Source organism: Eubalaena glacialis, chromosome 13, assembly GCF_028564815.1.
Source record: "Eubalaena glacialis isolate mEubGla1 chromosome 13, mEubGla1.1.hap2.+ XY, whole genome shotgun sequence".
In the NCBI taxonomy this organism is placed as follows: domain Eukaryota; kingdom Metazoa; phylum Chordata; class Mammalia; order Artiodactyla; family Balaenidae; genus Eubalaena; species Eubalaena glacialis.
In genome coordinates this window covers 71,775,333-71,847,421 of record NC_083728.1, presented here as the reverse complement: position 1 = coordinate 71,847,421, position 72,089 = coordinate 71,775,333, and positions in this window count along the sequence as shown.

Genomic DNA, 72,089 nt, shown 5'->3' with positions numbered 1-72,089 from the left:
CCACGGAGACAGGAAGCAGATTAGTGGTTGACAAGGGCTAGGAAGAGGGGGAGTGAGGAGGGATCACTAATGGGTATGGAGTTTCCATTTGGGATCATATAAAAGTTCTAGAACTAGATAGTGATGATGGTTGCACAATATTGTGAATGTACTTAATACCATTGACTTATACATTTTTAAATGGTTAAAACGATCAATTTTATGTTATGGGAATTTTACCCCTTAAAAATTTTCTTTAATCCTTAAGTGTAGGGTTGTCTTATATCTTTCATATCCCCACAATGACTAGAATGTAAAAGTTCTTAGCAAACATTTCATGATCGGTTGAGTGATTGCCAGTGGTCTTAGAAGTGGAGTTTGTTTTGTCCTTATTATCATCACTCTTGTGATTATTATAAACAGAGCCCTCTTGGAGCCCAGAATGTTCCTGTCCATCTATGAGCAACGGGACCACAGACTGTGCTGATTCCGAGGGTGAGGGGACAGGTGTTCAGCACCAGGTGCTGGGCTAGACCGGGCAAGGTGCTTCCCCAGAAACGGCATACACAGGGGCGAGTCAGCATCAAGACGGGGTTGAGAAGGCAAAGTTCAGAACCAGAAGAACAGCTCAGGCTTGAGGTCTGAGGGACAAATCAGGGCTAAAAATAGAAAACAACCTCAGGGTCAGGAAGTGAGAGAATCTGAAGCCTTTTGGGAAGAAGAATACAACAATAATATAAAAATAACAGTAATAGTGAATCAAACCCTTAGATAATGCTTTCCACGTGCCAGATACTGACTCAAGGGTTTTCACATATTAATTCATTTATTCTGGATTATTATTATCATTACCCCCATTTTATAGGTAAAGAAACTAAGACACAGAGAAGTTAAGTGACTTGCCCGAAGTTAAGTGACTTGCCCAAAGTCACACAGCTAGCGAGTGGCAGACTCTGTATTCTAAGCCAAGTGGTCAGGAGCTCTGGATTGACTCAACCATAGGAGTCAATCTCTGGATTGACTCAACCATAGGAGTTAAGGAGTGAATCTGGAGTTAAGATTCTGGTCCTGCTGAGAGCTAACTGCTGGCTTGATGAGAGGAAGGGCCCCCTGGAGCTTGAGGTTTAAGGATGCAGATGAAATGCAGTCCTCAGGGCCCTGGACTCACAAAGGAATCAGTCAGCTCCCAACACCTAGAGGTAGAGAAGTGTAATGGTTAGGAACACAGATTCTGGCCTAGAAGCTGGGCCTTGGACTCCAGCTCTGCCCCTTAGCAGCTGTAAAACCTCAGTCAGATTCCTTGATCTCTCTCTGCCTCAGTTTCCTCATCTAAAACGGAGAGATGATCCTTCCTACCTGTGAATTATTATAGAGTTACTGTCAGGAGTACATGACGATTTTTGTAAAGCATTGAGAACAGCGCCTGGCATAGAGTAAGCAGAATGTGAATGCTAAATAAAATAAACTCAGTCGAGTAGGAGCCACAACGCCGTGTACCTTGGGCGGGGAGGACTTGGAGAAGTAGCAACCAGATGGAGAGCTCCCTGCACACTTTGCCTTTAACAAAGGGAACCGAATTCTTGGCTGAAAGAGAACTGGTGGCTGGTGTCATACTGAAACTTACTCTTATGCCTTGAGCCACCGTGCTGCTCGTGTGCCCACAGTTCCTGCACGCCTCCTCCTGTTTCCATCCATGGCAGGAAGGGAGGGGCTGCAGGTCCTCCTGCCTCAAGCTGCCCACGTGGTGATATTTAATTAATTTATTCATTTGATCTTCTGGTTTGCTCAGTGACTCCCTTTCCTTGATGCTCCCTGAGGTTTGAATACAGTTAAATTCAGCCCTAACTAAAATTGTTGAGACGCCAGCAGTCTCTGTTAATGACACATCAGAATGAGACTGGATTTCTTTTTTTCTAACAGGCTTTTCTTAAAATCTTTGAGAGGGGGGATAGAATGAGCCCAGGTAGGAAAGAACAAAGTTAACAAACTCCCTCTTGTCTCCAAGTGTGTGAGGGTGGCATTTCTAAGTCTCTCTTCTGGTCTGGAACTGGAAGCCAATCCTTTGTAGCAGAAAGAGTCCTAGAGTCTGTGTCTAGAGATCTCCTGTCCCAAACTTCCTGTTTGGGACCTAGACCTCAGCTAATTGTCTCCCCTCTTAGAGTCTCCGTTTTTCCATCTGCAAAATGGGGATGCCAGGCCAGCTTTAGTAGTCTATGGTTTGAGAACATTAAGTTGTCAAGTCCTTGTATTCTTGAGCCTGGCAGGACAGAGTCGCAGGACCGTCTTCCTCCCCAGTCTCTCCCCTCCCCTCATCATCCTGAGAAAATGGCCACAAGCAGTTTTTTCCACTCAGGTCACTGGGCTTTGAGTGATACAAGCTGCCCACAGTCACAGGGAATGGGACTAGAGATTGGACTCCTAGTTCTAAGCGTCACTGCAAATCTAACTAAGAGGGCCAGTGACGTGTCTTGGCTCAGGATTCTCCACATTGGGTGGAACCAGCCAGACCTAGCCAGATTCCCTCTCCTGGGGGAGTTTTAGCTGTTCCTCTCCCCAAGCAGAGTAGAGAAGAAGCAGCATGGGCACTGGCCAGACAAACCTGGGTGTAAAACCCTCCTGGTACCTCCCTGCCATGTAGCAGCTATGTGGTGTACACTCTCTGGGCCTCGGTTTCATGATATGTACATGAGGATAATAAGAATAATTCCCATCTTTATCTCATTAGATAACTACGTCAATTACATAGCACAGGGCTTGACACATATTAGCCCCCAGTTATAGGTAGCTGGTAGCTGTGATTACCACTGATGGCAGCAGATAAAGAAACAGGAGAGAGAGAGAGAGAGAGAGAGGGAGAGAGAGGGAGAAGGCAAAAGCAGAAGAGACACAGAGATGGCAAATCACAATGTTTGCATGGGTGAAGTGCCCTTACACGCAGCTCTCGGCCCACGTGCTCCAGGGGGACTCCACCCCTTTTCCAGCCATAAAGCATGTGGCTCAGGCCCAAGGCAATCGGAGCCTCACATTCTCCTGGCCATTGTGACTGGTCCAGAGGAGAGCACGGAATCAAAGTTAGTCCATGCCTGGTTGCACTCTGCCGTACCCGAGACGCAGAGTTCAGCTGATTCTCCAGTGTCCATGAGAAATCAACTCCCACTGACCCTTTTGTGACTTTCGAGGACTCTCGTAAATTTGTTGGGCAGGTCATGGGAAAGGATCACATCACAGAGCAAGTGGCTTTCCGCCAGACGGTCACCTTTCCTGAAACTTAGTCTTCCTCTCTTGTCTGTCGCTCCCCACCTCCCTGGAGCAACCCAGGTGTTTTCAAGAATAAACTTCAGCCCCGAACACCCACCAAAATGTTTTCCCAACAAAGGTAGCTTTCTATTCCAAAGGAGCAATTCCGGCTGAACCAAATGTCCTCTATCTGTCTGCGTAAGTCAATTACCAGGTAAGCCCTCCATCAGCAGAGGACATTATCATAACAGTTCCTGGCAGGAGATAAGATCGATATCCTCTCCTCCTCATTTTGCTGGGACGTTACTCCCACTCCTGGTATCAACATCCCAGGCAGAGCGAGCAAAAGACTTTCCACCTCAGTTCCCAGAGGAGAGAGATTGTGATGCACAGCCATCTCGTTTGACTTAGGGTTTGCAGGTCTCACTGCCACCAGAATTGCCAAGGTTAACCATTCTGGATGAGAACTGGAATTAACAACACAGCAGTGGCCTTACACCAACCATGGGTTCCCCCTGTTAGTTAATAGAATGATTCATTTGAACTGCTTCCCCCTTCATTGATGGCGAGGGGCCCACTCCTCCCACTGCTAACCCTTCCCTTTCTAGGAAAAGACAAGTGAGGCTTATTGAATTCTAATACATCATCCTGGCAGTGGGCATCAATAGAGAGAGACAGATGTGAGAACAGAACACGAAGAGCCCCATATCCATCCCTCACATTCCGCCCCCCTTCCTCCTCCTCCTCTTCTCAGCAGATCTACTCAGCAGCCCACTAGGGAAGCCGAGAGTTCATTATGAACACTAGCCAAGGGTCAATAAATACATGGCTGAGATTTCAGTCACCTACTATGGCTGTCCTCACCACCAACAAAGTAATTGCATGGCCCCAGCCTGGTTTGTGGGGTGGGGATTGGTGGCAGGGAGCTCAAAGGAGCTCTACAGCCAGAATGATCTTTTCATAAAGCAAATTTGATCGTGTAAAACCTCTCCACCTCACTTAAAACTCTTCAGTGGCTCCCTATTGCTTCTAGGATAAAGACCAAAGCATTTAATATCACTCACACGGTTCTGCAGGGTCTGGTCTCTGCTGACGTGTCTAACATTATATATCCACGCCTGCCCCCTCTCATTCTCAACCACTCCAGTCACACTGAGAGGCTTTCATGCTGTCAGTGGCTTAGGGGGCCTCCAGAGCTCAGGTCAAATATAACCTCCTCATTCTGGGATAGATCCTGCTTTAATACAGTCTTCTAACCCCTCATACTTGCCCTTCACTGCATTTGTTACACCTTGTGATTTTATATTTCCCTATCTAAAGACTGGGTTGATGCTTTGTCTTCCCACTGGTATGTAACTCCATGTTCTGTTCACCAAGCATCTCCAGCTTCTAACACAAGGCCTGGCACACAAAAGGAGCTCAGTAGATATTTGCTGAATGAATGTAGTTATAAAGTAAGGTACGTTCTAAGAGCTGGAATCTGGAAGTGGAGCTAAAACAGGGAGCATGTGGGGCAAGGTGGGAGAAGAGGCAAGAGAGGTAAACAGAGGAGATCACAGGACGATCATTATTCAGCACCGACTGTACGCCAGGCACTGTTAGACGCACTGAGGATACAGCAGTGAGTAAGATGGACAACACGCTCTAAGTTTCTGGAGCTTACATTTGAGGTCATTCCCCTCTTATGTTGCAGGATATTGATCCTGGAAATATCTCCATTTGTAGTGTTATTCTAAGTTATGACAAGAATAAATTGCACACGTAACCAGGTGTAAAGGACCTCCCATGGTCCACCTCCAGAGCTGGGGTCTCATCCACAGGGAGGCCAGTTAAGTACTTCAACACATCCCCAAAACAAATCCCCTCCGCAACCTGTTGATAAGAAGTGGGTGGCTTCTTCTGGATTTTGTGGCGGCTTAGGGAAGGCGGATTGCGTTGCACACCATAGGATTGTTTCCCCCTTGCACACCCCAAGGCCCTCACCCCTACCGGCCACTTCATCTCGCTTCTCTCCCTCCCACGCCGCCTCTCAAAATTCTTTCTGCTCTGAGCAATTCAGCCTTCATCTTCAGCTTGCAAATTTTCCTGACAGTGACCATCTACCGTTCTTCAAACGTGCCCCTTGGTCTATGCTCCCATATACACACTGATCTAATTTGCTTGCTCTCCTCTGGACAGTTAGAATTCACCAGTGCACCACAGCCCACTGGCGGGCACACGTGGGGCCGTGCTCCTCACGCTAAGGCTTTCGACCTCTGTCTAGAGGGCCATGTGTAACATAGGAGGTTTCTGGTAGGGGAGTGACCCTGGGCAGACTTCCCCACAGCACCTGAGACTTCACCTCAGCTGCCAGGAAGAATCCAGATGCAGCTGTGGGCGCCCTTCTTCTGGCGTTAATTAAGGCTTCACCCAGGGCCCAGCTGCAGAGAGAAGCCCATGTGGTGCAGCACAGATGGGGAGCAGCTGCATAGACGGCTCTAGGCTCAGCAGGCCTGCCCCACCCCAGGGGTCTTGCTGCTGGAAGCAGAGCTAGGGTGGCCTGGGGGAGAGGGCATCTCTGAACTGAAAGGGAAACACTTCGGCTTCCCACAGAAGAGGGAAATGGTTGTTTCCTTGGGAAAAACCTACAAAGTGGAATCGCCCGGAGGATTCTCTCTGATCTCCTTTCAGGACTGAAGCCGGCAGTCAGTGGCCCTTCCACAGAGCTCTCCTTTCAAGGGAGAGCCATGGAGTTGTGCGGCCTGGCAACCCCACCTCCCATCTCTTGCATCCAACCTCCCGTGGCTGGGCCCAGTGGGCCCAGAAAGTCATCTGGTAAGAATCATAATTGTCAAAAATAATTGCAGCTACCATTTATCAAGAATTTACCAAGGCAACCTGCTTAACATACACGATCTTGATTAAGCCCCTCAATAATCTGGTGAGATGGAGATTATTATCACCATTTGACAGATGAGGGAGCTAAGGCTCACATCTACTTTCAAGTCCTGGACTCCCAGTTAAAAGCATTGTGATACTGAGCATGTTACTTGCTTAGCCCTTCCGCCTCAGTGACATCCCTGAATGGAGATGCGTACGAAAGTCTCTCTCTGAGCACAGCCCCCATCCTTACCCCCGGGTCTCCTCCCTACCCTCAGGGTGACTCGTAGACCATTCTCTGGGATGGGGCAGCAGCTGTGGGCTGCGCCTGCGGGAACCCTGGGAAAGTGAGAGGAACTGTCCCAGTCTGGAAATGATGAAGGTTTGAGGCTTAGGCAAAAACACAGGGTCCTGCAGAATCCTCTCTGCCCAAGTCTGGCTGCTGGGAATTCAATTCTGCGTTAGATAAACACCTATACCACCCCCCCAGGTGAAAATCCTAAAAGGCATATCTGACCCATCTGTCATCTGGTTGAAAACTCCACCACTGGCTCCCTTTCTAGTACAGAACTCATGGGTAGCCAGCCATAAAAAAGAAAGCCAGCAAACTTGAGAGGGGAAAAGAAAGGGCAGAGGGAATGTATGATGGCTTATGGGAATTAGTAAGAAATGGTAGCTTGAGAAAAGAGAGAAATTGAACTTCACTGAGCCTAATCCCAAAAGAGCAATTTAGTGGGCCACATAAGGAAACAGCAGAAAGCATGGTAAAGACGGGCACGCCTGGAACCAGGGGCTCAAATGCTGTCAGGCTTCTCTAGCTCTCGTGTCTGTTTCTTTCTGAAATTTGGCTTCATTGTTCCTGTTCACATAGGTCTTCACCCAAAGGGAGCATGGCTGTGACAACCCCAGTTTTACTGCTTCTTTGAGTGACTGAGAAAGGAAAGGTGGGTTCTCTTACTTCAGGTTGAGTTGAAGAATTTGCAGGAAAAAACAGATAGTGGCCAGATCAAAAAAAAGAAAGCCGTCTGCAGTAATCAGGATGGCTATAGATCTCACTGATGTAATAGAGCCCCAATATGACGGTGGCTTAAACAATTTAGCTATTTTTCTCCCATGTAATAGTTCAGATGTAAGCTGGTCAGGGCCTGCAAGGTGACTCTATTTTGTCCAGGACTCAGGCTCTTTCCATTTTTTCGCTCTGCTGTGCTTAGGTATCATTCTGCATGGCCTAAGAATGCTCACCACCACATCTACCATCCGGGCAGCAGAAAGAAGGAAAAGGTGAGTGAAGGAAGCAATACTTGGCTTAAAGAGCACAACTCAGAAGTTATACGTATCAGTTCCACTGACATTTATTGGCCAGAATATAGCCACATGGCCACACATAGCTGCAAGGGAAGCTGAGAAATGTAGTCTTTAATCTGGGCAGCCATGTACTACACCAAAAACTAAGGGTTCTACCATTACTATAAAAGGGAGGTTATACATCCAGGACGACCTCCATTTTTGCCACAGTTGTGCAAAGGCAGGAGGGTTCTGGAAACAGAAACCAGAATATGACCTGGAACTAAGAATGTATTCTCATCTCCATCACCCTTCTCTGCTTCTCTTGGATGTCTTCTTCATTACCCTCTCCCTCCTCAGCTTTGAGCCCCTTCATGCCCAGGGCAGGTGGACTATGGCCACCTCACCATTTCTAGGCTTCCACATCCAGTGAAGGAAAATAAGACCAGCCAGGCTCCAACACACATGGAACTTGGGTTGAGCATTTACTGCCAAGTTAAGTGGATTTATGATTTAACTCTGGGCCAGAAAGGGACAAATAATAACATAATGAGGCTAGGCTATTAGCTTATGAGAAATAAATGTTGTTATGTTAATAAGCGGAATATTAAATCCTCATGAAGATCAGAAGTCAGAAGGAGGTGTATGTGGCAGGGGTATGTTTTGGAAATAAATTAATTCTTGGGGTGACGAGATCAGTTTCATTTTAAACCCTCTAGGGAGCAGCCAGCTGCAGAAACGCAGAGTAGAAGGAGATGCTCCAATCTATCTACAGGAAAAAAGCAGTCCCCACAGCCGAGCCAACTGGCCCTGAGTTGGAACTGCCCTCTACAGACATCAGTAACCAAGGCATAAGAGAAGAGCCCTTGACAGTCAGAGCCTGAAGCTGGAAACCTGCCAGACATCAGAAGGGACTGGTGAGTATGGAGACTTGAAGATTTTGGGTGGAGTGAGGATTGGATTCAAGAATGGGAGGGAAGATGGGAGGGTTGGTGTACTCTAGAGAGAAGTGGATAAAGGGAGAGGGCTAGGGAGGGGCAGGAGAGAAAGGAGAGCATTGGGATTGGGGAGAGCATCCGCATAGTACGTGCTTCAAATTCTAGGCCCTGGGGCATTCTGAGCAGTGCCTTTGGTCAACGTGGTTAGGCTAAGGTCCAGCTGCCCCAGAAGCTACATAGTTTGGTACTTAGCACCTGAACCTGAATCCTTGAGCAAAGAGCTGCTCAAATTTCCATCAGAGTCCAGTGTACATGCATTCAGTTTGGGAACAGCAAGCAAGTTTGTTTCCAAAATAAGGAGGGAAAGAGCCCCCTCTTGCACCACCAGGCATCAGAACATTCCCACTGTAGACTGTGAGGTTGAGGGAGGGCCCACCATTTGGGGACTACTGAGAAGAGATGGGATCCACCTGCAGACCCCAAGCCAGATGCCCAAATGGTTAAGTTAGCTAGAGACCCACTGTATGAGTTTGCTAGGGCTGCCATGACAAAGCACCTCAGACTGGGTAACTTAGACAACTGACATTTATTTGCTCATAGTTCTAGAGGCTAGAGGACCATGATCAAGGTGTCAGTAAGGTTGGTTTCTTCTGAGATCTCTCTCCTTGCCTTGTAGATGGCCATCTTCTCCCTGTGTCCTCACATGGTCTTTCCTCTGTGTATCTGTGTCCTAATATCCTCTTCTTATAAGGACACCAGTCATATTGGATTAGGACCCACTACAATGACCTTATTTAACCTTAATTACCTCTTTAAAGACTATCTCCAGAGATAGTCACATCCTGAAGTTAGGACTGGGGAGTTAAGGACTTCAACATATGAATTTTGGAGAGACACTTCAGCTCATAACATCAACTGTAATGAACCAAAAAGGGAGCTTACTTTGTAATTTCACATGTCAAAGCCTCAAGGAGAGACTGACTAAACTCTTTCTCATCTCTAATTACAAATTTTGAGAGAGAGGATTTAGGGTTGGTCCAGTTTGGGACAGATGTCCATCCCTGGTCCAATCAGCTAAGCCCAAGTATGTGGGCTCATCCAGAACAAACATGGCTGCCAAGACTCTGCCTATGGATGCTGGCAGCAAGCTATTGGCCTGTGGCCTTAACAGACACTCCATATCACCTATCAGAATAAACTCAATCTCTTTAGTAGGGCATACAGAATCCTTTACTCCCTACCCCCTTAATTGCTACCTCTCTGCCACATGCCCTGCGACCCCTGCACAAATTCTGCCCTTCATCTGTGCTAAGGGTACAATGCCCTGACCTCACCTCACTGTTTCCTGCCTCCAGGCCTTCACTCAGGCTGTTCCCTCCATCTAGCGAGCCTCCCCTCTCCACTCCCTTTGTCTACCTGACAAGCTCTCACTTATATTTATATTTCAAAGCCCAACTGAAGCATTCCCTTTGGAAAATCTTTTCTGACTTCCTTTAGAGTCAGCCTCCCTCTTTTATTTCATTCTGTGCCTGTATGTACCTCTTTTATAGCCCTTAGAACACTCAGTCACAATTTTTGTTATATTGCTTTTCTCTTGCAGTAGACTCTGGGTTCCAGGTTATTAGAGAAAATTCACCTTACCTATCCCAAAGTCTAGCACAGTGCTTGCTTTGTACTCAAAACTATTTGTGGAATAATGAATGAATGCATGTTATCACCTGGGCACAATGGGATACACAGTTTACAAATAAAGCACAAGTCTCTGTCCTTTAGGAACCTCCAAGTGACTAAGGAAGACATTAATATGAATACTGGTTATGAAAATAAAGATGTAAGCCAAGGGCTAAGGAAGTACAAAGGGAGCTGCCACTTAAACTGGGAGAATTACAGACAGCTTCTGGGAGGAGGTGATTTTGAGCGTCACAAAGGATGAGTAGGAGTTTGCCAAGTGGTGTTAGACAGGGAGGGGGAACTAGAAAGACAAGGCCATATTAAGGAAAGAGCATGAACAAGGCATGGGGAAAGGACCTTGCTAGGCTTGTAGCTGCAACAGGGAGCAGTTATAGGGACAATATGACCATGGATACCAGGTGGGAACAGCATCATCTGGTGTTCTGAGAAAAGGGAGCCCCAGTCACACCTGGGCCTTTTGGCTGTTCTCAGGAATAAGCTGGGAAGAGAAAACCACTTTATGTTGTACTCATGGAGCCACCAGCTCCTCAGGGCATCCACCCAGAGTCTCTCTCCCTCCACGGATTTTCTCAGGAGAGAGGGAAAGACACGAAGTTTCCAACAGTCTTGAGCCAAAGAAACCAAGTCTTCAGAGTCTGGAGTCTGCATTGACCTCCTCCACTCCCTCCCCCAAATGACAGAGAGGTAGGGTGACCTCTCTGAGCCTGGAATGAGACGTTAGCCTCCCACCTCCTGCACATAATAGAACATTTTCTAAGCCTCTCTGATTTCACTTTGTTCTGCTAGTCACAAGCAGGTCATTTCCCCTCTCTGAGCCTCAGTTGTTCATCTGAGAAAAGGTGATAATGGCCCCTCAGGCTTATTGTGAGGGTTAAAGTTAATGTAGGTCAAACACCTAACCATGATTGACATCTAAAAGGTACTTAGTTAACAGTGGCCATTACAATTAATTTCTTAAATAAAAATTGTGCTTGTCTTTCATCTCCTGCTCTAGAACCAGAAGTTTCTGGAGTAGATTCATGCCCCATACTGTCTAGCATATATTTATGCTCAATAAATGTATGTTACATCAATGCCTGCCTAGAATCCTAGACTTTTCAGACTGGGAGATACCTAAGAAATCAGCTATCCCAACCCCTCATTTTATACACGGAGGAAATAGAGACTTCTGACTCCATCACATGTTTCCTTACCCACAAAAAAATAGAGTGGCTATTGGATGGTCATAGGGCTTCAATGAGTAAATACATATGTAGCATTAAGGCCAGTGTCTGGCACATAATAACCATCAATAAATATTAGTACTGTTATAGGATGATTGAGATGGGCCCAAAGGCACGTAATGAAGTAGTAGTGAGCCTGAAGCTGGGGCCATGTGCTGCTCCCAGTCTATCACTTTCCTCATTACACCCCACTGCTTCCCCATGCTCCTTATCTTAGTTCCTGAATTCACATGGGGTGTGGAATTCACATGGTGTTCCCATGTCCCAACAGGGCACAGGTTGACCCCTAATTCCTGGGGAGGACTTCTCAGGCAATCTGATTGTCAGCCAAACCCAGGTCTTGGCCAGCTTAGGGCCCCATCATCTCTGAGCACCTTCCCTGCTTGCAACATCCCAAATATGCTGAACTACTTCGTCTTCAATTATATAGAGCAGTTTGTCCCAATCAGGGCAAATTTTGCCCCCAGAGGACATTTGACAATATCTGGAGACATTTTTAGTTATCAAAATTGGGGTGAAGGGTGCTACTGGTTTCTAATGGGTAGAGGCCAGAGGTGTTGCTAAACATCCTACAAGGCACAGGCCAGTCCCTTACAACAAAGAAGTATTCAGTCCAGAATGTCGCTGAGCCACTGTTGAAAGACCCTAATGTCAGTGCATGTGCATTCAGATGCAGATATGTGTCTGTTTCGCATCTGTTTTATAGCTACACAATCAGCAGGTAGCTTTAGCATTAAAGAGACCAGGGTTTAAATTTTAGCTCATCTACTTACTAGCTGTATGACTTTGGACATGATACTTAACTTCCAGTTTCCTCATCTGAAAACTGGAGATATTTATGCTGTAGTGAAGCTTTATGATGATACACAGAAAGCACAAAATATGTGCTTAAGACATAATAGGTAGTAGACAACGTCCATTATTATTTACCTCCTCATTTTTGTAAGGTATGTAAACAGGGATTCTTGAAAATTTTGGCTGGGGATGAGCCAGAAATTGACTGACAGAAGACAGATTAATGGATGTTGATGGAACACTTAGGGCCAAGGAAGGCTCCAAGGCAAGAGATGGGAACCTGGGCAAGGTGAATGGGAGGGAGTGGAGGCAGAAGTAGTAGGGGAAAGAATCCATGCATGTAGGAAATTATCATTCACTCATTTATTTTAAAATGTTATAGGCCAGGCTCTATGCTAGAATCATAGACATGATTCATTTATTCATTCAATAAAAATTTAGTGAACACCTACTATGTACTAAGCACTATGTACTTAGCACTGTACTAACACACCACCCATTTGTTCATATCTTTATTTATTTATTCTGTAGTTATTCATTGAGTGCCCACTCTGTCCCAGGCATTGTGTTACCATTTCACATGCATTGCTCCCTCCCTCACTCATTTACCCACTCCGTCATTAATTCATTATTTAATTAACTCATCCAACAATTGTTTATAAGAACTTATGCTATACCAGACACTAGATTAACTGCTGATAAAAGACTGAAAGCTCTAGAAAGGGAAGAGACAGGTCACTGATGGACCTTCATCTAGGATGGGGAAACCACAAGGGAAGCAAAAAATTCTGGACTTTATGGAATCATGGTACAACCCGCTTAGTGGTCAAAACTTTGTGGAGAGAAGACCCTCCACAGCAGCTAGTAGGCAGAAGCTCATTTTCCCAAGGCCCCAGGTTGTCAATGATATAGACGTGAATGGTAAAGTCTGAGGTCTGAATTAGAATTGTTAGGTGATTTTCTAGGACTTGGTTGCAGAGAACATAATCCACTTCAGCTACTAAAGCATAAAATCTCTTGGGTTTTGGGCTCTGTTCATTGCTTTGTGCAGCGATGGATTTTAGAATCATTGGGAAAACTGAAGAAACAGCTTCTAGACTGAGCTTCTTGGAGTGACTCCTAAAGCTAAAGAGCAGAATTGAGCCCCAAAGGATTTCTGCTCCCACCATACTAATCTGCAGCTGGAGATCCAAGCCATCTCTGCTGTGCACTGCACCAGCAAGGGTGCCTCTTACTTTGCCCCCTACTTAACTCAGTTCTGAATCTGAGTTTCAAGCAAGAATGTCTGATTTTCAGAAGCCCTCTCTGGGAGATGTAGTTTCTATCTTTCCGGGAACAAAAGCATTTTGGAAGGAACCTGGAATGAAAGTGGATTGAGCCAATCCACAGTCTTCCTCATAGGAGATTCATTTAGTTGTAAATCAGTGATAAAGTAGGTTCTGTAAATCTAACCCTCTAAGTTACCATCAGAATACACTGTTCTACAGGTGTTAAAAGCTTTCCCTTTAAAGGGCTGGCTGAGTAAAAGTGTGCTAATGACCCATTCATTCTGGAATCCAACTGAATCAGAATTTTTGTGGGTAGGGACCAGGAATCTGTATTTTTTTAACTTTTTTGGTAATCCCTCTGATCAGCCTGACTGGAGACCACTGAGAAAAACTAATTCATAACAAATGACTTAATTAATCCTCCCAGGAATGTGTACATCTCAACAGATGACAATTTCCTCAAAAGAGTAGATCGTCTAATGCCAGAATAAGACAGGAGAAGAAAGCTTTCTATTTTCATCAAACTAAACCGGGTGGGCACCACTCGTTTCATATAATCATAGTCAAATCTTTCTTAAGGGGGTTTTGGAACTTCCCTCTGCATTTAAACAAAGAATGCCAATACTGTCAGTAACTAACTAGATAGCTGCAAAATTGAATCTCAAGAACTGAAATCTGGCACACATCAAATAAAAGAAATAGAGTCTCTGCCCTCATAATGCTAACCACCTAACAGAGCAGACTAACAGGTAACCAGACAACCATAATTACTATTTAGGGGCGATAAGTAAGTGCCCTGATTTGAGGAGCGGGGGAAGGAGGCGTGTGGACACAGAGTGAAAAGGCAGCTTCAGCATGGATCCCTGCCCAGCCTGCGGGCATCAGAAAATCTTCTTGACGGAAGTGCTGTCTTAGCTGAGATCTGAAGGACGAGGTGGCCAGGCACAGAGGCCAGGGAGAGGGAAGAGTGCTACAGGTGGAGGGACCCATAGGTGAAAAGGCCTGGAGCCATGAGAGAGCCGAACACATTCGGAGAACTGAGATGTGTTCAGCATGGCTGGAGCACAGAAAATGAAACGACTGATTCTGAAAGTGGTGGCCCTGTACAAAAGGAAAGCAAGGAAGCAACATCAGCTGAAATCTTGGAAGGGCAGAGAGACCTGGCACGGACTGTCCCAAGGATGGAGCAGCGACCATCCAGTGCCCAGAACTGGGCAAGCGGCTTCCGCGTCAGCTAACTGGCTGTAATTGAGCTGAACCAGCAGGAATAAACGGCGAATCCGATAGGGCTGGAATGAAATCGCTGTCCCAGCTTCACGCCGGAGGAGCATCTAAAGAAGCAAAAGCTTTCAGTGGCCTTGCAAGAGGAGCCTGGGCACAATTCTCCTTACTGCAGGAGTCTCCATTTAGAAGTACACAGCACAGATAGCGTCCTTAAGCCAAGCACATTGGGAACACAGCTGATCGTCTAGCCCATCAGTACCGTATGATTGCTTTTAGTCTCCTTTCCCATTCTTGAATCTGATCCAGGCAAAGGAGACACCGGAGAGGTAGGTTCAGGGACCCATACACACAGACACACACACACAGACGCACACACACAGACACACACACACACACACACAAATGCCCACAAGCCCAGTTATAAATGTCTTGTTCTCTCTCATTCCTCCCACTGAGCCCTGCGCTCAGCCCTCCTGGCTTCTGGTTCTCCTGTTTTCAGCTCACCTGATGGTCCACATTCAGCACCACCTCCCCAGCTTTGCCTTGACCACCCCTTCTCAATCATGATTTGACTTTTTCTTCCAACTAGGCTGTCTTAAAAGCTGCCTTGACACACTCTTTCCCGGTTTAACCTGGAGAGTGCTTTGTGATGAAAAGATTATGGCTCTCGGATGCCTCCTTAGCTGTATGACCTTGAGCAGGTGATAACCTCCTCCCTGAGCCTTGGCTCCCTCACCCATGAAATGGGAACAACAATGGCTACGTCACCACTGTAGTGAAGATCAAATGGGAATCCATGCAATACCTTTACTGCAGTACATGGCATATAAAAAAATGCTAGAGAAGTAAAGCGTCCTTTTGTTCTCTTTCCCCTCACCAAAAGGAGTGCTTTTCTCATGGCCACTGGTCTGGAATTAGGTAATCATTATGATTGTGTTTTCTTTTTTCAGTTTCCCAGATTATGTTGAGCAGAAAGCAGATAAGTAGCACTTGTTTAGAGTTTCTTGCATTTTTAGCAATCCTAAGAATAACCATTGCAGCACTAAGAATAACACATATTTGATTTCTCCCGTGCTTGCTCTCAGAGAATTTGATGTTTTTATGCAGTTGGTTGTTTTGCCATTTCTTTGTTTCTTTGTTGTACTTACTTTCTTGTTGCCCAGAATTTATCTTTAAATTATCGCAATGGCAATGATGAATGAAATGTAAGCTCAGAGAGTTTAAACATCACTCAACAACGCCATGGCTGTAGCCCATTATCCTAGTGGTTCTCCACCAGAGGTGGCACTTCCCTGACAGGGACCATTTGGAAATGTGGGGAGCATTTGGGGTTGTCATAGTGACTAAGCGGACACCATTGACAGCGGAAGTAGCTGATTGCAAAATAATCTGCAATGTGAAGGATTTGTCCAGCCCCAAAGTCCTATAGTTACCCATTGAGAAATACCATATAAAGCACAATGAAACCACACGGAGAGATTCTGGGGGAACTGGGGCTAGACTCAAGGATCATTTCCATCCAGAGCAGCTTTTCAATTAAAAAAAGTTCTTTAACATATTTAACAGACATGCAACAGGTATGAATCTAGCTCTTATTCTATAAATTAAGTGGACAATAGCTGTCACAGTACTTTATTTTCTCTAAATCAAACTTGAATCCCAGCCTCATCCTATTGGCCGGGTAGGAAATTCAGTTCCAGTTATTATCAGAGCTTCTTCTCACTCTCCAGGACTAGGAAAGGACCTCAAAGTTCTTAGAAAGAGCAGAATATTCTGGGAGCCACTTCACTCTTCGGAGTCAGGCAGCTCTACTATGATGGGTCTTGCTTGGCCATGGGCCCCAGAGGATGCTGGAAGCCCAGAGACTAAGCACACCTCCGTGGGTGCACCTTGACCATCACCCTGAGGTCTTGACTCCCCAAGGGCTTGTGAAGGGATCAGCCACAGGTTCCAGCCTCTCACAGAGGCTGCCCAACTTCCTATACTTGGGATTTACTCTTCTCTCTGTCCTTCTCACTTCTGCCCCCCCCAAAAGATCTTGCCTCCCCATCCTCACTTTTTCAGGGCTCACCTAGTATTATCTTCCCAATAAACTCTGCAATAAAACTAGGAAGGGGGTTCACCTTCCAGGCAAAGACAAAGGAGTGGTTACCTTCTTAGAAAATACCTTATTTTATCTATTCTAGGATATAAATCTTTTCCTGCCTCTTAACATCTCTGACAGTCTGAGGCATCACTATTGATGGCATCTTACCATAGCCATTGGTCAGTGGCCGTCAAGACATAGGTATTATTTTCTGTGCGTGTCCAAATTTGGTTGTCACTCCAGATGGCAGGACTGGACACCTATAGCCCCTTGACCTGTCAGTCAACAAACTATTGAGGACCATCTAAGAAAGGGATATGAGTCTCGGTTGTTATCTGAAAACTTTCATTACAACGACCTGATAAGATCTAGAAAATGTCAACATCAAAACTTGTAGAATGAGTGTCAGAGGTTTGAAGAAAATCCCAGTGACAACGATGGAGCTCTCTTCTAGGAAATGCCACACCACCAACACTCCAAACAGCACAGAGGCTGACACTGTGTGGAAAAACACAGACACTGTTGACCACAGATGGCCCTGAGTTGAAAAGTGATTCACAAGAGTCGTGCATTGAATGTGAAGAGATTTTAGGACCATCCTAAACCATTTTTTGCTAAAATTTTCTTTTTGATATATCCATTAGAGTGATACATGTTCAAATCTATGTCTCAAAAAGGCTAGCAGGCATTTTTCATGAATATCAAAGTAAAATTCTAAATGATAAGCATGTGTCATAGCTTAATTGGTAGTGTGATGTTTTTTCTTAGTGAAATACAAAGTAGTGGTACATCTTAAAATCAATAGCATCTTAAATTCCAGAAGATAAGGTACCAGGAGCAGAAAACACAAATGAAGACTTTGATAGATGACCCAGCCATGTGTGCCGCTACATACTGCACACCAAGACCCTCGCCAACTGAGAGAGAGCAGCTGAAGAATGGAAAAATGAGATGTCAGGCAAGGAGGAATTCCAGTTTTTGCCTGTGGTCTGCAACTTCTAGATCTGGACCCTAAGCCCCAGAGCCCCTGCCTGAGCTCCCAAAGTATAGCCAAATGAAGAGCAAAGACAGGGCTGTGAGCTCCAGCACAGCAAGCCCTTGGCAAGGAATGCAAGGACCTGTCCACTAAGTGGCCTCAGAGACCCTAGAAGGATGTCAAGTGGACGAGCTCTCAAGCTGATGGTTATCCTTTCTGAACACCACTTAATGGCTCATGCCTTCCCTGATCATTCATCCATTTGGAACCAGGATGATTGGTTCTGCCTGATATCCTGAAACATCTCTTGTGTCTGCCTTTCTCCCTTGTTGAGCACAAGGGGCATGGACTTCAGAGAGGACCCAGACAGGTCGGCTTTCACATCCCAACTTTCGAATATATTAGTCGTGTGTTGTGGACAAGTTACCTAATCTTGTTGGGGCCCCTTCCCTCCCTCTTTTCCTTCATCTTTTTTCTCTCTCCCTCCTTCCTTCTTTCTTTCTCTCTTCCTCCCTCTCTTCCTTCATTCTTTCTTAAGCAAATACTTTGTGTTAAACACTGTCCTAAGCACTTTATAAAACTAAGTCATTTAATCCTCAGAACAAACTATAAAGCAGAAACTACTATTTTCACCATTCTCATTTACAGACGGGGAAACTGAGGCATGGGGAGTTTAACAAACTCACCTGTGTTCACATAGCCAGTAAGTGGCTGAGTGAGGTTTCAGACCCAGGCAGTCCGCCCCATAGTCTGTGTACTTTCTTCCTGGGCTCTGCTACCCTGTCATGCTTGTCAGGAAAAAATAACCACCATCTCTGGGTTATTGTGCTGCTTAAATAATAGAAATAAAGTCCCTGGCACATAGTAAGTCTTTAATAAATGACAGTCATCAACTTCATTCTCCAGGCTGCCAGTCTTTTAATTCACATAGAGAATAATAATAAATCTACTTGTATTGTTTTACAAGTTTAGAAAACGCTTTCACCTTAATCACCCTCATTCATCCTTATAACAGTCATACAATCCACTGTTTTGATTATAATAATGTTAACATATAATACTTTATACGTCCCAGGCATTATTCTATGTGGCTTATGCATTTAGGCCTAAACTCAGTTCTACAGCTCTGTGAAGTAAGTACTATAATTATCCCCATACCACTGGCCCAGCGAGGTTAAGTAATGTGCCCAAGGTCACACAGCTAGTAAGTAGTTAGTGGTGCTGGAATGAAACACAGAGAGTCTGGTTTCAGATTCTGAGCTCTGAACCTCTACTCTGGGGGGCCCATGTATGAGGCAATTCAGGCTCTTAAACCCTGTGATGAGTGACCGAGTCAGTAAGTGACAGAGCCAGAACTCAAGCCCAGGGCTGTCTGTCGCCAGTGTCCCCAGTAGTGATTTTTCTGACCCTGCCGTCTTGCACATCCAAGTGGCCTTGACTTGGAAGGCCAGGAGAAACAGGTTCTAGTCCTGCCAAGAAAATAATTGGTCAACAGCTGAGTGACCTTGGGCAAATCACTTTGCCTCCATGCTTCATTTAAAAAATTAGGGAGTCATACTCACTTGCCCTTTAATATCTTGTAATTCTAAGCAACTATTTTCCGGCACTGAATTGTCTGCCACAATTCTGTTTGAAGAAAAGAAATGCAGCATGTTTCTTATGGCTCAAGGTCAACTCCACCCCCACCCCTGAGGAAAACTCTGGAAAATGCCTCTGTACCTGATGAAACCCTGCATGTCCTCTGAGGTGCAGCTCAAATGCACAGCGGCCAGAAACACAGTCACTTCTCTGGAGACCCCTCCAGCTCCCAGCCCCTTCCTCTCATCACTACTGGGAAGAATTACACAACACTTCTCTGTGCTCCTGCAATACTTAGTTCGTGCCTCTATATTAGCAATTACTCTATTCACTGACATTAGGGGTAAGTGTGTGTGTGTGTGTGTGTGTGTGTGTGTGTGTGTGTGTTTGTGTGTTCCCCACTGAACAGGAGCTCCTTGAGGGCACAGCCTGTATTCCATTAATTTTCATATGCTTGGCAAATTATATTAGATTGACCACATGTAACTGCCAATATTTGACCATTTTTGACCTGCACAAGCGGCAATTTCATATGGTTAAACCTAACAGATACTCTTTAAATATGGGATATTTACTATTGTGCAATACATGCCTTCCTTTAAAACCTCATGTTCTGCAAGAGAGCTCAGTAAGCTTTTTCTGTAAAAGGCCACATAATAAATATTTTAGACTTTGTGTGCCATATAGCCTCTGTCCCAACTATTCAACTTTGCCATTTTTTCATCAGGGCAGTCATAGACAGTCTGTAAATGAATAAGTATGACTGTGTTCCAGTAAAACACCGTTTATAAAAACAAGATGGACTCATGAAGAAACAGAAAATCTGCATAGCCCTATAACAAGTAAAGAGATTGAATAATCAATCAAGAAACTGCTCACAAAGAAAAGCTCAGGACCAGATGGATACACTGGTGAATTCTATTAAACATTTAATGAAGAATTAATACCATTTCTTCATGAACACTTCCAGAAAATAGGAGAGGAGAGAATACTTTCCAGTTTCTTCTATAAGGCCAGTATTACCTTGATGCAAAAAAACAAAGGCATCAAAAGAAAAAAATCTACAGACCAATATCTCTTAAGAATACAGATGTAAAAATACTAAAAAAATACTTCAAATTGAACCCAGCAATATATAAAAAGGATTATACATCATGACCAAGTGGGATTTATCCCAGGAATGCAAGGTAGGCTTAACAACTGAAAATCAAGTTATGGAATACAGCACATAAATAGAACCATGTACAAAACCACATGATTAACTGAATAGACACAGAAAAGCACTTGACAAAATTCAACACCCCTTTATGATAAGAATATTCAACAAATTAGATATGGAAGGGAACTTCCTTAAGCTGATAAAGGGCAGCTACAAAAAAAATTACAGCTCACATCATTCTTAAAGGTGAAAGACTGAATCTTTTCCCTCTCAGATGAGGAACAAGACAAGGACGTCCACTCTTACCTTTTCTGTTCATTGTAGTGGAGGCTCTAGCCAAGGCAATTAGGCAAGAAAATGAAATAAAAGGCATTAGGAAAAAAAGAGGTAAACAATCCCTATTGCAGATGTTGTGATCTTGCATATAAGAAATCCACTAAAGAATTTTTTGCATATAAGAAACTGTTAGAATGAATACATGAGTTCAACAAGGTTGCAGGATATAAGCTCAATATACAAAACATCTATTGCATTTCTATATACCAGCAACAAACAATCCAAAAATGAAATTAAGAAAACAATTCCATTTATGATACCATCAATAAAACATTTAGGAATAAATTTAACAAAAGAAGTGCAAAATTTTACAAAACATTGTTGAAAGAAATTAAAGACCTAAATAAATAGAAAGACAACTCATGATCCTGGATTAGAAGACCTACTATTGTTAAGATGGCAATAGACCCCAAACTGATCTATATAGTCAATGCAATTCCTATCAGACAATGTAGAATGCCAAAGGTAGATAAATATAAGATGAAAGTCCTGGATGGACTGGATAGAAACCACTTTCTTAGTCACACATAGCAAAAGATAATGAACAATTTTGAAATTAATATTCATAATCATATATATTTTATGTTAACTGAACAATAAACTGTATACAAGTCTCATTCCAAAATTTAGACTCATTCTTCTCAACTAACCTTTTTGTCATATTCATAAAATTCAGAATTAATTTGGGGGGGATATGGTTGAGATAACTATCAGGATTAGGTGGATAATCCCTGACAATTACAATCACTATTTTGTTGCCAAAGTGGGAAGATGGACCCATTTTATAATAGTGCCTTAGCCCATTTCTATCCAGGAATGCTAAATAGTACCCAAGTAGGGGTGTTCACATGAGTAATCAGTATCATTGCCATCTACATGATTCTTTTGATGCTAAAGAAGTTATCTAGCTGAAAGGAACTATATATTTCTTCTCATTTGCTCAGCTTGTATTGAACGCTTACTATGATGCCACACAGGGCTAGGTGCTAGAATATGGCAGAGAACAAGCTCCAACTCTTGCTTCAACCCTAGAACTTGTAATCTGCTTGGATGTCATCTAATTCAGTGGTTCTTAACTGGGGGCAATTTTACATCCTGGGGGGCACTTGGCAATATCTGGGGACTTTGTCACAATTAGGGGAATGCTACTGGCATCTATTGAATAGGCCAGGGTTGCAGCTAAACATTCTAAAATGTACAGGACTATCCCCAAAACAAAGAATTATGCAGCCCAATTTGTCAATAGTGCACCTAGTGAGAAACTCAATCTCCCCATTTTACAGAAGAATAAACTGAGGCCTATGTAATGATGCACCCAAGATCATCGGCTCTACAGAAATGGAGTCTAGAAGTCCTGGTTGCATACTGCATAATCAATAAATTTTCACCTTCCCTTCTTTGAACTGATATTGAGGACTCATTTTGACATGTGTTTTCCCTTTCCTAAAAGCAATGGGTTCTGCAGTTGCACCCTAATGGAAGGCCATTTTAGCCAGTAATGGAGAAGCAATCATCTTTGATCTGCATGATTGCTGCAGGAGACGGGCTCTAGATTTGAGTAACAGAGCTGCCTTGGCATGGCTTCTGGACTTTGAAAGTAAGGATACTGTGAAGAAAAACATAGACTTGGAAGTTCCATTTATGCATTCTTTCCTTTTCTTGTTCATTCCTAGATTCAACAAAAAATACTGAGCCCCTACTATGTGGCAAGCATAGGCTAGAAACAAGAGGCATGACAATGAATAATAAATATGTGGTCCCTTTTTTCAAGAACTCATGGTAAACAAGAGACACACAGATGAACAAGGCATTATAATACATTGAGATAGAAACACTGATGGAGGCAGGACAGGATGGAATGAGATGTGCCAGGTGGTCAGAGTTATTGGTTGCAAGCAACAGAAACCAATTTTGGCTTATTTGAACAGAAAAGAAATTTACTGGAAAAATACCAGGGAGCCCAAAGAAGCACCAGAGAGCCTAAAGAACAAGGCTCAGAAAACAGACAGGAAAAGGGAGGCTCAGCTGTAGCTAGTATCTCAGTCTCAAATCTACTATGATGAGGACTCTGCAACTGCAGTCAGTGAACACTGGCTGTTAAAGTTTAACAGCACTACTCCAGCACTGGACACTATAAGTTGCACTGGACTCCTGCCCCATGCCTCTGGAGCCAGCATTTTGTTGGCACAGCTATGGCAGGATGGCTTCCCCAATGCCCCAGCTATTTTTTTTTTTTTTTTTTTTTTTTTTATTTATTTTTGGCTGTGTTGGGTCTTCGTTTCTGTGCGAGGGCTTTCTCCAGTTGCGCCAAGCGGGGCCCACTCTTCATTGCGGTGCATGGGCCTCTCACTGTTGCAGCCTCTCTTGTTGCGGAGCACAGGCTCCAGACGAGCAGGCTCAGTAGTCGCGGCTCACGGGCCCAGTTGCTCTGCGGCATGTGGGATCCTCCCAGACCAGGGCTCGAACCCATGTCCCCTGCATTGGCAGGCAGATTCTCAACCACTGCGCCACCAGGGAAGCCCCTGTCCCAGCTTTTTTAACTTTCCAGATTCTAAAGCAAAGTCTTTGGCTCACTCTAGCTGCAAGGCATGCTGGGAAAGTAAGCATCTCACCTGTTGAGTTTCTGCAGATAGAGGCCAGCTCTGTCTCCCACCACCAAAACTCATGCGTAAGAACAAGTCCTCCTGGGCTTTGCTCAAATATCACCTTCTCAGTGAGACCAAAGTGTATGAAATCAACCCATTGTACACCTTAAACTTATACAACTTTATATGTCAATTATATCTCAATAAAGCTGGAAAAAAAGGGAAAAAACCCCTCTAATACCTCCCTCTCCCAGCACTTGTTACCACCCTTCCATGCTATATTTTCCCCCATAGCTCTTATTATTATCTCATATACTATATGTCTATTTCTTTATATACTTGTCTATATCTCCCTTCTCAAATGTAAGCTCCATTTGGAAGGAATCTGTGTCCAGTTTATTCACTGCTGAGTCCGCAGCGCCAAGAACAGTGTCTGGAGCGTAGTAGACTCTCAATAAACATTGTTGAATAAATGAATGAATGGATGGATTCTTAAAACAAAGGGAGATCAAAGATCCCAAGGATCCAAATTTCAACAAACGCTCACTGCACAGAGCCTATGGGAAAGGCACATAACATAACCTGGCCTGGGGATAAATCAGAGAGAGCTTCCTGGAGGAAGTGAAACCTGAGCTGAGTCTTCAGAAGGGGCAATGCAGGCAAATCAGGATCAAGAAAGCAAGACTTAAACAGTTATGTGGGATTCCAAGAATGTGTTGTTTTATGGTTTGCCATGATTCTGGGATGCTCCTCAGCCAAGCTCCCTGCATCTTTTCTGTAAGAAGGAGGCACTGGGTTGGACAGGTACAGCATCAGGCTTGACCACAAAAAGCCAAGATTCAGAGCTTGGAGGTGGAAGGAATCTGACCAAAAGCATCCAAGAGTGAGTTCCCTGTAGAATCAAATGGTAGGTTCCAAGGAACACCTGGAGCCTTAAACAAAACGGTATTATTCTGAACATGATTTTGGAGAAAGGCAATCGGAGCAGTGAGAAAATAATGATCAAACCTAAAAGGCGAATGAGTTTTTCTTAATAAAGGTGCTTGTATTATTACCTGGATAGCTTTTTGTTTAAGTGATTATGTTGCCATAGAACTTTTTGTAATTCATTAAAATTCATAGGACATGGAGGGCCAGGAAAAAAAAAGTAGGTGGCAGGGTTATTGCTTGAAGTCCAATTCAATAAATATAATTTATTTTTCTATAGAGTCCTTTATACAAAATATTGCCAGTGGCTTTACGGTCCAACAAGACTGAGTCTGAATGACTTAAGGTATTTGCTTTCAGATCAAATCGACTTTTATGAACGTTCTGACTTCCCCCTGTACTAAATGAAGTGATATACAGCTATTCTCCACATAATTTCTGTCACCACCATTATCTTTCCTCGCTTCAGCTCTTTCACAGAGCTCCAGGGTGACATAAAGTGATAATTGCTGCAGTCTTTCCCTCACAGAGGGGACTGCTTTTGCTTCTTTCAGGTGATCACTTCAGAAGGGACTTTCACAAGATGCTGGGTGGTGTAAGGAGAGGAAGGGAGCCGATGAGGACAGGAGCCTAATGAAGGGGCGCAGGACTCACCCCTCTGTCAAATCCAACCGACCCAGGCACAGCTGTAGACAGTTTCCTAGGTCCTAGGGATGCAAACATGACCCAGATGCAGCCTTGTCACCTTGTGCCTTACCTCATCTCCTCACGACATTCAAATAAATAGTCATTGAAAGGCAATTTACATCTTTGCTGCAGTTTTTGCTAAAAATGCCAAGGGGAAAAGACCTTCATAGTGCACAGCAAAACTCAAAAATCCTTTCCCCAGCCTATCTCTCTTCTCTCCTTCCGCCCTCCCTAAAACTCCCTCATAAATCAACCCCTGGCAGCCTTTCTGCTTTTCTTCCTTCCCCTCTTCAGGCTCAGCTCTCTGGCTTTTGACAGTTTTTCTTTTCTACCCTCACCTAGATACTGTACCAGAAAAGAAAGCAAGCAAGGTGGGCCCGAGGCAGAAACACATTGCAAAGATTTATAACTTAATATATTTTCTTTTATAACCTGTCATAAATTCTCCCTTCAAGGAGTGCCCATTCTGAGAACAGCTGTGTTTTAGTTAAACCTGCAGTGTAAAAGATTATGTTATCACCTGGACTTCCTATTTGTTTATAAGTAACCCTTAGAATTGGGCCAAAGAAGAAGAGAACTGTGTATAATTTAACGTGAGCAAAAAAGATTTAATTACCTCGAGTGTGATCCAGGAACAACTCTTTCTTTGTAAGAGCAGAGAAAATCCCAGAGGAAGCAGATCTGCTTTTTCCTAATTCCCTTAACCAATGACCACGTCTTTAAAATAAACCTAGGTGTCAAGACAATAGTTTTTAAAATTGGGTAAAATACACATAATATAAAATTTGCCATTTTTAAGTGTACAGTCAAATGGCATTATGTACATTGATATGGTTATATAACCAACACCACTATCCATCTCTAGAATTTTTTCGTCTTCCCAAACTGAAACTGTAGCCATTAAGCAACTCCCCATTTCCCCCTCCCCCCCCCACTCAGCCCCTGGCAACCAGCATTCTACTTTCTCCCTCTGTGATTGACTACTCTAGGTATCTCATAAGTGGAATCATACAGTGTTTGCCTTTTGTGGCTGGCTTAGCTCACACAGCATAATGTCCTCAAGGTTCATCCATGTTGTAGCATGTGTCAGAATTTCCTTAGATTTGTTTATCCATTCATCCACTGGTAGACACTTGGGTTGCCTCCACCTTTTGGCTATTGAGAATAATGCTGCTATGAACATGGGTGTATTCAAGCTGCCATTTTTGTCCAATACAAAAGTCTGGAGGCTGTTTTGTTTCTGCTGGATTTTTACTGGGTAGAAAATGAGCAGCCTTGAACATTTAGTGCTTCAACTCCTTACTCATCATTGAAGTAGATGCTTTGTGGGCATTCGCCAACCCACATCCCTGTTCTCTAACAACTGCCTCCTCATCCATCAGTTGGGATGCTGCTGATGTCATCCCAACACTGTGAGTGACTCCACCCTTCCCTGGACACGTCTGATTGGATAAGGGAAAACTCTGACCAGGGGAAGCCAAGCCATTGGCTGAGATCAGCCCATCAAATTCCTCCTCTCACAAATTTGGACTTGACACTCATGAAGAGACTGGGTCGGTTAGCACAAGTCCACAAGTACTGGACTTGTGCAATACGTAAACTCAGGGCCACAGGGCCAGTCAGCCTGCTCTCTGAGGTGGAAAATGGAGAAAGCCAATCCCTGAAAGAAAAGAGTAAAGTCTTACTACAGAGAGGACAAGAGACAACCTGCAGCAGAGAAAGTTATACACCCAGGGAAAGGAACAGAGACAGAAATAGAAAGAATCTGCCTTTGGTGCCACTGGCCTTTCTGTTCCTGAAATGCTGTATTTCCCATTCCTGGGTTCCTTGAGATGCTCGTGTATCCTTCCAAAAAAGTTCCCATTTTGCTTAAGTTATTTTGAGTGATCTCTGTTCTCAGTAACCTAATGTGTCAAGATAATCTATTGAGATATTAATTTTTGTCTTGTTTCTCTGCTCAAGGAGAGAAAGATGAGAAGTAATTTTCTCTTTCTCCCCACCTCCTGAAAGAACAGCCACATTTCTGTTTTTGCTTTATTGTTCTAAGATTCCACTTATTGTTCTAAGGTAGCCACTAGCCACATGTGACTGTTGTGTGCTTTTGACATGTGGTTAGTCCAAATTAGGTGCACTGTGAACGTAGGATACACACTGTTGCAATGGCGTAGCCCTAAAATCAAATGTCAAATAGCCCAGTAATCATTTTACATTGGTTACATGTTCAAAATGGTAGTGTTTTGGCTACCTTGGGTTAAATAAAATATATTATTAAAATAAATTCATCCATTTTGCTTTACTATTTTAACGTGGCCACTAGAAAATTTTTTAATGATATATGTGGCTCAAATTATATTTCTCTGGGACAATGTCAGTTGAAGGTCTAGGCTAGTCGGGGGGAAGAGGAGTGTCCAGAACTTTTTTGCATTCCAGGAGTCCTTCAGAAGAAAGCTCCACTCATGTCTTTAGTGGGTAGGTCAGACTGACCATGGAATTAAACTAGAGTTGTCATAGAGGAGCGAGAGGAGAAGGGCGCTGTGAATGCAGGAGGGAATAGTGTCACCCTGGGGAGAACTGGAGATCCTAGGACCCAGAGGGTGGAGGGAGGCAGACCATGAGCGCCAGAGACCTGCAGTGCCCTAAATGAGGCAACCCTCTGATGGGGTGACTCCTGGATCCTAGGGGTGATGGCCAAGAACCCTGACTGCAAAGGCTATAGGGAGGTCCCTGTATCTGAGCCACAGCTCAACTATGGAAAGCATCTCCCAAAACAGATGGGTGAGGACCAAGCCCCCACTGGCATCAAAATAAACTCCGGGATTTGATAAAATCCCATGGGGCGGGGTGGGGGGCAGCCTAGTGATGACAGATACGGCACATGTCATCAGTCATGTGGGCAGGGCCTCGGAGTCCGATTTTATTTGACTTAGAAAAATGAAGACAGGTGAGGTTTTCTGCACCCTAGCACAATGGAGCAAATTCATGCCTGTTTCACCAATAATCTTCGGCTAAGACAGCCAGATTATGCGGGTCTTCAGGGCATGTGAAGCCGAAGGTCCACGGGCCTCTGTGCATGTGGCTGGCTGCAGGACTTCTCTCCCATAGCCGCTGACCTGAAGTATCAGGACCCATATGCCTTCCAGTTAGATACATCTTCTTAGGAATATACCGAGAACTACTGGAAACCAGAAGCCAAGAGAATTCCGAATAATGTCAAAGCTGCCGTCATAAAACCTCTGAGCTGGAAAGAATCCATAGAGATGACAGAGTCCAACTCCATCGTTCTAGCAGAAAGAAACCATAGCCTGGGTGGGAAGAACGGAGGATTTGCTTGCGGTCACACAGGCAGTGGTCAGATCTCTAGCTAGAAGGCGGATGCCTTTTTTACTCTCCTGGGCATCTCAAACGGCCCTAGAGCTGGGGCCTCATGTCCTTCCCTTTTCAAAAATGCCAAACAATTTACAAGATTCCAGGCAGAGCCTTCTAACCAGATAACATGCAGGTATCTAATTTGAGACATTCAAACTCTACAAGGAGGAAACTACTTTTACTAGAACTATGTGCATATACACACATTGTAATTAGATATAGCCTAGTACAGCTTCTGTAGCTGCTATAACCAAAAGAAGGTGGCTTAAGTAAGAAGCTCATCATTGTCTCATGAAACAATCTGGACATAAGTAGTTCAGACCCAGTAAGAAGGCTCCAGGGTGCCTGAGGCCCAGGATCTCCCATTGTGTTGCCGTTCTTCCATACATAGGGTCTTTCCTTCACTGTGTGGTCCAAGAGGGCTCATCTTCATACCTTCATTCTGACCAGTGGAGGGCAGGGGTGGGGAAAAGAGAGGAATGGGGAGAGTCATGCCTGGAAGCTGTTAATATCACTTCTGCTCACACCCTATTAATCAGAACTCAGTCACATGGCCATGCCTCACTGCAGGGGAGACTGGAAAGCCACCTTTGTTCTGAGAAGCCACATACCTAGCAAAAAGTCTATCACCACAGAAGGATAGAGTGATAGATGTGGGGAAAACTAGCTGCTCGTGGATACAGCTGCCCATGTACCCATACTCACACATCAACATGCTGGCTCAAATAGAAACACACACTTACATGTCAATGAATGCACATGACACCCATGCACCTATATGTACTTTCACACACAGTCATATATGCACGTGTTCCAACCCTATGCATGCTTGCTTATCCATTCACATGTTCAAATGTTTCCACACAAAGCACACATACCAATGTGGCTATGTCACTGACATACACATACAAATGCATGTACACATGGAGAGAAACAGAGACAGAGGGAGAGGAGAGACTGCAAAACCTGTCACTCTGTCATCCTACTGTGCCATGTGGGGATCGATTCCCAATCTTCATATGTCCCCTCTCATTGGGGATGCCCCTTGTTCTGTGTTTAGGACACATTCCTTTTTCCTATATTCAGAAGGACATTTAGAACAAGATCAGGGATTATGCAATATAACACAATGTAAAACAAAATAAAATATCGTGGAAGTGCCTGTAAAAGAGGTCCACCCCATACTCCGCACCCATAACCACTGGGGTAAATGACATCTCACCCTCTCTATTGGCAGTCTGCCCACCGCATGTTTGGGGCTACCCAGCTGACTAGGAGGACATATAAGGTGCTAGAGCCAAGATGAAGAATACCTATAAGGCCAAGTGGTATGGGAAGGGATGCAGACTTAGAAGCAAGCACGAGATACGGTGAAATACCCAAGCAGGTCACCGCATATACCTGACACACAGTACTTAGTGAATACTTGGATGGATGGATGGATGGATGGATGGATGGATGGATGGATGGATAGATGGGTGGATGGATGGATGGATGGATGGATGGGTGGATGGATGGATGGATGGATGGGTGGGTGGATGGATGGATGGATGGGTGGGTGGATGGATGGATGGATGGATGGATGGGTGGATGGATGGATGGATGGGTGGGTGGATGGATGGATGGATGGGTGGATGGATGGATGGATGGATGGATGGATAGATGGATGGATGGGTGGATGGATGGATGGATGGGTGGGTGGATGGATGGATGGATGGGTGGATGGATGGATGGATGGATGGATGGATAGATGGATGGATGGGTGGGTGGATGGATGGATGGATGGGTGGATGGATGGATGGATGGATGGATGGATGGATAGATGGGTGGATGGATGGATGGATGGATGGGTGGATGGATGGATGGATGGATGGATGGGTGGATGGATGGATGGATGGGTGGGTGGATGGATGGATGGATGGGTGGATGGATGGATGGATGGACAAGTGGACAGATGGATAAATGGAGGAGCAGATTCATGGGCAGAGAGCATAGAACATTCTGCACCCTGCCCTCACTTCACTCCTGTAACTCGATCCCCTGACACAGTAGTAGGCACATAGTAGGTGCACAAACAACAGTTAAGCCAGTTGGATGGCTGATTGGATGGAGGAATAAATGGTTTAGATCTTTTCCATCCTTTTTGGAAAATGAGTGTTTGCCCAAAGTGACATTTTGGATTAAGTAAATTGAGGCATGGGGAGGAGCGGAGCTAACACTTACTGGTATTTACTATGTTCCAGACAGAACAGTTGCACGTGCCGGCACATTTAATTCTCAAAAGAAGCCTGTAAGGCAGGTTCTATTATTATCTTCTCCATTTTACAGTTGATAAACTTGAGACACAGAGAGATTAAGTACTTTGCCCAAGGTCACTTGCTGAGGCTAGTGAGTGGAGAGCAAGAATTTGAACCAGGGCTGTCCGACTCTTGCTTGCAGCCATGCCGTACTGTGGAAAGCTTTCCCCAACCATCATGGGGTGTGGGAGCCCAGTTCACGTAACAGATGAGGGAGAGGCAGCTCTGGCTGTTCTGACTCATGGTCCCGGAGCTCTGCTGCTCTCGTCCCCTCTCCCTACTGCCTAGGACAGCTCTGTGGACCCCTGGAGCCCCATGAAGCATGGTGGGAAAGCTGCTGTTCTGTGGGACCCTCCAGGGCTCTTCCTGGCCCTGTGCTAAGAGGCCTCCCAGGCTACCGCAAGTAGAGATAAAATTACATCCCCCGAAGCTTCCAACCAACAGGGGGAAAAGCAGTTAAGGGAAATGGGACACAATGGGAAAAAAAATCCAGATGGCCCCGGGCTTTGTTGCCTCACCACTGTGAGCTTCATTTCCTCCGACGTGAAGTGGGTGTAATGCTGTCACCTTCACAGGGTGGCGTGTGGGTGAAATGAAACAACACGTGCTCTGCACACAGTGCATATAATAAGTGTCACTAAATGTCAGGTGGCAGTAGTAGCAGTGGAGGAAACCCCAGCAGATCCTAGTTTTCTGGCCCCATGAGGTGGCAACACCTTTTCTTTGTCTCTTCTGGCAGCATGAAATGGTGAAAAGAGAATTAGACAGATGTGAATTAGAATGTCAACTCAGCTATTTACTAGCTGAGTGACCCTGGGCAAGTCACTTTACCTCTCTTAGTTTCCATTTCTATTTACTTAAATGTAGACTATTTCCTGACTTATGTTGTAAGCATCAAATTAAATGAAGGCGGGCACACAGGAAGGGGGACATAAATATTCTTCTTTCTTTCCCATTTCCCGGGGCCTTTAGGGTTTTGCAGTGAGAGCCAACAGCCCCAGCTCCCGTGAAATCCACAGGTGCTGCCTTAGGACAAAGGTTCCCCAGCCACTTCTCCCCCCAGGGGCTTACCGTTCTCTCCTTCCCACCAGGCTCCAAGACCTGCTGGCTTCAGCTCCTCGGCTGTGGGATAACTTCCTCCTGGTTATTTAATTTATCTCCAAACAGCAAGGGAGAAAGAGCAGGCCGGCTCCTGCCTTAGGCAGACCGTCCTCAGATACAGAAATCACTTCCCTAGGCAGCACAGATGAAGGAAGATTTGGGGCCCTGGATGATTCATCAGGGCTCCAGGGAAGCAGGGAACACCACAGTCTATCGTCCAGTTGGCATCACGGAGAAATAAGGGTCGCTGGGATTCCTGGAAAAATGACATGTGAGAGGAGGCTTTGGGGGGCCAGTGAGACAATTTACTAGTTGGCCGTGCCATCTAAATAACGCCCGAAGGTCCTCTGGACACCTCCATCACCTCACGACAGGGGATCTGAGTGAGGCAGCCCGGACAGGTCCACAATGGCGAGAGGAGTTAGCTGTCACGTCGGCCTTTGCCACTGTCACGGGGTTTGAGTCTCTCTCCTCCTCCTTGGCTGTTTCACTCTGGAGTGTACGTCTGTACGGGGCCTGGCACAGAGCATGGGTGGCATGGAGCTGAATGGGTCAGGATCCTGCCCAGGAAGAGTGCTCAGAGAGGGTAGACACGTGCACCAACGGTCGCACCTGATAATCACCGTGCTAGGCGCTGGGCGTTCGTTCACTTCATCTACACCACCGCCCCGTGGCGTCAGTGCAGTTATGGTCTCCCTTTCACAAACACAGAAAGTGAGATACAGAAGTTCGGTGACTTGCCCAAGATCACCATCAGCAAGTGGCCGAGGCAGGAATGGAAACCAGACGGTGGAGCTTCGAGCCTCCCCCTTCAACCCCTCCACTCCGGTCCACACAGGACACGAAGCAGTAGGGCCAGTCAGGCTTTGGGATAAAGCGTTCAAGGCAGTGCACAAAGGGAGCCCTGGAAGGCTTCCCAGATCCTATATGGTTTGGACCGAAAGGGATGCAGGAGGGTGGGCATTAGGGCAGATGAAACAACGTGAGTAAACAGACAGAGGGTACCCTGCGGGCTTGGAAAGTGGACCTCACCAGCCGGTGGGAAGGTCCTGGAGGAGAAGGTTGGTAGGAGAGGGCTCAAGCACGAGAGCAAGAGCAGGTCTGAGGCCACCGAGGTCCCAGAACAGGAGAGAGACCTGCTCAGATTCGTGCTTTGGGGGCTGCGGCGGTAACGTGTGCCGAGGAGCAATGGAGGGGCTGAGCCCCAAGAAGAGGGCTGGAGAGGAGGGTGCAGGCACTTTCAGGCGATTCTGTAAAATGTGAGGAAGAAAGGGGGAAAGGGGGGAGAAAGATGAAACCCAAGGAAAAGAAAAGGAGAGCAAGGTAAAGAAAAGCAAGGAGAAGAAGAAAGAAGGAGGGAAAGGGAAAAGGGAAGGAAAGACCTGACTCTGGCCCGCGCGCCAGGCACACGCGTTCTCTCAGCGTTTCCCCTGAGTGTAGGGCTCACGAGTCCAGTGATGGGCCCACATGGAGATGACATGAGGGGCGCCTGGCCATGGGATTAAATAACGCCAAAGCTGGTAGTAAGAAGGGTGTCCCCCTTTAAATGTGTTCGTTCCTGTTTGCGTTGAAAGGGAGTGTCAGTTTGGTGCCCTCCGATGCTTGCTAATCTTCCTCTCTAACAGAGTGGCCTCGGGCCCACAGTCTTTGGCGGGCAATGGTAAATAGCACTGAGAACATTATCTTGTTTTTGTTTCTGTACTGGGGTCGGATATGACAAAAACCACAAAAATGGTGCCCAAGTGACCAAAGTGCTGGTTTTCCATCCTGGCTGCACTTTAGAATCATCTGGGAGTTTAAAAATCCTAATGTCCAGGCTGCTCCACCACAGACTCTGGTTTGATGGGCCTGAGATGGGGCCAATGCCTCAATTTTTTTAAGCTCTTGAAGTGATTCTAAAAAGCAGCCACAGCTGAGAACCACTGGCTAAAGTCTTGAAAATATCCCATTATCTCGTTTAAATCATCACCGGTCTGTCATTACTCTGAGGATGGTGACAAAAATCTCTACCTCACGCCATTGCTGAGGACTAGGGATCTGACCAATATTTGTAGCTCAGGTTCATCTCTTCTATGATCGTGTCCCCTCCCTAACCTTCATTCCAACGCCCAGGGCTGGGCTCAGGGCCAGGATCATAGCACTGAAAAGTCCTGCAGGGTCCTCTGCCCCCATGGAGACTACAGCAAAGCTACCCCATGTGAAGGCATGTCCACTTGTAAGCTTACTCTCCTAAGACGTGCAGCTTTCCAAGTGCCCGATGCAGCTCCAGCCCTGGCAACATTCCAATTCAACCAGCCTTGCTGAGGAGACTGGAGAATCCCGTGTCCTCTTCCCAGCCCAGTCCAGCCCATCCATTCTCAGTGGAGGGAAGCTGGTTCTTTTAATTAAGCCCCACATCAGTGCCAAGTGCTTCCAAGACAGAGTGTGGGAGGAGTCTCTGAAGTGTGAGGCAAGTTGACAAGGGGGGGTCATGATGGATCTTTCCACACCAGATTCAGTATGCCTCTAACGACTTGTGATACAGCCAGCATCAATCCAGACTATCAGGGGCCCCCGTGATGCATGTGTTTTCTCTGCAAACCAGAACCAAGTTTTCGCTCAAAGGAATTCCCAAGAATGCCATTGCCTGAGACACACTAATCTGCAAAACAGGAATTGCATCTTTAAATACCTTTAGGGACCATATGGGAAACATCTGTGAGTGAAGCACGCCAGGGTGGGTGCAGCAGGGAGTAGCAGAGACTGCGGCAAACAGGAGGGGAAATGCCAAGGAGAAAGCTGCTTCTGAGCTCCAGCCGCCTCCTGCCCTGGAGGAACTGGGTCCAGTGTAGCCTAGTCTTCTGATTTTTTTAGGAGAGCAGTCTTCCCATTTCACTCTGAGTAAAAGCTAAAGTCCTGACAAAAGCTTGTCAGCCCGTCATGATCTGCTCCTCCTCCCCCACTGCCACCATTTCTGTGTCCTCATTTTCTATCACTCCCACCCGGCTTGCTCTGCCCCAGCCACTCTGGCTTCCCTGCTGATCCTGAAACACACCAGCCACACTCTCGTCTCAGGGCCTTTGCACATGCTGCCTGGCAAGCTCTTGCCCCAGACATCCCCATGGCTCATTCCCTCACCTCCTTCAGGTCTTTGCTCTAACCTATACTCTCTCAATGAGATTCACTCCAACTAACTACCCTCTGCCATCTGCCCTCCCCACACCCCAGCCCTCCAGGACCTTCTCCCTTACTCTGCTTTTTATTCTTTCGTATAGCATTTATCACCTCTCACCTATATTATCCCAAAAGGCAGGTTTTACTTTATTTACTGCTATATCCTAAGCATCTGGAACCATGCCTGGCAGGTAATAAGTGCTCAATAAACATTTGTTCAATGGGTATCTGAAATATGCTGTTATGAACTGAAATTATGGTGAAATTCATATGTTGAGACCCTAACCCCCAATGTGACCATATTTGGATACAGGACTATTTAAGGCAGTAGTTAAAGTTTAATGAGGTCATAAGGGTGACCCTAATCCAAAAGGACTGGTGTTCCTATAAGAAGAGGAAGAGACACCAGGAACACACATGTACAGAGAAAAGGCCACATGAGGACACAGCAAGAAGGCAGCCTCCTGCAAAGGCAAAGGAGAGAGGCCTCATCAGAAACCAACCCTGCTGGCACCTTGATCTTGGACTTACAGCCTCTAGAACTGCCAGAAAATAAATTTCTGTTGTTTAAACCCCTCAGTCTGTGGTATTTTGTTATGGCAGTCCAAGCAAACTAATATATCTGGACATCTGGATTTTTGTGTGAAATCTCCTAATTCATAAATGCTGTCCACTGTTTCAAAATTTAAAAATAAACTTAAAAGATCTTTCTGTAGGCCAAACAGGGCATGTGTATGAGCCAGATACTGGACATGTGCCCCTAGGTTGTGATGTCAGGCTTGCTAGAAGTCATGCACTCAAAGAAGGGTTCATATCCCACTTTAGATCACCTGTGCTCATCCAGCATCACTCAGTTAGGACAAGGAAAGGTGAGAGTTTTGTCAGCTTCCTCCCACCCTACCCCTTGTGCAACTCACTGGAGCCAAAGGCTCTGAACTGCAAATCTGATCATGCTGCCCCATTCCTGAATCCTCCCATAGCCCCCTACTGCTCTTGCAGTAAAGCCTATCTCCTTACAGGATCTACTCAGCCCTTCATGATCTGTCAGTGGGAGGTATACAGCAGTGATGAATGCCACCTCCAGCTATGGCCCCCCCAAAACCCAAGTGGCCACCCACATTCTCTTTTCCCCTTCTATGGCAACCATTAAGGCTTTGTGTTGAAGATGGCAGGGTCACGTGATGGAGGGGGGGCAGGATCCCTGAGTCACTGCTTAGAAGAGAACCACCAGGAGAGCTGCCCAGTTTTTACCCAGGCTGTGATATGAGTAAGAAATAAGCCTTTATTGTTTAAGAAACTGAGATTTGGGGGTGGGAGTGATGTTAAGGCATTGTTACTGTAGCACAGCTAGCCTTTCCTGATTATTACGGTGCAAATACCAATCATCGCAGGCTGTTCCTCCCATTTAATCCAAGCCAATGGGACTCTCTCAGGATGGAGAGAAATAGAAATGCCTTAGTTCAGATTCATCCAGTGGAGGTTCCCTGAAGAGAGTGCCCAGTAGTTCCTGCTTTCTGGAACCTCTGAGGGAATCTGGATCCTGCTCTTTGAAAGCCTGGGCAACATGACTCTGAATTCTTGCCCCCCACTGTCCCAACTTTGATCCTACTCTGACCCCTGGGACTTACTCCCTCAACTTGGTCTCCCTGCCATTTACCTGTCTTCCAAACCTAGAGATTCTGCACCCTGTGTGACCTTAGATAGGAAGCCTCTTTTCCCCTGACCACTCAGAGCCCAGTCTCCGACACTGGCCCTTAAAAGGTGCCCTGGTCACACCAGGAAGGCCATGCCTGCATCCGGCCCTTGACACAGTGATTCAATATGGCCAGAGACCTCTTTTTTGTCAATTCCCTTCTGAATCCATTTACAAACATTTAAAAGTTGCAAGATGGGAACAAACTCATATAACCCAATGGTTAAGGATTTAGGATCTGGAGCCAGATTGTCTTTTTTTTTTTAACGTCTTTATTGGGGTACAATTGCTTTACAATGGTGTGTTAGTTTCTGCTTTATAACAAAGTGAATCAGCTATACATATACATATATCCCCATATCTCCTCCCTCTTGCGTCTCCCTCCCATCCTTCCTATCCCACCCCTCTAGGTGGTCACAAAGCACTGAGCTGATCTCCCTGTGCTATGCGGTTGCCTCCCACTAGCTATCTATTTTACATTTGGTAGTGTATATATGTCCATGCTGCTCTCTCACTTCGTCCTAGCTTACCCTTCCCCCTCCCTGTCCTCAAGTCCATTCTCTACGTCTGCATCTTTATTCCTGTCCTGCCCCTATGTTCTTCAGAACCAATTTTTTCTTTTTAGATTCCATATGTATGTGTTAGCATACGGTATTTGTTTTTCTCTTTCTGACTTACTTCACTCTGTATGACAGACTCTAGGTCCATCCACCTCACTACAAATAACTCAATTTCGTTTCTTTTTATGGCTGAGTAATATTCCATCGTATATATGTGCCACATCTTCTTTATCCATTCATCTGTCGAAGGACACTTAGGTTGCTTCCATGTCCTGATTCTCTTAGCTTTTGCTTGTCTGTAAAGGTTTTAATTTCTCCGTAGAATCTGAATGAGATCCTTGCTGGGTAGAGTAATCTTGGTTGTAGGTTTTTCCCTTTCATCACTTTAAATATGTCCTGCCACTCCCTTCCGCCTTGCAGAGTTTCTGCTGAAAGATCAGCTGTTAACCTTATGGGGATTCCCTTGTATGTTATTTGTTGTTTTTCCCTTGCTGCTTTTAATGTTTTTTCTTTGTATTTAATTTTTGATAGTTTGATTAATATGTGTCTTGACATGTTTCTCCTTGGACTTATCCTGTATGGGACTCTCTGCGCTTCCTGGACTTGATTGACTATTTCTTTTCCCATATTAGGGAAGTTTTCAACTATAATCTCTTCAAATATTTTCTCAGTCCCTTTCTTTTTCTCTTCTTCTTCTGGGACCCCTATAATTCGAATGTTGGTGCATTTAATGTTGTCCCAGAGGTCTCTGAGACTGTCCTCAGTTCTTTTCATTCTTTTTTCTTTATTCTGCTCTGCAGTAGTTATTTCCACTATTTTATCTTCCAGGTCACTTATCTGTTCTTCTGCCTCAGTTATTCTGCTATTGATTCCTTCTAAAGAATTTTTAATTTCATTTATTGTGTTGTTCATCATTGTTTGTTTGCTCTTTAGTTCTTCTAGTTCCTTGTTAAATGTTTCTTGTATTTTCTCCATTCTATTTCCAAGATTTTGGATCACCTTTACTATCATTACTCTGAATTCTTTTTCAGGTAGACTGCCTATTTCCTCTTCATTTGTTTGATCTGGTGGGTTTTTACCTTGCTCTTTCATCTGCTGTGTGTTTCTCTGTCTTCTCATTTTGTTTAACTTACTGTGTTTGGTGTCTCTTTTTCACAGGCTGCAGGTTCGTAGTTCCTGTTGTTTTTGGTGTCTGCCCCCAGTGGCTAAGGTTGGTTCAGTGGGTTGTGTAGGCTTCCTGGTGGAGGGGACTGGTGCCTATGTTCTGGTGGTTGAGGCTGGATCTTATCTTTCTGGTGGGCAGGACCACGTCCAGTGGTGTGTTTTGGGGTGTCTGTGACCTTATTATGATTTTAGGCAGCCTCTCTGCTAATGGGTGGGGTTGTGTTCCTGTCTTGCTAGTTGTTTGGCATAGGGTGTCCAGCACTGTAGCTTGCTGGTCATTGAGTGGAGCTGGGTCTTAGCGTTGAGATGGAGATCTCTGGGAGAGCTTTTGCTGTTTGATATTATGTGGAGCCGGGAGGTCTCTGGTGGACCAATGTCCTGAACTCGGCTCTCCCACCTCAGAGGCACAGGCCTGACACCCAGCCAGAGGACCAAGACCCTGTCAGCCACACGGCTATGTCAGATGTGTAGCCATCCGAGTCTCTGCGTCCCCTTCCTTAACGTCTACATCCAGGTTGGCTGGGATGGTCAGGGTGCAGGACACTGGTCTGGGGCTGGCAGACTCTGGCCTGCCCGGGCTAGCCAAGCGCCGGGAGCCCAGATTGCCTTTAAATCCAATCCCCAGTACTCACTAGTAAATGACCTTGGACATAACTCTCCGAGCTCTAATTTCCTTATTTGTAAAATGGGCCTAATAACAGCCCCAAGATCTTTATGCAGGTTTAATGAATTAATATATGTAAATTACTTAGAACAGACCCTGGTACAGAGTAAGCACTCAACAAGCACGGGCAGTTCTTGCTTTGTGCCACATACTAACCATATTTTCCCATTTAACCCTGTCATAGACGATACTATACTCTCCTGCTTACAGAGGAGGAAACTAGGGCTCATCGAGGCTAAGTAACCGGCCCTGGATTCAACAGCTCGTCAGGGATGTAGTCAAGATTCCAAGCCTTGTCTTTCTGCTCTGCTCTACTACTTTACTTCTCCAAAACCAGTATTCAAAGAAAGCCAAGGTTTATTAAGCACCTATTAATGTTTCAGGAACCAAGCTTGATGTTTATGAATATATAGTTTCAATTATCCCCCCAACAGCCCTCTAAAGTCTGACATATCATCCCCAACTAGCACATGAAGAAATTGACTCTCAGAGAGGTTAAATCAAGCACTGAAGGTCACAGTGCTAATAAGAGCAAGTGGGCTTTAAATCCAGGTCAGTTTGACTCCAAAAGCTCACTCCACTGTTCCTGGCTACCTCTTGTAGTAATTAAAACTATTTGTTGAGCTTTCATTTATGTCCCAGGCAAAGTATAACTGACATAGCATCCTTTGCGCAGGGCATGTCATCCTCAGGAAACTGAGGCTGGAGGAGATAAATTTCTTGCCCATGTGCGCACAGCTCCTAAGTGACAGAGGTAGGACTGGATCTGCAGTCTCCACCGTGTTTGTTCTTTCCCGATGACATCAAGCTGCAGAGGCTAAAGGCCTCCCACACTGATGAAATTCCCGCCATCACCTCACTGGCCACTTCGTGGCTGTCCCATAGTGGCTCGTGGAGTTGGATGCTTTTCCTGTAATTCAGAATTCTTGATACTTTGACCAAAATTGAAGTTTCCCTGCATGTGATAAAAAAGGATTGGCCCAGGAAATGAGGGGTGGAAATAAGATTGTAGGCTCTTGTTTACATATGCAAGGCATGTGTTCTTACAAAAGCTCATACATCTGAAAATTGCATCTTTTTAAAGAAACAGTCCCACAGAACTATTGGGAAAGGACTTCAGGGGCCCAGCTTCAGTAGTTGATTAATGACCTCTAAGCTGCTGACATCAGAAGCTGGTGAGGCTGGTCCGGCTCTATCCCACAGATAAAAGATGTTGCCAACCCCAAACCCCCGGTCCCCCTTGGAAGGATGGCAAAGCTAACTCCCAGCCTGCTTTTTTCTCTGCTGCCCTGGGGGAGGTTAGCCTCTCAAAGCATTCCCAGCAAGGGCTATAAAAGACTTTTGGGAATCCGAGCTTTCCCACATAATAGATTCCTTAGAACCCTTTCTGCAAAGAGGCAAGAACAAATCACAAATGGTTAATGAAACCAAAGTAAAATTTGCAGTGAGATAAATCTTCTCCTGGACTTTCCAATTACGTGAGCCAATAGCGACTCCGGATAGAGAATAAAAACTCGAGGGGGTAGAAGGGAAGGTGGCCGGTGGCACTGCACTCCCTGGCAATGCCCCTGCATTAAGGAAACTTTGATATTCCACACACGGGTACACATAAGATCACAAAAGAGCCGAGGAAAAAGCTCCTGCTATTTCAGAATCACATAACCGGAGTCAACCAAGAAAGCCTTGATGTTTTGCCTTCTTAAGAAGACCTACTGTTTTAATCCGTGTTAGCATATTAATTGCCCTTATGCAGCTGCGTGCTGCTAATTACAAATGAATGGTGTTTATTCATGACAGAAGACCCAGCAGGAAAGTCTCTCTACTTAGCAACACTATGTTAATTTGAGTTTGGCTTTCAAAGGTCATAAAACTGCTTTGAATGAAAACGTTTCTTAAAGAGAGAGTTGTTTCCCCTTCTCTCCTTCACCCATTGCAAGGAAGTTCTGGGTAGAGATCTTCTGGTCCCTTCTCAGTTCCCAGACTTGCTCCTCAGATGAGTGAGAGCCGGTTTCCCTAGTGGGCAGGGAAACAGCGTTAGCAGCTGCTGCCAACGCACAATGCACAGCCAACCCTCTTTGCCTCTTGCCCTCTTTGTTTGTTTTTCGAATATCAGCACTTCAGCACTGCAGACCCATCTCTCCTTTTCTGTCTGCAAGTAGGAAACACCCGTCCCCACCAGCCAGAATTTCTTTGTGCTCCTTGCCTGCATGCTCGTGTCTGGGTGGTGAGTCTGACCACCCTTGCCTTGACCAACTAGCTGCCTTCAAGTTAGGGATTAAGGAACTAGGAGCCCCCAGTTTGTGTTCTCATTCCAGTTTTTATCTGAGAGCCCTGAATTTGGGGGAGGCGACGGGCAGAGTGTTTTATATAATCAAAGCATCATTTCTCATTTGGCTAGTGATGCTTGTGTACAGTACCTGCTGGACAGAACACACAAGAGCTAGTGGAAGGGTGGCTCCCTGAACCTCTCTTGAAGTCTATAATTTAGATATTTCCAAATTATCTTTACCATGATTAGTCTGAAGTATTAAAGCTTGAGCCTGTGTGTTTATCTCCCCTGTGGAAATCCCATTTTCCTTCTATAATAATCCTAAAAGGCAGTGCTATTATTATTCCCCTTTTTTCAGATAAGGAAACTGAATCTCAAACAGCTTGCCCAAAGTCACACAGCTAGTACAATGTGAAAGTACAAACTGAATAGATCTGACCCCATAGCTCTGAATCACTGCTTTACAGGGACCTACCAAAAACTCAGGGCTTTTCAATGTGGAAAAAGACATGTGCTAGAGAGATGGAGAGAATCCAAACTCATACCTGGATAACCTGAGAGCAAGGTCCTCCATGCCTTCTGGGGCATTGGCCACAAGCTGAAAGATGCCATTACCCTAGACCAAAGCATTTTAGAAGCTCAGTTTTTAAAAATCAGTAAAATGTAATCCATCAAACTACTGAGAAGTTGCAGCTGCTGATAGGATGAGACATAAGCCTAGAATTGCTCATAACCTTCTTATCACCATGAGGGAAGAGCTTGTCAGAAAATGCAGACCACATTGAAGAGAGAAGATTTGAGATGAGGAGAGAGAGAGAAACTAAATGCTGATCTCACCATTTAAGCCCCTGGATCCAGCCATAACTGTATGTTCACCACTTTTCTAAAATTACTTGAATCAATCGCTGTCCAATTCTTCCATGTCCTGGTACTTACAAAAATCAATTATGAACTGTTAACTCTTCTCCTGAACTTTTTTAGTTACATGAGCCAATACATCTTCCTTTCCTTATTAAACTGAGTTGGATTTTCTGTCATTTGCACCTGCCAGTGTCCTGAGTACCTATTAGTTTTATATTGTTGTTGCTGTTTTTCTCTTTATTATTAATCTCATTATTTTATAGCACATGAATAAATCATTTAACTGTGGATTTAAGTCAGATGGCTGACTTCTCCCTGTGTCTTCACGTCATCTTTTGCATGTGTTTGTGCCCAAATTTCCTCTTCTTATAAAGATACCCATCATATTGGATTATGGCCCACCCGCATGGCCTCATTTTAACTTATTTATGTCACTTAAGACCCTATCTCCAAATACAATCCCACTTTGAAGTACTGGGGGTTAAGATTTCAACGTATGAATTTTGAGGGGACACAATGCCACCCATAACAATGTTGATAAATGCTTATTTTACTGAAGCATCAGAGTCTTGACCTTCAACTTACAGAGACAATTCGATTATACTGAACAAGAACTTACTACTGAGGCTTCCTGTAGCAACCATGGAGGTGCCCTTGTCAGATCTTCCTTCAAGAGGACCTGCTGGCTGTTTGACATCCTTCAAACTTAGCACCTTTGTACCTGCCACAGCATCCCTGCCAGGCCATGTTCCCTGGGCTGCTCCCAGCCAGGGAGGGAAGATGGCAGGGGCACTAGATCCCAGCCATTGCTGTGGCAGGGCTGCTGTAATGGGAAGCTTTGGCTCTGAGTCTCCCCAGCAGCCGACCAAGACTCACCCAGGGCTGCACTGTGACCTGAGGCTCATCTTTTCCTCTCTCCTTTCACAGATGTCAGACCTGAATCAGGCTGAACTCTCTCCCTCTGGACTCCTGCTCCCACCCTTTCTCCTTCACAGGCATTTCCCCAAATAAATCTTGCATCTCTTATCTCATCTTGGGATCTAGTTCTCAGAAGATCCGAACTGACACATGCCATGATGAGAACTTGGAATGAAACACAAAATTGTCCTAAAAGACCTGGGATTCACCAAAACCACCCCAAAGCACAAAATCATTTGCTGCAAAATCCAGCAAGGGAGGGGCTCCCTTCATGGCCAGGCTCCATGGGGTCACTTCACTCTCACAGCCACAAAATTAAGTAGGTACAAACATGCTCATTGTTTTATGGATCTTACACAGCTACACGGAGGAGTCGGAACTCAAACCTAGATCTCTTTTGCCCCATAGTCTGTGCTCATCACCACTAAGTTCTTAAGGGTTCCAAATGCAAATGCCTGAGACATTGGCTGGAAGGAAGGAAGGAAGGAAAGAAGGAAGGAGGGAACCCGGGCAGGTTTAAGACCCAAGGAGTGATGGGTTTGTGGGGAACTGGAAAGATTATATGCATTCAAATTTAAACTTTCAAACTAGTCAAAGAAAGTTCATCTGCGGACAGGATCGAATCTGCTGAGGAGTTTGCAACTCTTCCTTTTCTTCTTCATTATTGTCATCGTCATCGTCACGGTCGCCATCCTGCCTCCTCTTCTTGGAAATCTTTTCTCTGACACTGACATGGTGAACTCCTACCCATCCTTTAAAGCCCCAGATAAATGTTATCTATTCAGAGCTTTCCCTCACTTCCCTAGAACAGCTAGACTCTCCCTCCTCTCTGCTCCCACAGCACTCTCTCTGTCCCTCTGTCCCAGCAAGGAGTACATTAGTTTGCAGATCTGTCTCCCTTGCTAGACAGTCAGTTCCCCAAGGTCGGGCCTTGTTCTCCTTCCTATCCTTCAGCAGCACTGGGGGCAGGAAACCACTATTTTTGGGGTAACTACTCTGCCCGAGGCATTGCAATGAGCACTTAATCTTCACAACCACCCTGGAAAAGCATTTCTCTTACCCCGTTTTACAAATGGGGATTCTGAATTCCAGGAAGGTGAAGTGACTTGTCCCACAACTAGCAAAACTTCGGCAGAACCAGAACTCAAACTCAGCCCGTCCCCCATTGTCCCCAGCCAAAGCCCCCTCGTCTTCTCACACTGCTCTCCGGGCAGCCAGCAGGGCAACTGCCAGAGCCAGCAGAGGGTGTAGCGGAAGGGGCCGCAGGACAATCCCAGTCCTCTCTGTATATTGAGGGGGTTGGACCAGCTGACGTTTAGCTCCTTTCCTGCACTGACATTTTATTCTAGGAGGTTTGTTATCTCTCCTTTTGACACCATCTGAACTATTTGAGACAAGCCCCTGCTTTAAAAATAATGATAAAACTGCCTGTCATTGGAAATAAGCCTCACACACTATCTCACTAATAGAAGCAGGAAAATTTCTGAGATACCTTGGCGAGTTCGTTAGGCATGCAAGATTAAACTCGAATTCATCTCGGCTCAGTCAGACACGTGCTGAAACCGAATTGCAGGGAATGGAATTATCAGTTGCTCAGCTGGTTCAAGACGAAGGTGAGGGAGACCTGGACAAACATGCAGAAATCTGCCCACTGGAAGATAGGGGCTTCTAACTGCCAGCAGCCACCCTGACCCATACAGGGACGTGGCATAATGGGTAGACATGCAGACTCTGGAGTTGGAATCACTAGTTTCAAACCCAGCTCCCCCACTTGCTAGATGAGTATCCTTGAGCAAGTTTCTTAATCTCACTGTTCCTCAGTTTTCTCATCTGTAAAATGGGGTGAATGATAGAACACATACTATTAGTTGTTGTGAGGAATAAATAAGCATGTAGTTAGTGCAGCCCCTGGTATATAGGAAATGCTTAGTAATCGAAGTTAGAATTATTATGTAGGGCCTTTCTAAAGGTGTCCAGAATATTCTGTTGCTCACAGGACACAGCTCATACTCGATCATACTTGCAAGGCCCTGCACACTCTGGCCTCTGATTATCCCTCCAGCCTCGCCTCTTGCTTTTGGCCCCATCTGCTCCCCATCCCTGTTCAACTGCCTACAGTCTCCCAGATGTCCCCCTCTCTCTTCCCTTCCCCACCAGTGCTGTCACATACAAATTCCCATACACCCTTCAGAGGTCACCCTCTCCGGAACCCTCTCCTACCTCCCCATCAGGCAGGAAGACTGGATTAGGGGCTGCAGGTGGAATATCCACACAGACACGGGGCTTGGTCCTACAGCGGATGACCCTCCTGGGAAACTGCCCTTCAATTCCGCTCACCCTACTGTACACACACAGGAATGTGCTGGCTGTCACTGGAGACTCACCCTTGGTGGGCAGGCAGGCAAGGGTCAGCGTCACGCAAACTGTCAGGAAGGAACTGGGTGTCCATGATGACGGCCAAAGGAAGTGACTCTGAGAATCAGAAGAGATCCTCTCCCCTCTCAGGCAGTATTATTGGTAGCTGGGTGTCATCATGGGGACTTGGAAGCTACATGTTCTGTGCAGTTGTTTTCTTGTTCAGTAAGATCTTGTATCCTTTACACGTGACGTCTGGCATTCCTTCCTCCAAACACGTCACTGTCACCTCCATTATGGCCTCTCTTCTAAGTCCTGTGCTGCCCTTGTATTTCCCCTTTTATGGTCCTTCTCAGGCTGTACATGGTTAGTATTGAAGATTATGGATTCAAGAACCAGATTGCCTGAGTTCAAACCCACATTTTCCATTTACTAGCTGTGTGATGCCGGGCATGTTACTTAACCTCTCCGTACTTCAGTTTCCCCATCTGTGCAGTGGATAATACCAACACTTTTCTCATAGTGTTGTTGTGAGGGCTAAATGAATCAACACTTGTACTGCTATGGGAATAGTGCCTGGTACACAGAACTAGTTCACTAAGCACTAGCAATGGTTAGCATGACTATTAATCTGAATCTCCCTCCCCCTTCCCCTCTGGGTTGTAAGGTGCAAGAGAATAGTGGTTACCTGCACTGTTTATACTTTGCCCCCAGCACAGGATATAACCCAAAGCAGGTACTCAGTAAATATGTGTGGAAGGAAGAGAGAGAAGAAGAGGGAAAGAGAAGAGGAGAGGGGAGGAGAGGAGAGGGGAGGGGAGGAGAGGGGATGGGAGGAAAGCCTTGAAAGTTGTTTAAGTGCAACATATAATGTTATAGGTACAAAATTATCTAGAACTGAAGAAAACCAGATAAATCCATTTCCACCCAAGTGGAACCAAATCATGCTTTTTCAGTTTGCCAAAATCATGTAATTATTCTCAACCATCATGTATTTCATAATTCCTTATATTCAGTTCATTATTTGTTACCTTAGAGAGAGGGACTAGGACACATTAGCTCTTACTTGAAAGGTGCATTGACCAGCACAGAATGACTGTCTACATCGGACCAGGATCCAGCTGGTCCTTCAGAGAGCTTGTGACCACACCTCAGTCTCAGCCAGTGCCCTCAGCCCATGGAAAGCCAGTCATCGCCTCAGTGCTCATCCTGCAGTCCCACGTGTAAACCTCAGCTTTGCAGATTGGATCCCCGATTTTGCCAACAATGAATCTGTTTTCAGTTGCACATTCACATTATGCAAGTTCTCAATATTAATGTTTAAAACCAAAAACTTAATTGAATAGTTTTCAATGCAAAATCATTATCACACAGATTGGATTCCTCTAACTCCATGTGACCAGTATTTTCTCTCCCTGTCAACAGCCAAGTAATATTCAAAGGTCATCTGATGATTAGACACTCAGAGTTAGAGGAGCTGGATGAATCAAAAGTTCAGCGGCATCAGGATAAGATGAACTGATGCGTTCATCTCACAGTAACAGATGGCCTTGCACCATAGTTCTTAAACTTCAGGCATTCCGGTACCACCTACATGACTTTTCGCTGTATCTACTGGTACTATTATCTACTGGTACTATTATCTACTATCTTATAAGGAGCTCCTGGACAATCCCTTTGTTGGGTGGGGCTAGGAGCCCTCAAACAAATACTTCTTTATATCAAGAGTTTTTCTCTCTTGTTACCAGATAGTTCCTAATATAGTTAAAGCCTATAGTTGTTCCTTAAATGTAAAACTGGCTTTGCAATTTTTTTTTTTATCAAATGGTGACTGACAGGAGAGAACAGTTATATCTCGAAATGTAAGAATGTTCTTGCTTTTCAGAATTATGGAATTTTAAGGATTGGTGTTTTTAATATGCCTGGGCAGTCTCACTCTGGAAATCTTGCCACCATTAATAAGGTGAGGTATGTTTAGATGACCAGCACTCCAGGGCAGCCAGAAACAGTGAGATTCCCACCCAGTCCATTTCACTACTCTTGTTCTGCTGAGAACCACTGGTAGAAATTCTGATCTTAACTGACTGGGTACAGATAAAACACAAGTTTCCTTAGGAACTCACAAGTTGTTGGAGTCTGAAGATTAAAAAATTGTAGCTCTTTACGCCCCTCTTTTTTAATATTTATTTATTTATCTGGCTGCATCGGGTCTGAGTTGCAGCATGCAGGCTTTTCCTTGCAGTGCACGGGCTTCTCTCCAGTTGCAGCATGTGGGCTTTTCTCTAGTTGTGGCGCTTGGGCTCTCCAGTTGTGGCACACGGGCTTAGCTGCCCTGAGGCATGTGGGATCTTTGTTCCCCGACCAGGGATCGAACCCGCATCCCCTGCATTGCGTGATGGATTCTCAACCCCTGGACCACCAGGGAAGCCCCTCCTCTCCTCTTTGACTAAGGACCACACTTTCTTCCTCACTGGGTTTAGGGAAGTTGGAGTATCATCGAAGTTCACATCTATTAAATCTACACCTTGCCTATCTGCATTCCCCATGCAAAGCCCCATTCATTTGGTGGGAGAAGAACCACCTCCCCTTCTAACTCCTCGTTTGGTACCAGAAAGTTAGTTCTTAATCAAACTGATACATTTACACCACTTTTTAAAGGTCAACTCTCTTTTATATTACTTAAATACACTTATTTTTAAAATAAAGCGTTATATTTCTATTCTATGATTATTTTACAGCTATAAATAAGTGGAAAATCTGTATCACTTGCCAGAAATAGAAAGCAAAATAAATATAAATAAAATAAGACAATACCATTAAAATCTAAATAGATACTGTGGTTTGCTAAAGGCACCAAACTGAATGAAGGAAATGTACTATATCTTGTTTTTGGTGGTTGTGTATACTTGTTAAAATTCATTTAATTGAACACTGAACATTTTAGCATATGTAAACTGTACCACAAAGAAAAAGAAAAATTCCATTGGTTAAGATTTCCTTCAAGCTGGACAGTGCTGGGCTGAGTGTGACAGTAGTTTCTCTCCCTTCTCTTGTCTCCATGGCTGCTCAATCACCTGCCCATCTCTTTTTGATTGACACTTTCCGTATTTGACTCTGTTAATTCATTCAATCAGGTTCCATTAACATTCTACAGGCCTAATACCTACTCAGTCTTTCTGAGGTGATTTTTTACATCACTTTTCTGACCCTTTATGAGGTTATATGTCTTATCCACAATAGCCTCCAAAAGGCAACCCTACCACAATGATCAAGTTTTAAGGACATGCTTCACTAATAGCTTCAATACTAGACTATGATATTATTTCCAGTATATGATCCCCAGGATTAAACAGAACAGTCCAGTAGTTTAGTTTACAGTTAGATAAAATTACTAAACTGAACCATATGAAGTTGCCAACACTCATTTATTTTTACCAACAAAATGGCAATTATGTACAGCTCAGAAAGTAAAATTGGATAATTTCACACCTACCTCAACATTCTGGACAGTTACTATAAAGTAAGATGAGTATTTCTTTAAAAAAATTAGAAAAACTTAATCGACAAGCACAAATCATTAGTTAAGTAATTAAATAATTTAATTAAATACATTAAAATTAGTTAAATAATAATTAAGTATTTGGTTAAAATGATTAGTCAAGTATGCAAAAGATTTTAACTAAATTAGTGTATGTATATACATACATGCTCAAGGTGGCCCAATATTTTGCTGAAAGTCATCTCACAACCACAGAGATGAGCCTTTATGTCTTGTTCACAGGTACATTTCCAATAGCCAGTAGAGTGCTGGAAATATAGTAAGTGCTCAAGAAATATCTGCTAAAATAAGCAAATGATCAGGACTTTTGGCAAATAGATCACCCCATTCTCCAAACATATATCCCCAAATTCTTTTACTTCTAAAAGAAAGTTCCAGATTATTTTTGTTGCATTTTTCCTTGTTTACATCACACCCAAATCAACTTTCCTGCTTCTAACCAAGACACACAACAGTGTACGAATCAAAAGGAAAAAGATGGGGGTATCAACAATCCAAGTTTTAAAAATCATGTTCTCTATGTGACAGAATAAAAACCAGCTCAGAGGATTTTAGGTTTGACAATAACATGAACTTCCAGAAAAGATGGTAGAATGCAACCAGAGTATATCTTCTGCTATGGAATATTTAATTTGCTGGAGACAATATGACAATCTGCTGAGAGCATGAAGCTTATGAATTAGACAAATCTGTTTTCAAAGCTCAGCTTTTCCCTTTTCTGGATGTGTTACTTTGAGCAAACTCTTTAACCTCCTTGAGCTTCAATAATTCATCTGTAAAATGGGGATGATAATGAATTATTCATTCATTCATTCATCAAATATGAATTGAGCACCTTCTCTATTCCAGGCCTTGGGCAAGGTGGTGGGATACAACAGTGAACAAAATAGACCAAAATTCCTGCCCTCGTGGAGTTTACATTCAAGAGAGAATGAGGCAATAAATTAGGGAAGTACATTGTAGAGTATGTTTGAAGATAGGGAGAATTTCAGGAGGCCGAGATTCTGCATGAGCAGGTAGGGCAAAAACCAATCAACTTTGAGTTATTATTGGCAATGGGATGAATTACATGCACCAATGGGCAGCTTAGAGCAATCACTTAAATCAGATTTAAGATAGTTCGAGCCCTAGCTAGATGGGTGAACGCCTGGATAGATCAGTATGATGGGTAGACAAATAGAGTGACAGATGGATGAATTCGAGAGTCAGGCAGACAGACAGACCTAAACAGACTGACACAAATGGTAATTCAAGTGCTCTGACAATAGCTTCTGCTGCTGGAATAATTGACTGTTGATCTTGCACATCTGGCTCACGAGGCAGTCATTTCATCTCCCTCCCAGGCTGGGCCACAGGCATCCTTGACAAATCCTCTCCATCCCTGAGGGTGATTGGAAGAGGCTGCTCCTCTCTCCAGAGGGTACCCATGTAAACCCACACCAGGTCTTCATAACTTCCCACTGCAGAGGAATGATTATGGACTGGGTACTGAAAGCTATTGGAGAAGGGTTGTTGGTCTCCTGGGTGTGCTGATAGCCCTGTAGCACAGTAGAGAAAGAAAAGTCTTTGTCTTCGATGTTTGCAATAGAATGATATTATATCTGGGATTTACCTTGGCAAACTCCAGCCAGGAAAATATGAAAGGAATTTGGGGATTGAGATGAAACAAGCTGGGCAAACTGCTTATAGTTTTTGGGTGCATGGGAGTTCCTTGGATGGTTCTCTCCACTATCAAGTGTGCTGGAAAGTTTTTATTGAAAAAAAAAAAAAAGGTTAACATAAAATCTTTCCATTTATTTTCAGAAGGGAAAAAGTGCACACAAGCACACATATATGCACTTGGAGCATTTTTCCAACTTTGAGGATTAATTCTGTTTGGCAGACAAAAGTTATTCTATTCAATGATTTACGGTATTCAAAGAGCAATTTGGTTCCATTTCACTGCTACCTTAAATTAACTGCTGCCTGAGCCTAGAGAGATGATTGTTAGGGCCAGAGTGAAGGAAGACGTGGCAGTGGGCTTCAAGTGGCATTGAGTGGTTTCAAATGTGACCCGCTTAAGGAAAATCACCCATCCCCAGGAAGGATGCAGAATTCCCAAGTGGAAAGCAAAATTCTCCAACAGCCAGTGATGCCAGTGGCTTGTTTTCACTGATCTCAACAATCTGCCACCATCTGAGTGAGAAGATGATTTGAATTCCTTCCCAACTGTTCCTAAACAGAGCATTTTAGCAGTGAAAGGGAATTTTAAATAATTGAGCCTAGCCTTACCTGCCTCCAACATTCATTCACTATATGTTTATTCAGTATCTACTCCATGGCAAGCACTGTGCCAGCCATAAGGGATATATAGTTGTAGGGGACCCAGAGAAGGGCACTGGCCTTATGAGACTTGTAGTCCAGCTGGGAAGTCAGAAATCCTCAACAACTAAGTCCACAATACAGTAATCAGTATTGTCCAGCATGATACGGCATAATAAGTGCTATGAGGGAGAAAGGCAAAACTTGAGGAGGGTATCTTAATCCATTTTGGGCTGCTATAACAAAATACCACAGACGGGGTGGCTTATCAACAGAAATTTATGTCTCACAGTTCTAGAGACTGGATATCTAAGACCAGGGTGCCACCATGGTTGGGTGAGGGCCATCTTCTGGGTTGTATCAGCACACAGTGGAAGAGACTAGGGAGCTCTGTGGAGTCTCTTTTATAAGGGCACTAATCCCATTTAAGAGTGCTCCATCCTCATGACCTAATCACCTCCCAAAGCCCCACCTCACTGGGGATTTAGGATTCATCATGTCAATTATTCAGACCATAGAAGAGGGCTTAAGCAAAGGGACTCGACATAGTCTCGGAATCAGGGAAGTCTCCTTGAAGAAATGTCAGTGATTAGCAGGGGCCAGAGGCAGAGGAACCTGTGCGTGCAGAGTTCCTGAAGTGGGAGATGCATGGTGCAGCCTAGAAACTGTAAGGCTGGTGTAGCTGGAACTTCAAGAGTGAAGATGAGAGTGGTGTGAGATGAAGCAGGGGTAGATCACACAAGAAGTTTTTAGCCATTTCAAGGACTTGGGGCTTAAACGAGTAAGAAAACTGCAACCCAAAGAAGTTAAAGTGATTTTCCCCAACTCACTCGCCCATGGTGAGGCTGGAATTCAAAAATAATAAAAGAAAACATTGATAAAGCCCCATAAGAATGCGCTGGACACTGGGGTCTCTTGGATAAGGTAAAATTTCAGCAGAGATGTAATGAAGCCTTGAGAGCAGATAGGAGAAGATTATCCCAGGAAGTGGTGACAGCATCCAGGCCTTGAGGTAGGAAAGGTCCTACTAAATTCAAGGCCCTTTCCAGAAGGCATTGACCTTGGAGGAGTGAGGGGATGCAGTGGGAGCTGTGGTCTGAAGGTGTCAGGAGTCAGATGATGCACAGCCTTGTAAATCAAGGTGGGGTCCTGGGATTGTCCTTTGCATAGATGAGGAGCCCCAGGGGCAGTGAGCAGAGGAATGATAGAATGTGCCATTTTTTAAAAAAGTCTCACTCTGCCTTTAAGAGTGGAAGCAGAGAGACACTTTAGAAGGCTGTTGTAACAGTCCGGGGATTCATAACGGCTTGAACCAGGAGATGACAACAGGGAGGATGAGAAGCAGTCTGATTCTGGATGTATTTGAAGGGGAAGCCAATAGGACTTGCTGACAGATCGAATGTGAGTTAACAGGAGAGCACCGAGGTGTTTGGTCTAAACATCCACAAGGAGGGAGCTGTCTTTAACCAAGGGGAGAAAGAGGGGGAGAGAGAGAGAGAGAAAGAACTGCAGGAGAGCAAAGTATCTCTCCTGACACCGGGGAAGGACCTAGAGGATGGAGGAAGGAGAATGAATGGGTCTCCTCACCCTCTAGAGATACATAAACTGAGTTGGATCAGGTCAAGGCTGGAAACAGGGCTAGATAAAGAACAAGGGATGAGGATTATTCAGAAAGGATGAGCAAGCGGTGGTCTGCAGGAATCCTGGGGCCTAAGTGCCTGCAAGGTATTTCACCTGGGGTGATTTAAAAAGGCAGGGTACTGAACACTTGGCATTCTGCACTGAGGATGGAGAAGGCACAGGGAAGCAGAGACAGCATCATGGCAACCATGCAGGTAAAGGTGTAGAGTGAGGCATGGCTTTGATGTGTCGGTGGGACTGTCAGTGTCGCCAGCGACCATTGGATGAGGTTTCCAGGGCCCAGTTTTCAGCCTTGCCCACAGAGTGGGCAGGGGGACAGGTCCATCCCGAGTTTCCCAGGAAGACACATTAAGCCTAATGGAGAAAAACAGATGGTGTAGCAGTGAAAACAAGCCACCCCCTTCCTGGCTTGGCTGTTTGGGTTGTAAAATTTTTGATGGAGGCTGAACAAGGAACCTGGGGAGGCACAATTCAGTTTAGTGATGTCTCAAGAACTTTCTCAGATGCGTGATTCGGAGAAGAAGATGTGGACAGTCCCCCTTTGCTGTGGCTTCACACACCCCTCACTACTCAGCCCTGCTCCCCACTACTGCTACACTGGGCTAGATCACGGGCTCTGGAGGAGCTGGGAAGGGGTGGCAGAGACCCGTGGGGAAAGCCACTCTCCCACTTGCTAGCCGTGTGACCACAGGCAGGTGGAGTGACACTCATAGTGTCTCCTCACAGGGTGCTTGTGACATTGAGTGAGTTAAGCCATGGAAAGCATGTAGAGCAGTGTTTGGCATGTACTAAGTACTCAATAAAAATTAACTGTAGTTATTATCATTCAATTCTGCATCCACCGAGCTGAGTATATAGCCCAGCACAGGAGTTCAATAAATAGTTGTTTAATAGAATTTGATGTCATCGCCATTGTCTTCATCATCATAATCATCGAGCCTTTACAGTGTCCACTTCTTTGCAAAGCAGCTTATAGACACTTGAGTTTCTTGGGTTGTGGTGAAGGGAAAGTTCTAGGATCTAAGGACGTGTGTCAGGGACCAATTTTGCTCAGAAACTCGAGGATCACTTTTACAAGAAGATTTTGGCCTTGCGGTTGGATATGGAGGATAGCAAAGCAAAGGAGAAAGAATGAACTGAGAGAGAAGGTCTTCCTGAGCACAGAGCTGAGGATTTTGGTGTGTCAGGGAACGAGATGTGTTCATACTACACCCTTTTATTTTTAAATTGGAGCTAGGAGTTCGTTAGTCAATAAGTCAGTTAATTAGTTAGTTAGTTTTACTTTGGGACTGATGGTCCTTCCTTCCTTCCTTTCTACCTTCTTCCCTCCCTCCTTTCTTTCTTTCTTTCTCTATTTCTTTCCTTCCTTCCATGGAAGAAAGACCAAGGGTTAAAGAACTATAAGATATGACTCAGGCCAATACACAGACAAACCAGTACACTAAACACCAATTCCAAAACGGCCAATTCCCTGAATGCCAGTTTTTGAAATTTCCCACTCAGCAATTGACTTTCCTTGAATTTACCTAAATCCCTGAGGTACAGCTGAAGATAGAAAAATAGAGACAAGTGCAGACAATCGGGCCCTTGGAGAGAACAAGGCATCGAGCACTGTTTAGAGAGTTGTTCAATATGAGGCACCCGTGACTGAGAGACGCTGGGGGGGATTTGCCCTCAATAGACCCAAAGGGAAATGGACATCGGAGGCTTTAAATATTTAGGAAGAATTCTTAAGGGAAAAAGAAATCCTCAAGCAAAACCTGGAGACCAGATGCTACCTCAGAATCCACCCAAATGTGGCAGGAAGACCAGCGTGAATTAGACGAGTCCCACGCTCTGAAAGAGGAGGTGGGCTACAACACAGAGGTGGATTCTCCCCTGGAATAAGGGAAGCAGAGGGACACAACTTCTACATGGGAGATTTTTTTCCCAGCTGCATTTAAATTCATGGTTCTTAAATTCCACACAACTGGTATAAAGTGACTAGCATCCCAGTGGAGCATAAGCTATGGAAGTTGTCTTCTTTTTCCTCCTATTTTCTGTGTCTCCACCTTCCCCGGATAACACTAAGATTTTAACTGACCCCCAAAGATACAGATACATGTAACTTAGTGATCAAGAGTGTGGACTCGGGAAACACCTGCCATGTGACCTTGGCTAAATCACTTCACCCTTCTGTGCCTCAGTTTCCTCATCTATAAAATGTGGATAAAGTAATAAGAGCACTCACCTCATAGGGTGGTTGTGAGTATCAAATTAATATTGAAAGTACTTAGAACAGTTCTTGACTCAGAGTAAGTGATCAACACACGATAGTAATGATTACTATTCCTATGACTACTACTACTGTTATCATTACCATTATTTACACTGTTGAATGAAACTACTCAGACTAAGACAAATCAGAGTAAAAATTGGGAAGAGGATAATTGCAGCCTTTAACTTCTTTGAACTCTAATTTAGAAGGAGAAGGGGAGTTAACTGGAGAGGAGTTATATGGTTTCCATTTGGGACAAGGCATGATCACTAGGAAGCTATGTTGGACAACATCACTGGGTACAATGTGAGATAGTCATTGGAACACAGGTGAATTTTCATCCTTGGTGGTACAACGAGGCCTCACTTAATGAATGAGTTGCTAAGATCCATGTCAAAGAATTCTCGTAGGCAAGAGCTGAACCATCCGTCCCCCAGGTTCCAGGAGAACAGCCCGGGTTGTGTTAGGAGGGAATTCTCCAGAAAGTAGAAGCAGAATTGCCTACTTATGCTTCTCCTCCTCCCCCAAGGAGGGAAACTCTACTCTGGTTGACTATTGGCTAAGCCTTTTCAGCCAAGGGTACAGAAGACCAAACCTGGAAAATGTTTCAGAGAAGGTGTGTTTCCTCCTCTCTACTCACGTTTCTAGACTTTTCTCAAGGGAGAAGAGAATTCCTGTCCTTTATCCCATTATCTGCCTGTCACCCAATCCCACAGGGTGGAGAAATCACTAATCTAACCTTCACTGGGACAAGCTTTGCTGCAGATCACAACACTGAATGGAAAACCCTCTTTTCTTCCACTGTGTGTGACAGCCGCAGCACGGCTGGTTCTAGCGGTGCTTTCTTTGCATTTTCTTCTTCTCCCTCTGCAAGGTGTCTGAAGGGTCTGACTTCTCAGGGTAGGCTGGATTACATGCTAGCCTCAGTGGAGGGAAGCACAGACGTTTCCTATTCCTTTTTGATTTTCTTTTTCCCTGTGCCTGCATGTGGACAGCCAACAGGCAAAGTCAAAGCCAGCCTTCCTGCACCCACTGTGGAAGATAGGCCCACTATTCCCTTCCATGCCGTGTTCTGTGACCCACTCCCACCCACCTCTCTCCCTCCCAACTGGCTTTTGTTCAGTGTGTGGAAAGGCACACTGTATGATGACCATATGCAGGAAAGCAGAGGTGAAGGTGAGGATCCAGTTACTCAGAAACCTTTGCATCTAATTACACATACCCAAAGAGCAACAGCTTGTAGTTCTGTATTATACAGCTTGTGTAATTCCCACTTTGCAGAAGGGAAAACAGAGGCCCACAACACTAAAACGTCTTGAATATAGAGAGTAGGTGGCAGAGCCAGGATTCTATGACTGGTCTTCAAACACTAAATCCTCTCGCCAGTTCATGCATTGCCCTTTATGCATATTCAGTGCACGTTACTTTAATAACTTAATCACCCTAGGAAAAACATGTATGTATACATCTCTATATACGTGTGTGTAAAGAAAAGTAAAATGTGTATATAGTATATGTATGTAATATAAGATAAAATCACATAATCCACCCTCCAATGTCTAGGTGCTTGGAGGAGTGTATGAAAACCAAAGTATGTTTTCTACCTCCTTGACTCATTGGGCTCAATGCTTCTTCTTACTTCCTGATTCACAGTAGACTCTCAAAACACCAGCCCCTTCCTCTCTGGTTCCCAGCCTGGCAGTCGGGTTCTGAATTCCACCCTCAGCACAACACAGCCTTCTGATGGAGGCTCCGTGGAGTCCAGAATAATCGACTCTGCTGGCAATTCCAATCACTTTGACCTGAGGGAGATGCCATGCTCAGCCCAGAGTGTGGACGGAAGACAGCAGAGCTGAGCATGGACCTGACCAGACACAGATAATAGCGGGGGTTGGCACAGACTGGGCAGCTGGAGCTTCCTCTCCCTGCCCAGCATTCAGGCAGGGATCTGGGAGGAGGCAAGCGCTGTACGGTGTGTTGAGTGATGGGCGCAATAATGCCAACCGGAGGGTCAGGTGCTCTGGGGTCAGGTTTTTCTCAATTAACAAATTAATGCTTGTAACACTGGGACAGCGTGTGCACTTTGGTGCCTGGTGAGAGAGCAGGGCAGCTCTTCTCCCATTAATCCTAGGAAGGATTTTCTCCTCTTCAGGACATGAGGGCGGGGGCTGGGGGTGCCAGGGCTGGACGCAGCTGCAGTAGAATAAAAGCAGCACCATCTCTGGAGTCAGAAACCTGAACTCTAATCCCAAATTCGTTCACATACGAGCGACAAGACCTTGGGCAAACTACCCCATTATCCTGGGGTGCAGCTTTTGCACCCTCATCAGTATAGAAATATAGAAATAATAGATATAAATAGATAAATATTTTATATATGACATATTACATAATACGTATACAGTATACTATGTATAATATTTATATATAAATTGTATATTTATATATGTATACAGTCGGCCCTCTGTGTCTGCGGATGCGGGTACAGAGGGCTGACTAAAGGACTTAAGTATCCATAGATTTTGGTATCCGCAGGGGTCCTGGAACCAATCCCTCAAGGATACCGAAGGACAACTGTACATGTCTATATATGTATATACATACATATGATATGTATAAAGCCATATGTCTCTATGTATATCGTATATACATACGATATAGACATATATACCCCTCACGTCAGAGGGTTGATGTGAGGATAAAGTGAGACTAATTCTGTTAAGATGCGAGGTACTCAAGAAGTGGTACCTGTTTCCCCTTCATAGCAGTTAGGATAATTGTAATTTTAGGAAATATTCATCTATTTTGTGTCTCCTGTCTGTCTCCCCTGCTGGATTTTGAGACGGATGACAGCAGGAACTATCTCTGCCTGTTCATCACTCTCCCCAAGTCCCCATCAGGGTGGGTGCTCAATAAATTGTGCAGCTTGAGCAAATGACTAAATGAAGACATTAGCGCCTCCCTCCCGGAACTGTTGTGGAAATAAGGAGAGGGCATGCAGCAGAATGCATCATAAGCCATTAAATGCTGTGGAAACAGGAAAAGTAGTTGTTGCTGTAGTCTGTGAGGTGCAGAGGGGATCACAGACCAATGGGTGGGGCAGGGATGAGGAAGAGGAGAATTAGAACTCAGGCAAAGAGCTGGAGGAGATACAGGGAGGTGTCTTTAGGAGGTGGCCTGAGGGAATGGAAAGATGAGTGACAGAGAGATTGACATCATGGCTGGTCCAAGAGCCCTGATTCCAAGATGAGATTTCTCCAGGGCTGCACAGGCAGAAACTGAAGAGACCCTGGGCATGAACCCCCATTTCAACACTCTTCCACCTCATGGCTCCTTTTTTGATTATTGTCATTAACCCTTCAGTCTCTGTGGCTTTGGATAAGCAGATCCACAAAGAGCTACTGCACTTTAGAGGTCAGGGTAAAATTAAGAACAACTTGCTTTTCATTTATAATTTATGCATTATACACCACCTACTTCCCAAAAGGATTTGAGACAGCTTTACAATAACAATCATCTTTAAACCATCTGCAGAGCCACAAAAAAAACATGTTTTCAGAGAATCCTTAATGGCACAAGGAAATTCTCAAAATGTAACTTTAAATGAAAAAGACAAGACAAGACACTTTATTTACTATAATACTGTTACATAATATAAAGATGGATGGGGGAGGGGAGAGGGAAGAAAGACCAGGAGCAAGAGAGGAGAGAGGAGGAGAGGGGATAAGAGGGGCTGGCAGGGAAAAATAAAGTGGAAGGAAATATTTGCAGTAGTTATTTCCCTCCTTAAAACTGTAAGGAGAGACCTCACTGCTAACAGCACAATTTCCCCCAAGATGTTGTAAATAAGATGATCTTCAAGGGTACTAAGGTCTTCTTAGCGTTAATGGTTATGCCTTTATAGATCAAATGTGTATTTTTTGAAATATAACGAACACATTAAAACTGTATGTGCTGGTTCAATTTCATTTGCCCGGATCCATTCTCCCCCCGCCTCTGCCCTGCTCTGTGCAGAGGAGTCTCCTTTGTCCTCTGGCTTTGGGTTGGTTGGGGCCAACAGGCACTTCAGTTAAAATATAGAGGGCGGAGGAGAGAGGGGTGAGGGTATTTGCTGCCCTTCCCCTGACCCCTGTGGCCTTGCCCCAGCTCTGGACCAGCTGTGTCCCTCGGTGCCTGAGGGCCTATGGAGCCTCTCTTAGGGCGCCTTGGGTCCCATTAATACTGTTCGATTTCCCCTCTGCTAATTCCTGCTGTTTCACTGTCCTTTGCTGCTTCTCTTAAGCCTGCCCTCAACTCTGTCGCTCTAGTTCCTTTATTAAACTCTTTTTAGTACTTATTAAAGTTTAATGTGCATAAGAGTCCCCTGCAGGGCTTGTTAAAACACAGATTTTTGCCCATCCTCCCCACCCCCATTCCCACCCCGAGAGTCTGCTTCAGTAGGTCTGGGGCGAAGGCTGAGAAGTTTCATTTCTAACAAGCTCTCAGGGGATGCATGTACTGGTGGTCCGGGGAACGTGCTTTGAGTGGCAGTCTCTTGGTTAATGCCTTGGGCGTGTCCTCTACTTCCTAAAAGCTCCCTACCAATACTTGATGAGGTCAGTTCAATAGAAGTTTCTGCGATCGTGGAAACGTTCTATAATATCCTGCACTCTCCAGTGGGGTAGCCACGTGTGGCTTGTGAGCGCTTGAAATGCACCTAGTGCATTGAGGAGCTGGATTTTTAATTTTATTGAATTTTAATTAAAGATAATTAGCTCTGAACTCATAAAAGTCAGTTGGCACTTCCAGCATTCTACCTGGAAACTTCCTTAGCCACATCGGCAGGTTCATTAGGTACCATCTCTGTCTACGTGTTACTGCAGGCAACATCGTGCTCATTGTTCTGGAAGTTCATTATTTGAGTCTCATTTTCTCCCGCCTCCAGTAGTTTTCTCACTGCCCTTCCAGCCTCTATTAACAGTCCCCTCAAGGTGCTTCAGGCTTCCACCTGCTGCCTGGTTTCAAGGCCATCACCACGTGTTTTAGGTTTATGGTTCAGCAGCACCCTGCTTCTGGGTACCACTTCTCTTTCAGTTACGTACTGCTGCATAACTACCTGAGATTGAGTGACTAAAATCGACAACCGTTTTACCATCTTTCCTGATTCCGTGGGTTCAGCTGGGCAATTCTTCTGCTCTGTGTGTGTTGGCTGGGGATACACTTGTCTCAACTGGGATGGGACCTCCAGGCTGGTTTACTCATTTGGCTGGCAGTTGGGGTCAGCTAGATGCTCAGATGAGGCTATGAATCACAGCCTCAATTCTTACCCATGTGTCTTCTCCATGTAGCTCAAGCTAGGTTCCAAGAGGCAAGAAGTAGAAGCTGCTTGGAAATCCCAGAACATCATGTCTGGTGCATTCTAGTGGCTAAAGCCAGTCGTAAGAACAGCACAGTTTCGAGGGAAACAAGTTCCACCCCTTGATGGAAGGAGTGGTTTGTGCACTGAGGGAGGGGATGGATTCTTGGAGACATCTTTGGAGACTAGCTGCCCTTAGAGAGGGTCTTTCCACAGCAAAGATGGGCTACGCAGACCATTGCTTCTCAAACTTCAGGATTCCCACAATCCCCTGCAGACTCTGATTCAGTAAAGCTAAGCAGTTCATAAGAGGCCACATTTTTAACACGTTTCACGTGATGGCTGGTGCTGGCGGTTCACAGATCACACTTTGAGTAGCAAGGATGTAGCTTATACCGTGGAAGTAGCCTAAGGCTTAGGATCACAGACCTAAATTCAAAACCCATCTCTACCACTTTTTTGTTGTGGGTCCTTGAGTAAATTACCTAACAACCTCTAGCCTCAGTTTCCCCATCTGTTAAAATGGAATTGTGGGACAATTGTGACAACCAATAGGAAGAAGTACAATATAGCAGCATTTGAGTCTCTTTGAGTCTCTTATTAGCTGTGTGTCTTGGGACACTTAACTTTCCCTTACTGAGCTTTAGTTTCTTCACTTAAAATTAAAGTGAGAATGGGAATGATGGTATCTATGCCGTAGGGTGGTTGTGAACATTCGGTGAAACCTGGAATTAACCGATGGTGACTATGTGAGAGGACGTGGGAAATATGCCTTTCCCCGCCCCCCCCCCCCCCCCCCCCCCCCCCCCGCTCAGCCTCATCAAGCACTTTCTGGCAGGTCAGCATTTGCTGCTATTTGGCGGAAGGATAGGGTGGATGGAAACAAGCAAGGACTGAGCTTCTGAATTAATTGAGTTTTGAAGCTAACTCATGGTCTGCCTCTATCAATGACTGCTCCATAGAAAGGCAGGAGTTTGCTTCTCCTTTTCCCCCAGTGGGTTGGAACCAAGGAGAGAACTGTGAACCGTATTTGTCCTAGGTGCCAGGCAAATAGCATCAGCCACATTGTTTGTGGTATCAGTGGCTGGCGCGATTGATGACCCCTGCTGGGAAATTCTGCTGTGGGCTTTTGATGATGAGAAGAGTTACGTATCAGGTGCTGAGTCCCAGAAGGCTTCTGAGCTGGTTCCACTTGGCCTGACCCCCACAGGGTAGGGGTCCTTGGACAATGCTTGGGAATCAAATGCTCTGGACCACTGAGGACAGTTCAAGTCTGTTTGGTCATATTCGTTGAGATCTGTGTAGAAAACAAATGGCTCTCAAGACTTTGGAATTACGTCAAGATGTGAACCAAAGCTGTCATACCTGGGAATAAGGCTACAGATAACAAGGCAAGAAACAATCGTTAATGCTCGTTATGCACTTGCTCCGTGCTGTGTTCTAAGTGTATAAATATGCATTCTCTCATCCTTACAACAACCTTAGGAAGAAGACAGCATAATAATCCCCACTTTACAGATAAGGCAACTGAAGTACACAGAGATAAGGTGTTTGCTCAAGGTCACACAGTGAAGTGGCAGGGCTCCAACTTGAGTTCAGGTCTGCCTAATGACGAAGACTGTGCTGAGATGATTTATGAGAGCTGATGGAATCTGGCTGGGATCGGAGGGGGATAGCATCTCACATATAAAAACGAGGTTTCTTCCCTGGTTCTGTTCAAACACGCACATGCACACACACGCACACGCACCTCTTGGGAAAAGAGAGCAGTATGAATGAAGCAGGAATTTAGGAAGCAAACTTGTGCGGTGCTATTGACCAAGGCAGAATTGGAGGGATCTGTGGATCTAACATGAATCACTGCTCCATGCAGTGTGAGGCCTGTGTGCACCGAATGCTTGGTGCCCAGGTGCTCCAGCTGGATGCTCCGTGCAGATGAGGCATGGCACGTGTCGCACCATCTTCCCTCCTGTGTAGGCCCCTCTTCCCCACTGGGCAGTGTCTTCCTTGAGGACCCAGACCTTATCAGGGTCCCTGGGACAAGATCCTCCTCTGTGGTCACTCTGTCTGCACTGGACTCCTCCAGCTTACCCTCTGCAGTGACCTCTGAAATTAATTAATTTATGCAATTAATTAATTAGTGCAAATTAAATGATGTCACTCTCAGCTTAACTATCCCTCAGGGGCTCCCACTGTCTTTCGGGTCAGACCATCCAAAGTCCTTCCCAAACTCATCTCCTGTCTTCCCTCACCCACAGCCAGCTCTCCAGCCACGCCCAGTTACTGGCAGCAATCACAGGCTGGTCCTCACTTCCTCACTTTTACTCATGCTGTTTCCTGAACTGTCCTTTCCTCAACATACCAACTTAGCACTGTGGCCTTTGGCAAGTCACCTCCCCTCTCTGAAATTCAACTGACACCTCACTACAGTGAGCTAATAATGATGCCTGCCTCACAAGTGGCTGGACGATTAAGGAAGACAAGATGGGAGAATGCCCAGAACAGGGCCTGGCAGCCATTAGCTATCTCACCCAGCTATGGTGGGAGGAGTCTATTCCTTGCCAATATCCCCTTAGGCAATTACACACTTTTCCAAGGAAGCTTCTCGCACCATCCTTACCTCAACTGAAGTCATTTTCCCCCAAAAAACCTAAAACACTGATGAAAACCTAACATGGAACAAAGAAAAGTGGTACTTTTTTCTCTCCTGTGGCCAAGGGAGAAGGGAGAGGGAGGGACAGAGAGCCCAGGAGGAGAGAACTTGGGGCTGGTCCCTGGAGCGCTAGAGACTCAGGCTCAAGCTGGGGGATGGGCAACAGGGGACTGATCACATCCCTTTCTCTTCGAGAATGACTTGATACGTAAGAGCAGTCTCATTCAAGACCATAGACAATGCTTTCTTGTCAAACTACTAGCATTTGTCATGCTTTGAGAAAAGCATGAGCAGAAGGGGAAAAATATTAGAGAAGTATTTTACCCTAAAAGCTGAACAGTCTTCTGGATAAATTGCCTGCCGTGACTAGAGCCGCAGGGAGTTTTTGAGCAGTTACTTGCCCAAGATTCTCTATTGGTTTTTTTTTTTTTAACTTATTGCACTCAATTTATTCTTTTTTTTATATGTATATCTTTATTGGAGTATAATTGCTTTACAATGTTGTGTTAGTTTCTGCTGTACAACAAAGTCAATCAGCTATAGGTATACATATATCCCCATACCCCCTCCCTCTTGAGCCTCCCTCCCACCCTCCCTATCCTACCCCTCTAGGTCACAAAGCATCGAACTGATCTCCCTGTGCTATGCAGCGGCTTCCCACTAGCCAACTATTTTATATTTGGTAATGTATATATGTCAGTGCTACTCTCTCACTTCTTCACAGCTTCCCCTTCCCCCGCTGTGTCCTCAAGTCCGTTCTCTGTGTCTGCGTCTTTATTCCTGCCCTGCCACTAGGTTCATCAGTACCATTTTCTTAGATTCCACATATATGAGTTAGCATATGGTATTTGTTTTTCTCTTTCTGACTTACTTCACTGTGTATGACAGACTCTAGGTCCATCCACCTCATTACAAATAACTCAATTTCGTTCCTTTTTATGGCTGAGTAATATTCCATTGTATATATGTGCCACATTTTCTTTATCTATTCATTTGTCACTGGACATTTAGGTTGCTTCCTTGTCCTGGCTATTGTAAATAGTGCTGCAGTGAACATTGTGGTACATGTCTCTTTTTGAATTATGGTTTTCTCAGGGTATATGCCCAGTAGTGGGATTGCTGGGTCATATGGTAGTTCTATTTTTAGTTTTTTAAGAAACCTCCATACTGTTCTCCATAGTGGCTGTATCAATTTACATTCCCACCAACAGTGCAGGAGGATTCCCTTTTTTCCAAACCTTCTCCAGCATTTACTGTTTCTACATTTTTTGATGATGGCCATTCTGACCAGTGTGAGGTGATACCTCACTGTGGTTTTGATTTGCATTTCTCTGATGATTAGCAATGTTGAGCATCTTTTTATGTGTTTGTTGGCAATCTGTATGTCTTCTTTGGAGAAATGTCTATTTAGGCCTTCTGTCCATTTTTGGATTGGGTTGTTTGTTTTTTTGATATTGAGCTGCATGAGCTGCTTGTATATTTTAGAGATTAATCATTTGTCAGTTGCTTCGTTTGCAAATATTTTCTCCCATTCTGAGGGTTGTCTTTTCGTCTTGTTTATGGTTTCCTTTGCTGTGCAAAAGCTTTTAAGTTACATTAGGTCCCATATGTTTATTTTTGTTTTTATTGCCATTACTTTAGGAGGTGGGTCAAAAAGGATCTTGCTGTGATTTATGTCATAGAGTGTTCTGCTTATGTTTTCCTCTAAGAGTTTTATAGTGTCTGGGCTTACATTTAGGTCTTTAATCCATTTTGAGTTTATTTTTGTGTATGGTGCTAGGAAGTGTTCTAATTTCATTCTTTCACATGTGGAAGTTTCCAGTTTTCCCAGCACAACTTATTGAAGTTGCTGTCTTTTCTCCATTGTATATTCTTGCTTCCTTTGTCAAAGATAAGGTGACCATATGTGTATGGTTCTCTATCTCTGGGCTTTCTATCCCGTTCCATTTATCTGTATCTCTGTTTTTGTGCCAGTACCATACAGTCTTGATTACTGTAATTTTGTAGTAGAGTCTGAAGTCCGGGAGCCTGATTCCTCCAGTTCTGTTTTTCTTTCTCAAGATTGCTTTGGCTATTCAGGGTCTTTTGCGTTTCAATACAAATTGTGAAATTTTTTGTTCTATTTCTGTAAAAAATGCCATTGGTAATTTGATAGGGATTGCAATGAATCTGTAGATTGCTTTGGGTAGTATAGTCATTTTCACAATGTTGATTCTTCCAATCCAAGAACATGGTATATCTCTCCATCTGTTTGTATTGTCTTTGATTTCTTTCATCAGTGTCTTATAGTTTTCTGCATACAGGTCATTTGCAAGATTCTCATAAATTGTCAGCTTCAACAGTCGGATGCTAAACTGCACTTGAGAAACAAGAGGAAGTGGCATAAACATTAAATTCATAATCATTCAAGTGTCCCTTCATTTCCTGACTATCCTCTGAATGGAATCGTTTTCTCTTTTCTTTCTTTTTTTCTTTCTCATCTGGCACTGCATGGAAGAGTCAGAGATCACCAGTTTGATTTCTGATTCAGCACACCAACAGTGGAGAAGAGAGAAGGAGATGTTCAAAGAAAGCAGAAGGTAGGAGAAGCATCCGGTGCCCATCCCTGCTCCACCAAGTCTCCAGCAACGCATCTTCTGGTGAGATGTTAACCTTTCCAAACCACAGCTTCCTCATCTGTAAAATGGGTATAATCTGCCTACCACTCAGGATTGTTGTGAAATTTAAATGGAGGTATACATATGACAGGCAATGTGTGGTAAGCACTCAACCAATGGCTGATATTGTTGCTGTTGTTGTTATTACACTTGAATATACTTAAAATACTCCAGTAACCACCAGTAAGAGTCCTAGGACCCCCATCTGTGCCTCAGCCCTCTCATTTCCCTCCCCTGCTTGGTTTTTCTCCACAGCCCTTATCACACCTAATATAAAATATATGTTTCCTTATTTGTTGTTATCATCTTTCCTCATGGGGAATGTAAACTCCTGGGAGCAAAGATCTAGGTCTACTTTTTTCACTGCCAAAATTCCAGCACTTATCAAATGCATGGCACATAGTGGATACTAAATAAATACTTGCTGGATGAATGAATAAATGAACCCATACTGCACCCTGATCTCTAGTTCTCACTGTAGCTATTAGAAAAGGGAGAGCTCACATCTTCTTCTGGTGTACCCTCTGCAAGTTCTATGACTATCAAATAGACCAAACCAGGATATTGGTTCTGGATATGTTTGCTGTGAAATAAACCACCCCCAAGCTTAATGACCTAACACAGCAACCAGTTTGTTTTTCTCATGACTTTGCCAGCCAGGAATTCTGGTTTCACAAGCAGTTGCCATCAGTTGTTGGCTGGGCTGCAATCACCTGAAGGCTCAACTGGGGCTGGAGATCCAGTTCTCAGATTATGCACATGTGGCTGGCAGCTGATGCTGGCTGTCAGCTGGAAGCTCAGCTGGGGCTGTCCCCAGGCATACCTACCATGGCCTCTCCAGCATGGCAGTCTCAGGGTAGTTAGATTTCTTACATGGCAGCTGGCTTCCCCCAGAGTAAGCACCCCAAGATGACAAGGCAGACGCTTTGCGTTTTATTGACCTAACTCATGTCACATAGTGTCACTTCTGCCATACTCTATTAGTCAAAGCAGTCACATTGCCCACCCAGGTACAAGAAGAGGGGACATGGATCCTATCTCTTGATGGGAGGAGCATTAAAGAATTTGAGACCATGTTTTAAAGTCTCCGCAGATATGATCTCGGAGAGCTACAGGGACTAGTCAGGTCTAAGAAGTCAGTGAGGCAGATGTGGGTGAGTGATTAACAGGAGTGGTGGGAACTGTAGGGGAATGGAGCCTTTTTCCCTGTCTGGAGGGACCATCCATAATTCAGCTCAAGTGAAACGTGGAATTTTTAGCAGAGTTGCCCAATTTTAAAAACACTATATGAGCCAAAGTGGGCAAGTGTGAACACCCACGGATTTTCATTTGTTGACTCCTGATAAATGATGTGAAGCAGTGCTTGTGATAACAGAGCAAGGGGTCTGTCCCTCATTCCTTCAGATTGGGCAAACTTGAAGGAACTTTTGAGCTCCCCTCCCCAGAACAGGAAACAATGGGAACCAGACAAAAGACCTCTTTGGTGGAAATGAGTCATCACCGATCCTGAGTGCTGGGAAAAAAATAAATGGAATGAAGCGACACATCTGTTGACACACCTCCCATCATGTGCCAGGCATTTTATGTGTATTATTGCATATAATTCTCACCAACAACTTCATGGCATAGGCAGAATTACCTTCCCATCACAAGTCAGTAAAATGCTCCTCAGAGCAATTAGGTGCTGTGCCTGAGTTCACACAGGCAGAAGGTGGTAGAGTCCAGGTCGGCAGGACCCCAGATCCCACACACACAACCCTCCCTACCAGACAAGATCTTTGGGCGTTGCCAGAGCTGCGTAATTAGTGTGGTGGCCCAAACTGGCTCAACCAAATATGAGGTCACTGAGTAAGTGGTATAATGGGAATCATGGGGCCTTGAAATGGGCCAAAAGCTTTACCATCTTCTACTTTGAGCATCTCCTGGTTGATGGTCTTTATACCAGTAGAACTTCCCTATGATAATAAAAATGTTTAGTAGTAATAAAAGTACCATTTATGGAGTGTTCCTTGTGTACCATCGTCTGTTTGTATGTATGTATGAGTGTATATATATATATATATATATATATATATATATGTTATTTAATCCCTAATAGTCCATTTTACAGATGAGGAAACTGAGGCACAGGGAGGTTAAATAAGTTGGCTGAGATAACACACTAACAAGTGACAGAGTTAGGGTTATAACCCAAGTCTGTTTGACTCAAAGTCTGTTCTCTGAAAGCCTAGGCTACCCTGCCCATGCATTCTTCCTACATGCCACATTAATCAGTGAAGTTTGAATGGGCTGTGTCCATCAATATCGATCACTGCGAGTATCTATCACTGGGAGAAGACAGAAAGCTGCCTCTCAAGGGGCCCTGCGGGATGACCTTATCTTGGTGGATTCATTTATTCTTGGTAAGGCACAAGGATTCAGCATCCTAGAGTCAATGGTGCTCAGGGAGACTGACACATGCTGGCAAAACTCACAAGAGACAGGTGTATACACCAGAATGAACGTATAGTAAATGCCTTCATTTCAATGATTACTAGAAGTGCCAAGAGGATCAGAATGCCTCTGTTGGCATGAACGGCACATTTATTCCCTGCAATCATTTATTCATTAAACAAATATTGATGGAACAGATGCTCTGGGGTGAACAGAATCAGACATAGCAAAAAGGTGGTTTGGTGAGCATGTAATCAACGAACTGACACTGAGATTCTTTGCGTTGTAGGTGACAGAAGACCATTTGTATTTGCTTAAATGGAAAGAACCATTTATTCCCCACCCCCCAAAAAATAATACAGGAGTCTCATGGAATCCAATGACAGGAATTAAACTTTGGTCTCAAGAGATATAGAAATTAAGAACAGGAAATATTATATATATATAATTTCTCTCTCCCACTCTCTCTCTGTCTCTTTCCTCCCATGGTCTGTTGTCTCAGCTTCTCTGCATCAGCTTTGTTCTTTTCTCGTATCAGTCAGAAATTCTGGCTGCACAGAAACCGACTCTGACCGATTTAAACAGAAAGAGATGCATTGAAAGGATATCAGAAGACTCAGAATCTCCAGGAAGCCCAAAGAACAAGACAAAAAGAAAAGCAAGAACAAGGAAAGGCTAGACAGCCAGACCCAGCCAAAATCATGCTACAGCCCAAGCCGGGTGATGACATCACTGCTGCCATTTCGGAAAACCAAGTGTCTCAGCTGGTGCCCCTCCCCCACTGGCCCGGGTGCTGCGTACTGCTGGGGCACAGCTGCCAGAGTACCATCTCCACTATGCCTGCATCGTGTGCATAAGCTTTTGTTATGAAAATACATATATACACACTCACACATACATATATATACATACTATATATATATATGTAGTATACACATGCACATAAATAGATGATAGATAGATAGGAGATAGATGGATAGATAGATAGATAGGAGATAGATAGAGACATATTCCCAAGTAGAGACTAGTATAATGAATTCCCTTCACCAACGTAAATAATTCTCAACTCGTAGCCCATCTTGTTTCATCTGCACCCTACGTACGTCTTCCCACCCTCTCCTCCTAATAGTATCTTGAAGCAAATACCTTGATCCTATAACTTTATAGGATCAAAGTATAATTATGTCAACATGTATCTCTAGAAGAGGGTTTTACAACCTCGGCATTATCAACATCCTCGACCAGATCATTCTTTGTTGTCGGGCCTGTCCTCTGTGTAATAGGATGTTGAGGAGCATCCCTGGTCCCTATACACTAGGTGCCAGTACCCTCCTCACCCCCAAATATGTCTCTAGACATTGCCAAACGTCTCCTAGAGAGCAAAATTGCCCTTGATTGAGAAATATATATGTATATCCACAAAACTTATCACACTTTAAAATGTTAAAATAATTCCTCAATATCATTAAATGTCAAGTCAGATTTCAAAGTGGTCTGATTGTTTCATAAATATTTTTACAATATGTATTTGTTGAATTCTAGATTGCAATAAGGCCCATACCTTGCAATTGATTAATATGTCTCACAAGCCTCTTTAAATAATAGGCTTCCATTTCCCCCTACTCTTTTTTTCCCTTTGCAACTTATTTGTTTAAGACATCAGGTCCTGTAGAGTTTCCCACAGTCTGAATTTTACTGATTATTTCCCCATGGTTTAACTCACCATTCTCCTCTGTCTTCTGTATGTCCTGGAAATTAGTAGTTAGATCTAGAGGTTTGATCCAATTCAGGCTCTATTATTCCCTGTCTCATGGTCATGGAGCACACTTCCATCAGGAAGCCATGATGCCCGTTTGCCTCTTCTGTTGGATACCAGCAGTCATTGGCAATCACTTCCTAAATCCTTTATTTCATTAGGTATTAACAATAGTGAACTTCTATCATTCCTTCTTCATTTATTAGCTGGAATACTTGTAAAGATAAACTTGCCTTTCAATTGTAGGGTTACCTTGACAGTTTGTAAAGGAAAAGTAGAATGCTTGATTTGTTTCCTTTATATATCAGTTTTCAAAATAATGCATTCGGAAAGCAGCATCTTCCAAAGGAAACCTGTGAGTTTTGTTGTGATTGGTATAATCTTGAATTCATGAAATAAAACATAATAGAAATGTTTTTCAGTCCCTTGCAGTTATATTCCTTTTGATGCTCAATTGTTCCAACTCTGGCCGGTAGGAGCCCCTTCAAGTTGGCTCCTGAGTCCTTTGGCGGACTCCAGTTTTGGGCAGCTTCCTTGCTTCCTGATATGAAGAAATATTCCAGATTCATCATGTACATTTCCTGCCCCCGACCAGGAATCAGTCATTTCTCAAAGGAGCCTTAGTTCCTTCTAGCGTGTCCCCGCTTCCTGGTAACCCTGGCTCCGGACTCCAGCCCCGAGCTGCTGTTGCCATCTGGCTGAGCACCACTTGTCCCTGCACCAGCAGCCAGGAGGTCGAGCTATCCAGGATTTGGATTCGGGGGCTTCTGTAATGGGCTTCTTTGCTCCCACCAAGCTGACAGAAGGGGAAATTCCCCAAACATGGGGAGGAGGGTGAGACAACAGACAGCCCTCCAAATGCCAGATGCCCCCATATCTCTCTCCCCCTTTACACTTTCTCAGTACACACAGCCCAACATGGCTGTCCAACAGTCCCTGAGTTCACACATCCTCCCAGCTCAAGTGCAGTAGGTATCGAGTCCCAATTCTAAATTTCCAGAAGCTTTGGTCTGATTGTTCCAATCTGAGTCAAGTATAATCAGCTTTAGCCTAAGGGCAGGATCATGCAATACACACCTGCCCAAAGGGCCTCCCCACTGAACAAAGAAAACAAGTCTCAAGGAAAGGGAGACCTGCCTGAGCCAACACCCCCAAAAAGACACCCTCTGCCTAGAGCCAGAGTTGAGAACTGGATGATGATCCAAACTCTGGAGGCTTTGCATTCTGGAATCATAATGGACCCCTTTCTGCAGTTCCCAATATGTGGAGCTCAAAAGATCACACCCTAAGTCCTCTACAAGCCTACCTGGCCTCTTGTCTCAGTGACATCAGTTACTGATCCCTGTTTCTTCAGCGAACAACCACAGTGCACACTTACAGAGTCCTCACTGCAGGCCCGTCACCCTGCTACCCATCGTACGTGTCTTGTTTTCTGAATACTTGATGCCTCCTGTGGTGGGCACTATTGTCTTCGTCCTCATTTTTCTGATGGAGAAACTAAGGTTTGGAGACATTAATTTCATCACCCTACTGGTAAGAGGTAGAGCCAGGATTTGAACCTAGATGGTTTAAAGCAGAAGCCTGTGCTCTTCAACTGGACACCATCTTGCCTCACCAGCATCTGGGAGCACTTGAGTCTTCCCCTGTCCTGTAGCCATAGTATCTAATGAAGGTGACTATCTCTCTGGTTTCATCTAAGTATCTCCCTTCTGCAGTTATCTCTTAGCGAGCCACCTGATTTTAAAGTCAGCGCCCATGCACTAACCACAAAATAGAATTCAAGAGCCAAACTGTCTACTGTGGTCCCATGCAAGGGAGTCAAGTTATCATAACAAACAAACAAAGCCTCATCATAAAACTTGTACCAATTAGTGTAGATAATGTGGGTTTATATGACTATCAGAAAAATACAAACTCATATGTTGAAACCTAACCCCCAATGTGATAGTATAAGGAGGTGAGCCCTTTGGGAGGTGATTAGGTCATGAGGGTGGAGCTCTCATGAATGGGATGAGTGCCCTTATAAAAGAGATCCCAGAGAGCTCCTTCATCCCTCTTCCATGCGAGGCACAGCAAGAAGGCAATCTGTGAACCAGGAAGTGGGCCCTCACCAGACACTGAAACTGCCAGCACCTTGATCTTGGACTTCCCAACCTCCAGAAATGTGAGAAATAAATTTCTGCTGTTTATAAGCTACCTGTTTATAGTGTTCTGTTATAGAAGCCCAAATGGGCTAAGATGCTCATTTGATCATGTGAGAAAT